General features: G+C 41.4%; 1 protein-coding gene across 2 annotated transcripts; it reads right to left on the minus strand.

The window, feature by feature from the left end:
- Window positions 1-17119: 17119 nt before the first annotated feature.
- On the minus strand, window positions 17120-60558 carry NPTN (neuroplastin). Of its 2 annotated transcripts, XM_035130912.3 has the most exons (9): window positions 60211-60454; window positions 48482-48829; window positions 40891-41062; window positions 38975-39069; window positions 34108-34241; window positions 32256-32529; window positions 21715-21736; window positions 19322-19394; window positions 17120-18139 (listed from the first exon to the last, which is right to left on the minus strand). In XM_035130912.3, exons 1-8 carry the CDS (start codon window positions 60305-60307, stop codon window positions 19334-19336), a joined length of 1203 nt encoding a protein of 400 aa, XP_034986803.1. In that variant the 5' UTR covers window positions 60308-60454; the 3' UTR covers window positions 17120-18139; window positions 19322-19333. The 2 variants fall into 2 exon arrangements, with proteins under 2 accessions (XP_034986803.1, XP_034986801.1); XM_035130910.3 differs by lacking the exon at window positions 48482-48829 and having other exon boundaries at window positions 60211-60558.
- Between the last annotated feature and the right edge of the window lie 3589 nt (window positions 60559-64147).

Genomic DNA, 64147 nt, shown 5'->3' on the forward strand with positions numbered 1-64147 from the left:
TGCGGGGACCGCCAGCCTGTGGCTGCCTCCACCGCGCCTCCCAGCTCTTCCGAGGAGGCGGCCCCAGGCTCCCGCTCCTGGCACGAAGCTCCAGAGGCACGCGGGAAGCGCCAGCCTGTGGCTGCCTCCTCCGCGCGAAGCTCCAGAGGCGTGCGGGGAGCGTAAGCCTGGGGCCGCCACGCCACGCTGCGCCCTTCAGCCTTTTGCTTCTGAGGGGGCAACTGCCCCCCCTGCCCCCTGCCTACGCCCATGGCTGGACTCCAACTCCCACCACCCCTGACCATTGGCCATACTGATTGAGGCTGATGGGAGCTGTAGTCCAACAGCTTCTGCAGGCCCACACATTCCCCATCCCTGGTCTCTTCCATATCCTATGTTATTGCTAAGAACCAAACACGTGCTCAGATCAAATGTGACCATTGTGACACAGAAGCACTCCTCTGATTATAGCATAATTCTTTTAACTATTCTTTTAACATCATCATTAAATAAAAATTAAAAATTGTATCATATTGAATCGGCAAACTGCAGCCGGTGGAACCACTCCTGTGTTTCAAAGCTGGCACTGCTCCATTGCTGTAGTTTTACTGTTAAATATTGTGATGTGATGTTGTGAAGCTGCCTTATGGCAGGGAAGGGGAAGCAGTGACCCTTCCAATGTTGTTGGACTCCAACTCCCATCAGCCCCAGCCAGCATGGCCCACAGTCAGAGATGATGGTATTCATAGGGATGCAGGGTGGTGCTGTGGTCTAAACCACTGAGCCTCTTGGGCTTGCCAATCAGAAGGCTGGCGGTTTGAATCCCTGCAACGGGGATGGTTCCCTCCACCTTCCTTAAGTGGGTTGGACGAATCAAGCTGTTTCCACTCTGTGTTTCAGGGACTGGGCAAAGGAGGGTGGATAGGAAGACAGTTTAGATTTACAGCAGGGGTTTGAGGGAGGTCACAGCTCAGATGGGAAAAGTTGGGAAATAATGGGAGAGAAGGAGGAGGAGAAAGTATCATGGGGACAACAGTGTCTTTAGGAAGCATTCCAGACCCTCCATCTCCTAGAACCCGGGGAGCCTTGAAAGAAGGAGAGCAAAGAGCTCAAAGACAGAGATCATGTAGCAGCACCCATAGGAGAGACGAATGAGGACGTGGGAGAGGTTGGGGGGGTGGAAATTCACTCAGGACAAAGCCATTATCCAGGAGGCTGGGTTCTATAGCCTCTCTCTGTAAATACTAAATAAAAAGAGGACAGTAAGAAACATTCCCTTGTCTTTGTATGTTCCTCGCAACTGGCCGGGAGCTGCTGACAGCCTGATACCATGATAGTTTTGCATGGGCTCTATCACAGGTCTGTCCCACCCACTTTCCCTGCAGATTTTGAAAAGAAATGTATGGAAAATTCAGATTTCCATTCTTTTCTGTAAATGTATATATTTCTGTGCACTCACACACACAATTGAAACGGCGCTGAAAATTTGGAAGACACCAATCTGCGTATAAGCCTGAGACGTGTGCATGAGTCTAAAATGCAGACCAGACAGATCTCTCTTCCATCTGTGTGCAGTCTTATCCCAGCACACTTCTTCAGGTAGCCTAAAGCTCTACTGCTTTACTGCCCGGGCTGTAGCTTCTGCTCCAAAGCATCGAGGGAAAGCCTCGGGTTTTGTGAGACACAGGAAGATCTGCTTTTGTGTCACCTTTTCTGGCAAAGCTTGCAACTCTTACATAGCACGAAGGAGCAATTGTTGCTAAATCATTAGTGGAAAGAGCTTATGTTTGCTCCTGCGATGGAACAGCTGCTCTCTTCGTGGGAGGGAAGTGTCATTCAGTCACAAGTTCTGCGCCTGGGGTTTGCCTCTGGCATTTTTGTCTACAAGGCTGCAATAAATGCAAAAGGTTTTGTCTTTTCCTTTGCCTCCAATCCCTTGTGACTTATATAGATGACTTCCACCAGGTTTTACAGTGGCAGTGGACTGGACCTTCTTCCTCTTCTAGCTAATTGTCAGGGGCTACCAGGACTAGATCTGGGATCTGACAGATGTGCTTTTCTGCTGCTTTCTGTGGCAAGCATTTCTTAACTGAGAAAAATAAAGAATAGCATCCCATTGCAATTATCGGACATAACTAACTTAAGTCCATTAATTTCAATGCGTCTACTCTGAGTAAAACATCATTGGCTGCAGCTGAATGGAAATGCATATTAATCATGGAAAATGCTTATTAATAACAGGGGGAAACCCCTTTTATTGAGAATTGCCCTTTGGCTTTGTTTTGCAGCGTGTCGGTAGGTAGAGAGAGAAGGACTAGGAAGGTTTGCGGTTTGTGTTACAGGATGAGCTGGCTATGCAAAATATCTAGCTTGTTGCAAAAGTAATGCTTGGGCGGCTTGCAAAAAAAAATGACAAAATTGAGGACAATGGACAGTTCTCAACATGTTGATCAAACTGAGAGGCTGCTGAAGACTGCCTTGTCACAATGCACCTGCCACAGGAGTTGGGGTGATGCATGCTATGTGCCAAAAAAAAAATGTCATGTATGCTCTAGTATGCTATGATGGGATGTTTTGAACCATTCCAGGTTTTGTGAAGCTATAATTGTTTGCCTTCACAAATTTCAGTGTGGTCCGTGCTCCTTGCACTCCACCTGAGTGCTCAGTAAACTGTTTTCCCCTTCAAGGGTGCCTCTTCTCTGGGGCCCCAGCCGCCGAATAGTAAAAATTCTCGGCTGCAAGCTATAGCATCTCAGAAGAGCCTATATATGAACACAAGAAGAGCCTGTGTAAACCAACCCCTGTATATGGCGTTTATTGACCTAAGGCTTTCGACACTGTAAATCATAATGCCCTGTGGACTGTCCTTCTGAAAGTTGGCTGCCCAGATAAATTTGTAAACATCTTTCGGCTCCTCCATGATAATATGACAGCAACAATCGCAGATAACAATGGCTCTCAAAGTGAACTATTCACAGTGGGATCAGGTGTTAAACAGGGTTGTGTTATTGCCCCAACTCTATTCATTATTTTCATTGCCATGACCCTACACTTTGTCGACGGGAAACTCCCCACCGGAGTAGAAATCATATATCGAACAGATGGAAAGCTCTTCAATCTGAACAGGCTGAAAGCAAAAAGTAAGGTTACCGTAACTTCCATCATAGAGCTTCAGTATGCTGATGACAATGTAGTGTGCGCACGCTCAGAGGATGACCTCCAAACCATCCTAAATATCTTTGCAGAAGCTCACAAAAAGCTTGGCCTATCACTCAACATCCAAAAAACCAAAGTGCTGCACCAACAAGTACAAATAACCCCTCTGCAGCGCCACAAATCCAACTCAGTGGTGTAACATTGGAAAATGTTGATCACTTCTTCTACCTAGGCAGTTACCTTTCCACAAGGGCCAACATTGATGCCGAAATCCAGCATCGCCTGAGCTTTGCGAGTGTGGCTTTCTCCCGATTGAAGTGCAGAGTGTTTGAGGACCGGGACATTCGCAGGGAAACCAAAGTGCTTGTTTACAAAGCTAAACCTTACTATATGCTTGTGAAACATGGACCACTTATAAACACCATCTCCAACTCCTCGAAAGATTCCATCAACGGTGTCTCTGAAAAAATTTACACATCACTTGGGAAGAGAGGTGAACTAATATCAGTGTACTGGACGAAGCAAAGATCACCAGTGTTGAAGCAATGATTCTTCAACATCAACTTCGTTGGACTGGTCATGTTGTGCGGATGCCTGATGATCGTCTTCCAAAGCAACTACTCTATTCTGAACTTAAAAATGGAAAGCATAATGCTGGTGGTCAACAAAAGAGGTTTAAAGACTCATAGCTGCCAAGTACCCGTTTTCCCCAGGAAACTCCTGTTTTTACTTACCTTTTCCCGGCGGTCCCCCGTATCACTTCGTCTCCCGTTTTTCTCCGTTATTTTCCCCTGCCGGCGGCCATTCCCCCCCCCCCTGATTTGCCCATCTATGGGCACCAAAAATGGCCGCCACCGGCTTAGAAGGTCACGTCTACGCATGTCTGGAAGTGCGTAGACGTGACTTTCGAAGCCGGCGACGGCCATTTTTGGTGCCCATAGATGGGCAAAGTGACACCGGAAGTTGCGTATATGCAACTTCCAGTGTCACGCGGCTGCCGGTCCCGGATTCTGCAGTCCGGGACTTGGCAGGTATGTAAAGACTGTCTCAAGGCAAATCTTTAAAAATACTGACAATAAACACTGACAACTGGGGAACACTGGACTGTGAGTGCCCCAGTTGGAGAACAGACTTTATCAAAGGTGTCATGGGCTTTGAAGAAATTCGATCTCAGGACACAAGGGAGAAACGTGCCAAGAGGAAGGCACGCTTGGCAAATCCACACCGTGATCAACTCCCAACCGGAATCCAATGTCCCCACTGTGGAAGGACGTGCGGATCCAGAATTGGCCTCCGTCCGCAGTCACTTACGAACCCATTGTTAAAATCATGTTTCTGGAAGACAATCTTACTCGGCTACGAGTGATCGCCAAAGAAGAAGAAGAGACAGGTACAAAATGCACCTGGTGCCTGGCTAATTTCAAACGCTGCATTGAGGTATGCTGTTATTTTCTGCCTTCTGCATCCTCTTTTGTATGCTGCTCTTGAGCTGCTGGCAGCCTTTTGCTGCTGCTGCTGCTGCTGCTGCTGCTGTGTAGATAGGGGGTGTTATGAGAATTATAAGGTCTAAGATATAAAATAAATGTTCATAAATGTACCAGGCAAATAAATAAATAAATAAATAACCACATGTCTAAAACAGTGCAGTAAAAACAGCCCTAAAGCCATTTTGACTCTTTCAGTGACCTCAAATATTCCTCTGCAGTTTGGAAGGAAATGGGAAAAGCCTCCCCATTGTCTCTATGCTCACAAATCCTGCCTTAAGGGCACATTTGTGTATGAATAGGGTGAGCCTGTGACCTGGACTCGGGAATTAAGTATTTATCATCACAAAAGAATGGCCAGCCTGTCCAGGTAAACCCATTAACAGGTTTCCTGCCAAACAGGATTCTGGTGCTTCTCTCCTGCTATGGCGCCTCGCCAAATCCCTTCCGGTCCCTGGACTATTGACTCTCCCTCGCAGGCACTGTTCAGAGAGGTACGGAAGCTTCAGAGTGCAGCCACCAGAAAGGAGAGAGCGGTAAAACAAAGCAGAGAACAGCGGACAAAAGAACGAGCCCAAGAGATAAGTGGAAGAATGCAAAGGCATTTTATTACTTCTGCTAAAGCAGAATCCCAGGGCTTGAGCTGAAACTGATCTCCTGATATTATCTTCTCAGTCTCTCAGCTTCTAAAGATGTCCCAGCTAATCTCCCTGGGGACCAGAGCATCAGGCCTGCAAATCGGTGTGCCTGTCAGAATAGGAGTTGGAAGGTCAGCTGCTCTTGACACTTCTATCAGCTTTCTTTACCAGTTCTTTAGCCGCTGGCCAGATAGAATGACAGAGAGTCTTGCGGCATCTTAAAAGAGGAACGCCATTATTACGGCAGAAGCTTCCTCAACTGTTGCTGCTCTTGTTAATTAACTAAATTAATTAATATACCACTTATGTGCTGGAATGGCTTCTAACTGGTTTGGATATTATGAATTTGATTTTTAAAAAATCCCTCCATAATTAAAACACTCAATGAAACAATCCCACCAAAGCATTAAAACACCCATCTTTTGTTGTTGTTGTTGTTGTTGTTGTTGTTGTATTCATTCATTTATTCCTAAAGGTGGTGTACGTAGGTGTCCTCCTGCCCATCTCATCTTCACAACAACCCTGTGAGGTAGGTTGGGCTGAGAGGCAGTGAGTAACCCAGCATCACCCAGTGAGCTTCATGGCTGAGTGGGGATTCAAACCCTGGTCTCCCAGGTCCAACACTCTAACCACTACACCACACTGGTTTAGTTGAAAAAGCAATTAAAACAATTAGATCACAAGTTCAGGGGAAAGCTCTCTCGTACAGGTGTATTCTTCAAGAGGGCCAGTGCTGATGGGGCTTCTCATATTTCAGCTGTGTGGGCATTCCACAACACTCCTGCAGCCGTAGTCCCACAATCATAATCAGGCATATTATAGCTCTGTCATATATGATGAGTTACAGCTCTATATTATAAACACGTGATTTGGTGGTGGAAGAGTTGTCAAGAGCAAAGTCGGAGGGAAAGGAAATGCAGAAAGTACAGAGATAGTGATGATTATAACATAATTAACAGTAGTCATTCACAGAAGAATTCACAGATTCATTCGTATCTGAAGAAGTGTGCATGCACACGAAAGCTCATACCTATGACAAACTTAGTTGTCGTAAGGTGCTACTGGAAGGATTTTTTTATTTTGCACTCACAGAACAGTTGCTGATAACCCAGACATTCTGGCATTGGCAAGCAAATGGCCATGTATAGTATGGCAAATGTCCTTTATCTCAATTCAGCCCATGAGTGATAGTGCCAGTGCTTTTTTTCTTTATAAAAAAATGTTTGGGGTACTCACTTTCCTACTCATATTGAAATACTGCCCCTCAATGAGGCCAAACTTAGATTCACAAAATATTTAGGGGTATGCGTACCCCTGCACCCCCCCCCCCCCAAAAAAAGCACTGGATAGCGTTGAACCTAAACTAGAAATCATGTGGTTTCTAAACTAGAGGCAGTTCGTATCCAAAACCACTGTTTCCAAATGCAGATATCAAGGCTAAGTGGTTTAGGGAAGCAAGAGGCAAGTCAGCTCCCGCAGGCCTGGACCTGAGACCAATCTCTATGCCAAAGAATAAATGGACACAAATGTGATATCAAAACTGGCAATTAGCACTTTCCAGAACACAAACACAAACACAAACCTAAACACAGAAAGCTTTCAAAATTTGCAGTTCTCTGAATTTTGCAATGCAGTTCTCTGGCTAACTTATGGGTGCAAAAATGCCTATACAGTAGTAGGGGAAAATGTGAATACAAACACATACTACTGTGAAAATAACAAATAATAATGCATTATATTCTGGGAAACCGCTTTAAAAATGTGTCTATTAGGCAAAATTGCATGCAAGCATATGTTGATCAGGAGAAATGCTAAAATGCTGGTGTGTTTTTAGGAGGTGTTGTTTTACCATCACAAACTATTGGGTAAACTGGGAGGAGAACTGAATTTAGGCTTGGAAAAATGATAAGCTGAAATAGACAGATTTGCCCATTCTTAGATGTTTTTGCTGTTGTTTAGTCGTTCAGTTGTGTCCGACTCTTCGTGACCCCATGGACCAGAGCACGCCAGGCACTCCTGTCTTCTACTGCCTCCCGCAGTTTGGCCAGACTCATGTTCGAAAACACCACCCAACCATCTCATCCTCTGTCGTCCCCTTTCTTTGTGTGATCTTTCCCAACATCAGGGTCTTTTCCAGGGAGTCTTCTCTTCTCAGGAGGTGGCCAAAGTACTGGAGCCTCAGCTGATTTCCTTAAGAAAGGATAGGTTTTACCGTGTTTCCCCTTTTTTAAGACACCGTCTTATTACTTTTTTTTCTCAAAAAACCACAGGGTGGCTTATTTTTGGTGGGATGTCTTACTGGTATTTTTATTATGAGTCTGAGGGAAGGGATGTTCGCAAAGGGCTGCTCTCTCTCTCCTCTGATGTGGGGACTCACTTAATAGCAATCTGCTACACTGGAGCTTCTTAAATCTAAACCAGTATAATGGAATCTATCTGTGTGATACAGTCCTAGCAGTAGCCTATACGTCAAAGCAAATAAGGATCTCTACTAGCCAGCTGCCCAAGAGTTAAGTTGCAACAGTCTGAAGTTCCAACAATGTAACACTTCGTAGTGCTATCACTGATAGCAAAGAAGCTACCTGCTGAGAACAAAGAAGCCAGCTAAACAGCAATTAAGATTGCTGACTTGGTAAATGGTAGCAATTAAGAAGCAATTGAGCTAGCTTGGTGAGTTAAATTTTTGTGGGTAAAGGAAGCTAGGACCGGCAGTTTAACTTTTGTGCTCGCAAACAGCAAGGCGGAAAAAGTCCTTAATTTAAAAAAAAAGTCCCCAAGGCAAGGACTGCGATCCAGACTACTTACAAATCCTTAAAGGGGCAGCTCCACAGACAAGCAAGCATAAGGTAGAAAGGAAGGCTGCTTTATGCCTTGGTAAAAGCAAGGAGACAACAATCAGACAGAGGAGACTGCCGTCAAGAGGAAATCAACAGGCAACTCATGGGTGGGCGCATAGAATGGAAGGGAAAGGTGGAGGGAAGCGAGAGGTGGGTTCTCTCTCTCTCTCTCTCTCTCTCTCTCTGTGTGTGTGTGTGTGTGCGTGCGTGTGTGTGTGTGTGTGTGTGTGTGTGAGAGAGAGAGAGAGAGAGAGAGAGAGAGAGAGAGAGAGAGAGAGAGAGAGAGAGAGAGAGAGAGAGATGCGGGGGGGGTGGAGAGACAGAGAGACGCGCACACGTAGATCTCTTCCTTAAAGGGAAAACAGCCTCTGCATTCACGAGGCAACGGCTTCAATCGCCCCTCTTTTCTTCCTCGTGCCTTCATCTCCTCCCCACCCCACTTTTCTCCTCTTCACCAAGTACAGCTTACACAGCTTGGCTAAAAAAAATATTTTCGAATCCTTTTATTTAAAAAAATGCTCTCAGAAACGGGGAGGGAAAATCACGAGGCTTCAGCAGCCAGCAGCTACGGCTCTTCAGTGCATTTTTACAAGCTTTTAAAGGAAATACGTGACAGCAAAATGGGGAGATATTTTTAAGGGGGCTTGGCTGGTGAGAGGGGGGGTTATTGCTACTGGGTGAAGGGTCTATCAGTATGTCTTATTTTTGGGGTATGGCTTGTATCGCGCAATTGCTTAGAAATCCTGCTATGGCTTATATAATGACTACGTCTTAAAATAGGGGAAAGACGGTATATAAATGGTCCATGTTTATACTTCCACACTTTTCTCCAAAACCGCTTGCCCGATCGGCCTCAAATTTGGCCACAACATCAGATGCGCATGTGGGAGTGTTTCTATCCACTTACATTGACCAGATGACACACCTAGGACAGGTAGAAACCTGGATTTGTGTACCAAAAAAGTGCACCCTCCAGTGGACATCCAACATACAAAGGACAAAAATACTGCCACAATCCTGCCCACTCCCCATCCAGCCCCACCACCCCGGGGGACCAGGCCACCCCAACAGTAGCACACTCCCCAGGGACCCCTGCCTGCCCCGGAGATCGCGTCCCATCCACGAAGCAGGCCGCTCCACAACCGGTACCTACCCCAGAGATCACGAACAGGGGGACTCTTGACAGCCAGGGGAGTCTGAAGGGGGACTCTGACCCTCCATTTAACAAACTGAGCCACAGCAACGCATGGCAGGGCCAGCTAGTTTATTTCTATAAAAATTGATTTGTTGTTCCTTCTTCTGTTTAATGGGGGCTTCATTTTTTCTCCAACTCTTGCCATTCTGTGGCTGATTAGCTGTATGGAAGGTGATGTCAGCAGGCTTGGTGGGTGTTGGAGCTGTTGACAGTCAGTGTAGACACGACTGCGGTAGGAGAACCAATGGTCCAATTCAATATAAGGCAGCTTCCTATTCTCTGATGGATTGTACTTTTCTTTTTTTACACATCCAGTATTCTCTCTCTTTCCCATTACAGATTTGGGGTTTGCCTCTTTAATTGACAGCTCTACTTATACTGCCTCATTTCAGAAGAAGATAGGGAGACTTGCAAATGCGAGGGGAGCTAACAGCTAGGAGCAGTTGTATGTAAAAAGGTAACAGATGGAAGGCAGGCTGAGGTTGGCGCGGCAGTTCTCCCTAATGGACTAGCCTCTGTTGACTTGCAGGGCTAGTCAGAGAGAAAAGGGGGAATTGCCTGGGGATCCCCCACACCCTCAGAAGTTCAAGCACCTTTCTAGTCTGAGGAGGTTGCGCTGCTGCGCTCTGAGGACTCCAGAAGCTGCAACAGAGCTAGCATCTCCCATGTGCCTTGGGAGTTCCTGGCTGCTGACCCAAGCAAGGCTTCTTTTACTGGAGCTAAGAACTCGGACCAAGCTGTAGCCCTGCTTCAGGTTCAGTCTAGGGCTGCCAGCTGCTGAAGCAATGTTCTCAACTTGCCCTGGCTTGAGCTGTACACAGAGCTGGCCACCCAGAACGCCTTGCCTTATCGGTCTGTTGGAGCCATTCCTTGGATCTGAACAAGTATGATCAGTCCCAATTCCCATCTGGTCCAGCATCCTGTTCTCACAGTGGCCAACCAGAGATTCTTAAGTAAAACCTGCAAGGAGGACTCAAGACCAACATTTCCCACACTTTCATTACTGAAAAGGCTACAGAAAATTGAGCGATTACGCAGCCTGATTAATAACCTGCCCTTTTTATTAGCATGTATATGTGTCATGCATTTTTGCCAGATTATTTTTAGCACGGTAGTTTGCCCTTCAGATCCAACTCACGACAAGTGGAAAATGAAAGGTTTAAGTTTTACAAGGGATTCCCCCCCCCCAATTTATCATCACTGGACTGATCTCATCTGTTCAAGGACTCATTTGTCCAAGATTGAGAGCCAGAAGAATTTGCTTTTAAAAAATCCACATAGCCATAAATGATGTAATGTAACTCTTCCATTTATGTCCTACATATATCATCCTATATTTTAATTCTGATTCAATTCTCTTGAGTGCCATTGCTTCTGCAGCCAAAAGGGTAGCAGGCCTCATGAGAAGGAGGCACCAGTAAATTCAGGGAAAGCCAGAGGAGGAGGAGGAGGAGGAGGAGGAGGAGGAGGAGGAGGAGGAGGAAGATGCTGACTGTCTGCTAAGGAGTGGACATAACCAGTGGTCACTTATTTCTCCCGTGTCCAGAATGGAAATCAACCCAGTGAATACAATTGATATTCAGTTATTGTCACTGCTTTCAATATGCAGGCAATATATATTTGATTATATGTCCTGCCCCCAATTTGCATTGCATTTCCTTTGCATTGAAATGAATGGGGTAGAATAAAATAATGACAACATCATTTTTGCAGTTTACATAATTATGTATGCAACCTCATTGCACCACAGTGGGCAGTGAAACAAGTACCATCGCTTTCGGCAGATGAATTGTATCAAAATAGAAACAGTGCTGCGTGAAATGAATTCAACACAGATCACCCTCTTACTGCCCAGATGAGAAAACAAGGTCCAGAGTGTGGGCCAGTGACATTTGTGACAGCCCCATGGTCATCGTGGCAGTCATGAAGTCCCGAGCCACCCCAGAGCCAGCTCCCTTGTCATGGATGTTGAAGTCCCCCAGAACCAGCAGTCTGGGAGTCCTTAACATCTCCTCTGAGTCCAGCTCAGTCAGATCAAAGGGTTGTTGTACCCAATGTCAGTCCTGATCAGAGTCAGTGGTGGCTGGTAGATTAGTGGGAGGAGGGAACAGACCCCTACCAGGAGGTGGAACCAGAGCCAGCCACAGGCAGAACCAACTCATTCTAGTTTTGTCCCCATCCTCCTCCTGCCTGCTGTGTTAAGGGGAACACTGAGACTAAAGAGAAGGAAACTGGCAGGCTGTAAGTAAGAAGGCAGACAGGTGGGGCAGTGCCCCCTTTGCCCTAATAAATCAACCTCCAGGAAGTTGCATCAATCATTGTGCCATCTAGCAGAGCTTTTCCAGGCAGTGTGGGGCCTCTTGCAGTCTGGCCTGAAGGAGGTGGCAGAACAGACAGTAGCTCACTGTGACTTGTTTGCAAAGCGTTTTGAGGATCATATTGCTTGAACCACCAGGATCTTGACTCCACTGTTACAGCAGATGAATCTCAAGGGGGTGTCCAGAGCACTGTCTGGTCCTGTTGCATTGGATGAGTTTCAGCTAGTAAGGCTTGGGGATTTGAACCAGGTGCTTGAATTGGTCAGGGCAACCACTTGCGCTCTGCAACCTTGCCCCTCTTGGCTCATAAAAACTAGCAGGGAGAGGGCAGTTGGCTGGGCTAGGCAGGTGATTCATGCCTCCCTCTGAAAGGGGTTGCCCCCTGCCTGCTTGAAGGAGACAACAAGAAGACCACTCCTGAAGAAACCCTCCCCTTCTTGGGCAAGGTTCTTGAGTGGGTGCACTGGCGGAGGAGTGGGGGTGCGGAGGGAACGGTTCGTCCCCGGCACCACTATTCCGGTAGGGTGCCATTGCAGCACCCCCCCTGGACACGCGCCGTGTACCTTTGCGCGTGCCAGGCGCCACGCCCCCCAGAACATGCACCACACTTCCCAGGGGCGCCAGCCATGCCTGCTCTCCGCCCCCGGTAGCAGAGCATGCAGCTTCGCCACTGAGTGGGTGGTGGCAGGCCTGGACCAGGTGCTATTGGAGGAAACCTAGGTCCATTTCAGTCCTGGTTTTGGCACAGAAACCGCTTTGGTTGCCCTGTATGGTGAGCTCTATCAGAAGGGAGACAGGGTAAACGTACGCCACTTAATTCTTCTTGACCTATCAGTGGCTTTTGAGAAGAACAACCATGGTATCCTTCTTGAGCAGCTGTCTGAGTTAGGGATGGCTGGCATTGCTTTGCAGTTGTTCCAGTCCTACTTGGATGGTTGTGAGGCAGTGGAAGTGCTGGACCAGTGTCTTGCCTCAGTAATGGACTGGATGAGAGCCAACAAACTGAAGCTCAATCCATATAAGACTGAGGCACTGCTATTGGCTGCCCCTGACTACATCTCCTATCATCCCTGACCATTGGAGTCCAGCATCATCAGGAGGAAGGCAGGTTGGGGAAGGCTGGTGTAAATTGCCAATTGCCCCCAACGTGAGATCTCACTGCAACATAAGGTCCTTTTTCCGCTGAAAAATGAAAAGCTGCAGTTGACTACTATATCAGCCAAACAAATTCAATATAGGGCAAACAATTTGGCTGGAATAGCAAAAAAATTAGCAAGTATGACATCTGTCACTAAGGGCTAGCTTTGCTTATGGAGACATAAATCCAAGGAGACAAACGAAATGCTGCTGTTTTGGCATGTGTAGCTTTCTATATTTGGTGTCTGAGGTCAGGATTTTTTTTTTAATAAGGCAATAATTTATCCACAAATGTTCAGCAGCATGAAGGTGTTTTTTCTTTAAAAGCGGTAATTCACTTTGGCTTTGTACAAGAGAAATAGCAAAGAACATTCCTTCTTTTATCACATTAAATATGGGGGGTGGGGGCAGATATTTATGGGGTTGAGAGGCAGCCCAATTCTCTAAGTCCACCTTTAGCTGTCATAGTGCAGTGATTTATGCTGCTATTGTGAAAGCAGCATCCATCACATGGCAAATATTTCCTTTTGCATTAAATCTGAACCCCACACTTTGCAAAACAATACACAGATTGAAACACAACCACTCTCAAAATGCACATTTCTCTGAATTTTGCAATGCAGCTCACCAGCCAAATAACGTGTATGAAAATGAATGCACAAGGGTAAAAAGTTTGCAATAAAACATATATATTAGTGAACATACAATACAAAGTGCATTAAGTTATGGGAAATTGTTTTGCAAAATTGTTTATATTAGGCAAAATTGCATACAAAAATGTGTCTATTAGGAGAAATTCACACTAAAATGCTGGTGAGGATTTTTTTTAAAAAAATGAAAACTTAAGTGGAAGTATGGGGAAATGAGTAATGGAGAGAAACTCAAACTGATATCCATCCCTATTCCTGACAAATTCTCAGTTTATCTATTAGTATTATTGTTACAGAGCAATCCACACATGCCTTATGCTGCGCCAGGCTGGATAGACTGGGTGACGGTACTGCTCTCTAAAGCACAAGAGCAGCCCCCTCCTCTCCAATGGCAGCCCTGTTTGCTTGTCAAGAATCTCCTTGTATATGAAATCTCCAGCCTTTCAAGCTGCTTGACAGGCAGAATCACAACAGGTAGTGCAGCATACCCTAGCTTAGAGATGCAGCAATTGAGAAAGCCACACGTTTTCATCTCTGCTCCTTGCAAAGCTCTAGAAAGCACAGGTGCCGTTCCAGAAAAAGAAAATGGTAGCAATTCTGGGCACAGTGAGTAAGGGAGTCTGTGGTCCTCTGGATGTTGCTGAACTCCATCTCCCATCACCCCTGGCCATTGGCCATGTGGGCTGGGACTGGGGATCCAACAACATCAGGAAGGGACCAGTTTCCCTGCCATCCTTGAGTTACCTGTCCAGCCTTTCAAATAAATGTTCTTATGCCTTGAACTTCAAAAAGGGCTAAGAGTGGAGAGGAAGAGGGTTTCATGATTGTCATTAGAGTCAGAGGTAAAAAAAAGTTAAAAGGGTCCCTGGACGATAAAGTCCAGTCAAAGGAGACATTGGGTGCGGCACTCATCTTGCTTCAGGCCAAGGTCTTTCCAGGTCACGTGGCCAGCAGGACTAAGCAGCACCAGGCCCAGTATTGTCAGCTTCAAACAGGGGGAACAGGTCTCCCCTCTCATCAAACCCAGGGGAGGTTTATGGCTGACCAAAATGCATCCAGACCCATTTGCCTTAAGGGATCAATGAAAAGAGCAACCTATGTTTCTCTCTTTGTCACCTGTTTTTGTCTGTCTGTGTGTCACCTGAACACACCCTCTTCCTTCCAGCCCAGGCGCAGATCACTTGCCCCAGAGGGTTTCTCCCCACCTCCTTACATTGCTGTCTCGTTTAGTTCTTCCTCCCACTTGCTTTTTCTCCCTCCCACCCTCATAATCTCCCTTCAGGCTCTCCCTCCACACCTGTAATCGAGCAACCCTTGAGCAAGTACAAATTGAAGGGCATACGGAACTTAGAATAATAATAATAATAATAATAATAATAATAATAATAATAATAATAATAATAATTTATTATTTATACCCCGCCCATCTGGCCGGGTTCCCCCAGCCACTCTGGGCGGCTTCCAACAAAACAGAAATTCTAAAATACAGAGATCCATCAAACATTAAAATACAGAGATCCATCAAACATTAAAAGCTTCCCTAAACAGGGCTGCCTTGAGATGCCTTCTAAAGGTCTGGTAGTTGTTGTTCTCTTTGACCTCTAGTGGGAGGGCATTCCACAGGGTGGGAGCCACTACCGAGAAGGCCCTCTGCCTGGTTCCCTGTAACTTGGCTTCTCGTAGTGAGGGAACCGCCAGAAGGCCCTCGGAGCTGGACCTCAGTGTCCGGGCAGAACGATGGGGGTGGAGAATCTTTTAGCATTGGAACTTGAAGGGGGGAAAGCTAAGTTATCTTGCCGATTTTTTTGCTCTCATCTTTTGCTTCCTGTTACAGGTAGGTAGCCGTGTTGGTCTGAGTCGAAGCAAAAAATAAAAAATGAAAAAATAAAAAAATAAAAAAAATGAAGAAGTGTGCATGCACACGAAAGCTCATACCAAAATATAAACTTAGTTGGTCTTTAAGGTGCTACTGAAGGGATTTTTTTTATTTTGCTTTTGCTTCCTGTCACCCACTTTCTAAACCTACTGCCTGCCCCTGCCCCCTGGAAAGAATTATCCTTGTCAAAGAAACATGAGAGATAATCAGTGGGATTACGGGCTTTAGAGAAAAGATTGATAAAAACCAATCAGTTAACATTCACTCAGTTTATATTGAATTTTAAGGGAAAGGGAAAGATGAAATACTTTAGAAGTACTGTTTTGCAAATGGTCATGCAGCAGTTTCAAGGACACTGCCCAGAGGATTATAGGGGTTTGAATAGAGAAATATACTTAAGTGAGACCCGCAATATGTTGTCATGTGTCCTGGCCCCTAAAAGGAGTGCTCCTGTTGAGGGTTTCCAGCAGCCTTGTAAGTCCACCAGAAGCTGCAAGGGGTTTAAAGCTGCTAAATTTACCCCTCCCTACTTTTCCATTAGTCATTTCCAGCTGACCCTGAACAGTTCATGTCTCCTGGAGGCCACCAGTAAGTTCCGTTTTCACTGGGCTGTTTTTTTCCCCTGGCAACTTTTAGCTTTCCCTTTTTAAAATGTTTTTTTCTCCATAGGTCAGGGTTCATCCAAGGTTGCTAATATGCCTTTCATTTTTCATTGGCCCGGTTGTGGCTCCAATGCTGTTGGCACAAACCCACAATTCCAAGTGTTTAAAGTCCTAAACAGCTTCAGCCCTATATACCTTGAAGGAGGATCTCTAGTCCCATTGTTCAGCCCAGACACTGAGGTCCAGCTCCGAGGGCCTTCTGGCAGTTCACTCACTGTGCAAAGTGAGATAACAGGGAACCAGGCAAAGGGACTTCTTGGTAGTGGTGCCCGCCCTGTGGGATGCACTCCCATTGGATTTCAAGGAAATAAGTAACTACAGTCGTACCTTGTTTTGCAACTGGGATCTGTTCTGGAGCCCTGGCCGCTAGCCAAAAAGGACGCAGGGCAAAGCGCCACATTTGCCCATGCACACGGAGTGGTTTGCGCTTCTGCACATGCGTGAGAGGCAAACTTGGAAGTAACCCATTCTGGTACTTCTGGGTTTTCTACGGACGTTCGCCGAAGAGGATGCTAGACAAGGTGGATGTTACTGTATACAACCAAGTAACTATACAACCTTTATAAAACATCTAAAGACAGTCCTGTATGGAGAAGTTTTTAACGTTTAACATTTTATGATTATTTTTTATATGCTGGAAGCCATCCAGAGTGGCTGGGGCAACCCGGTCAGATGGGTTTGGTATGTATGTATGTATAAATTATTATTATGTCCACATGACAAACAGTACTGATGCATTAGATATTGTTGACAGCATTTTCTCAGTTGTGGTCTTTGCCTAGCAGCTTGAGATAACAAAAAAATACGGGTGCAGGAAGACAAGAACTGCAACGAGATCACAGGCAGCTTCTGGGCAATGATAATCATATGGAACATGATAAGCAAGCCAATATGGTAAGTAGAGGGGTATGTGCTTATAGTAAGACCAAGTTCAAATCCCCACTCAGCTGCAAAGTTCATTGGTTGACCTTAGGCTGGTCACAATCTCTCCGCCAACCTATCTCAAGGCTGAACGTGAAGATATGGGGAAAGAGAAGAGAGCAATTCAGATAATTCGACTGAATGTCTGGATAGGGTTGTTAAAAAAGCTGCTTCGTGTTTTCATCCTTAAAATTTCTACCGGAAATATTGCAAACACTGATATATGTATGTGTTATGATGGATAACAGAAAAACAGCCTCAAAGTTAGGCTTTTATCAGTGTTTTATTTTTAAAAACAGGTGAATCCACTTTTTTTATACACATCATTGCACTTCAACAGGTACACACATCACAAGTTCATGCATCTACAGGTATGCCACAATCTAAGAACCCTGTTATGTCTGTGACTCTACAATCAATCTTTAAAGCAACATAAAAACTTAATGTCAAATGGAAACAAACCAGTTGCATAGAGTATCACCATGCTCTAACATCAGCATTTAAGCAAAGTAAATTATAAAATTCTGCCTGAATAGAATGTACAAGAATGTGAACACATCAGTGCAAAAGGATGAGAAATTTACATGATTTAACAAAACAAAAAAATCACTTAAAAAGTAATCATAATATTTATAAACTAAAGATTTTTACTGCAGCTCATCACCACCAATCAAACTATTCCAGTTCTTGCAGTCTTTGATAATATAACCAAGCCTGTCATTATAGATTAAGCCCTTAGAATAATTTATGTAGCTTTTCTTAAGTACTGGACATAATTCACTTATCTCTCAGACACAGAATATAAGGAATGAATCCAGCATCTTGAAAATCAAACATTTACTGTAATTTGGTTTCCCCTCCCAAAAATATAAATATATACTGTATATATTTTAGGTTTTGCTGTACTTTTACAAAAGTTATCACTAGATGGCAGCAGTGCATCTTTGAGCTTTGCTAGTCTTAACAGCTACATTAAGTAAAAAATGCTGCATGCATGATTGGACTTTTTTTACTTGTAATACTTAATAGTCTCAAAGAAAAGAAAGCAACAGTCACAGCACATCAAGCCAAAAATAGTTTACACCCTCTATACTGAAGCATTATTAAATGTGTTGGCTAGGTCATCCTTACTGGAGAGGCTAAATAAGGCATGCTTTAGACAGTCATTGTTGCTCACTTGAAAAGAAAAAAAAAACATCAGAGATGGGACTGGAGTTTGAAAACCAACCACTTCAATTATCCAATTTAGCCGGTGATATTCCCTTCAGTCTCTCATACTTAAAGCTCTGAAAAATGAGAACAGTTCAGTGGTTAACTACATCACAAATATGTCATCCAAAAAAACACAGCAGAAAACATCTAAAGCTAAGCAAACTGCATTTATATCTGTTTTTAATAGTTCTTTTCCATATGTTATCTAATCACCTAAACTACCAGAAAGGAAAGTTAAAATAGGTTCAGAAAGCACCAGATAAAAATTCCAAACTGTTTACAGAATTGCTACCATGTTAATTGCTAAATAGTATTACAAAAACAGTAACACATGCATGACAAAAGTCTGTAATTTTATTTGTTCACTGTAGTAATAGTTTTGTCAAATTGTACCTCATGTGCCATGTAAAATTTATTATTATTATTTAGAAGTATCACACAATTAGAGCAGCATGATAAAAACATTCAACCACACTGAAAGCTCAACAGAATAAAAAGGTCTCAAGAGCATGCCATGCCTGAAGCATAAAGGGAACCAACTGCCCTGTCAAGAGTTCTATAGGCTCATGTGGAAGGAGGTGGTCCTTCAGATACTGTGGTCCCAAACCAGAGATGGGACTGGTTTTAGGGCTTTGCAGGCAAGAGCCAACACTTTGAATTGAACCTGGTCACGAACTAGAAGCCAGTGCAGATGAAACACAACTGCATTCTGGAGACAAGCGTGGCAGCCGCGTTTTGCAGCAGCTCACATTTCCAGATGCTTTTCAGAGGCAAGCCTTACATAAAGCACATTACTGTGAACCAATCTGGGTGTGACCAGGGCATGTATAACAGTGTCCATATTTGTTTTATCTAGGAACAGCTGGCTCATCTGTTGAAGCTTTGCAAAAACCACTCCTGGCCATAGCCACCACCTGGCATCAAAGAGCAAAGCTAGGTCAAAAAGTACTCCGTGGTCTATGCACTCGCAGGGGAAGTACAACCCCCTTCCAGAAAATTGTTTCCAAAGCAACTTTCCTAGTCCTTCCCAACTTCTAAACCATTTTAGAGTCTGTCCTGTGCAGTTACTGGTGCCTTAGCACACTGATTTCAACAAGTGTGTTGAGACCTAATGCTGCAATAGATCAGGTTCCCTCTCTTGTCTAGTTAAGTTTGTCCTTCATTTTCTTTACCTAGGGTTTTAAAAAGTCACAAAACAAAAAGAAAAAAAGAAAAAGATACAGTCAACAGAACTCAGATTTTAGAGACAGGCTTACATTAGCATTTTTTTAATTTGTGTTTCTCTGGCGTAGATTTTTGTCTTTATGGTTGTTTGTGGAGTTGGTTTTCCTAGGGAAGAAAAAAGGCATAGAATTAAACTTGTGAAAAATAAAGTCAGCATGAATAAACCTTTTAAAGATACTGGATGAAATGAAAGCAGCCCAAAAGAAAAGCAACATTTGTACAAAAGTTGCAAGAGTCTTATGGATAGAAAAGTGGTCAGGTTATGTAACAATCCCTTTATAGCAGTCAGGCAGCTATATGAACAATTTAGACTTTTCACACAGCACATCAGTTTCTGGGTGATTGTGGGCAATAACTGGTTCAATTTGCATTTCCTTGCTTCTCAGCCTTTAAAAATTGGCCCAACCTTATATGTCAACACTATTTATTGATTTATTGATTCCTCCTGGCTATGTCAACTGTTAAGCCACCTGGAAAGGGGCTCGTCACTTTTATACTTTAACACAGTATTGCTCAACACCAGCAATTCTATTGTGTTGACTGCATAATCCACCTATGATGCTAATCTTTCCACAGTAACTTAATAACAAGTCTGTTAAATTATTATGGGATTTGTAATGAACATGTTGCACTGGAATAGAAAAGTTATTTTCTAAGCAGGCTTTGCTCTTTGCAAATTAAAGAACGTCAAGAACTGCCCTGCTGGATCAGACTTAGTTGAACATATTGCTTTTCCAGTGGCCATTCAGATTCCTTCAGGAAACCCAAACTTTGAAGACAACAGCCCACCCTGTGCTAACTAGCTATGAAACTGGAGATTATGCCTAGTATTCTAGCTATCAATAGATTCTACCTTAGTGGATCATCCTTTGGAAGCTATCAATAGTTAAAAGGAATTTGCTGCATTCTATAATGGTGAAATTGCTGTATTCTTTTTTTATAAACCTTCTTCCTCACTTCTCTATAAAACAGACAGTTAAAGATGAAAACAAAGTATTAGTGTTACTTGAACAAGTTAAGACCAACAACATGTAAAACAGCAAAAGCAACGCTGAAATAAACCCAAACTCAGAAATCCAATCCTAGCATTTGTATACTGGAAAAGTTTTAACTGCTGCACGCTCTTAACTTTGAATTGCATTTTCTATTTTTATATTGTTCTGTGATTAAGTTGTTGTGCTGGGAAATTTTTGAACTATTTCTGTTTTTAACTCTGCCATTGTATTTTATAGGGTTGCGTTTTGATGTTTTGAAAACATTATGTAAGCCCATTATGTAAGCCACCTTGTGAGGGCAGTGTGTCCTGAAAGGTTTAGTGAAGGTGTATTAAATAAGCAGCAATGTCAACTCTCCAAAGATCAGTTCCTCTTTACTCTCTGAATTCAGCATCAGTTTAGGCTACTGGCATTCCTATGATTTATTCTAAGGCCTAAACAATTTTTCAAACTGGGTTTTGAGCTCCCTGGGTTCCTTGGATGATTCAGGGGTTTCTGAATGAGAAGTACAATTGTGCCAGAGAAACTTCCTTGGAAGATACCGGTAGCTTGTTCATCATTACCAGTTGTCCTTTGCAATGTGAAGCCATGGAGTGTAAAATGCAAGCTCAGCTCACACAAGGCAGTGGCAAGGTCTAAAACACTTGCCCAAAGCTCTCCAAGACCTATGTGAATACTGTTGATTAAATTTATAATTAAAATATTTATACCCCACTCTGCATTACCTAAATGAAAGTAATTCATAATTACATAAGAATACGTACTGTAAAATAAACCAACTGAACAAAAACAACATATAAAGCTACTTAAACAATACCAAAACACATCACTAACAGGAGTTTTAAAGTGCTTAGGTAAACAAAAAAAAAGTTTTTTCCTAGCACCTGAGCAATAAAACTGGGCCTCCTTGGGGATGGCATTTCCACAGTTGCAAAGGACTTCCTTGTTGACATCTGTTTTACCTCTGACTGGTACAATTTAGCAGAGATTTTGGAATGCAGGCAGTTTGATACAAGAGCAGAGGTTTCATCAGGTACCTGGGCCTCAGATGCTTATGGCTCAAAATTTCAGCAGTGCCAATTTTTAACTGAGCTTGAAAGTGAGCCTGTGGAGCCAGTGAAGCTCTTTAGAGGCTGACATGATATGGTTGAAAGAAGGCATGCCAATCAAAAATAATTTTAATAATCATCATTTAATTATATGTACCCCACTCATCTGACCGGGTTGCCCCAATTCTAGAAGGTTCTGGAAGATGTATCTCTGCGTAACTGAAGCTTTTGTAACACCTTAAAAGGTAGTTCCACAATTAATGCAGTGCCTTGGAACCATGGTAGACAAGTGATCATAGGATGGGTTCCCTGGAAGGTGGAGAAGTCTAAAAGCCATTGCCTCCCATATGAAAAATATGCAGTCAGTTATGAAATACTTACATTGGCCCAGCTGGTTCATCATCTGCAGCAGGAATTCATTGTGATCCAGTGAAGGAAAGAGAGAAGGAAAGAAGAGTCTAGTTAAGAATCCATAGTAAACTTTTACTGGGCTGCAAACAGTATTATCTACATACAGCATTTATTTAAAGGCCATTCCGTTTGTATTGCAAATATTCATGAAGGTTTTTTTCTGGCTTTGAGTTTAGATGACAAGTATGTTGTTCAAAATGATTTCAGTTAACACTTTTAATGCTCATCATGAAAAACTGCAACTGTAGTGGACAGATTGTTGCAATGTGGTCATACTCATCCTGTCCCCAAGTTCCAGTGGTTCAATCTTAACAAGATAGATGAGAAGACAAACCAACATTTCAGTTGTAAAATCCTGCTGTTTTGTTTCTAAAAATAAAGGTTTTCCCCGGCCTCTTAACTGTTGATGGACAAAACACAGGAAATCATATACCACCCTCTTTCACATACTTTTGCCTGATCTCTTAAATAAAATTAAGTTCCAGAAAGTGGAAGAGGCAATTTTGACTGATACTAAAAAGGCAGTCCTTCTGATAGCAGCAAACTTCTGTGATTCCATTTATAAATATAAAAAAAAAGTTTCTGGCGAAACAGCATAAAGGTTACACTAGTATTACAGTTCACAGAGACTTCAGCTTGTGAGATGGGAGAGCCAGAAAGTTGTCCCATTTTTAAGGTATTTTTTTTGAAAATAGGAAAAAAAGTCAACGTGTGGCTTTTCACATAGGCTTCTTTATGATCAACTGAACATTTCATTGATGCTTTAAAATGATGCAGTACATTAAACAACAAAAAGGCATTTTTTGAACAAGGAAAACCCCAATCCATAAACTTGTGCAAAAACTTCTGTAGAACTTCTATGGATGACCATGTTTTCTGCATTTCATCATTTTTCCAAGCTAAAAAAAACTTTCTCTAAAATCTTTATTATTATTTTTTTTAAACTCAGCAGGATTCCACAAGGGGTCTTAGGGAACACAAAGCAGTTATGGAAACTACAGTCTTAACAGTGTTGGCAACCGCATGAGCACACACTAGGAGTAATGTTGATCAAAGCTGAACATTACTCCACCTGTACCTTCGAGGCAACGGATAGGGCAAAGCCACCGCCAGCACAGTTATCAAAATAAATAAATAAATAAATAAAACATTCAAAATAAAGAGAGCTAACCACAAACCAACAGCTTGACAGCCAAAATAACACACTAGCAACACACTAGTGTCCACATAAGTCTGTTACTAACAGTAAACTATCAGAACAAGGTACAGAAAGAACTAGGACTAGTAAGGACAACCAGACATCAATGTGCTGTATATACAGTGGGGATATACAGAGACACATCAGGTATTGAAACATAAAGCACATTACAGCAAAACTACGGTAATCTCCCCTTAAAATGAACACCTTTCAATTCCCAAAAGATTTCAGAGGCATCCTAGGCTATAGACTCTACATTATAAACGGTAGATTTAAGAGCCATTTACTAGAATCTGTGAGACCTTGGTGAGAGTTTTTAGGTTTTTGGTTTTTTAAAAAAGAAATGAGCAGGGTTAGTAGTACCACATTAAAGCAGTCATTCTACTCAAATCCTTGCTTTGGTCCCGACAGCCTACAAAAAAAGACACTTGAAGTTCTTTTCCCCTACGCAGTTCTGAAAAAGATGCAGGCTCCTGTCATTCTGCAAGCTCTAATTTGTACCACCTGAAACATTGATCCTCAAGCATTCTGGGTGGTAAAAGACAGAGGTTTTATTGAACAAGTTTAACCAAAATGTTTTGCACTTTACAAAAGAAAATCAGGTGAGTGCTCTGGCACTTATGCATTAGGTGCTGGAGCATGGCCTGCACTGTTCACATGCGAAAATCCTATTGGACTGGCAGGACTTCCAACACCTCCCTCTATGTCCAGTAAAGCATGGTTGTCAAGTGAAAACCTTAAATCACCACTAGCTTGTGGGTCAGCCGCTTGAGCATTACAAAATCGGCCCCAGCACGGTACAATACGTGACAGACAAAAGGACCGAATCCTAGAGAAGTCGACCAATAAAAGGGAGGAAGGAACAGAACTACAGAAAAATGGTACAAATTAGAAAATGAAATTCAACAGCAAACTTAAACCCAAATTAGTTGTGAACGTGAATGAGTAAAACTAAGAAAAGTGTTAACATTATGAACTGTGCATTGTATAGACTGAAGCGGAGATTAAACAAACTCCAAAGCATGCAGATCTCTCACTTACCACCATTTTTAAAGGAATGATGCAATTGAAGGGGGAAAAAAAGAAGTCATAGTAACTGACAAATAACAATACAACTCAAACAGCATGATCTAGTAATAATCTAATTTGCTAGTAGTTGAGCTGGTAGACACACAAGACAAGATGTGCCTCTGTATTCCAATCTGATGGGTGCAGGTCCAGAGTAATGTACCTTGCCCATTTTCTGGCCGCTGATAAATATCACTGAAGGTACTCTGCCAACTTCTTCATTAGATTTGTAAACTATAAAAACCAACTGCAGGCACAGGATACATGTGCATTTGAGAGAGATATATCCTCAGCAGTTCTTAAGGGTCATATTTCAAAAATTAAAAGCATGCATTGTGTAGTTTAGTGGTGGCGAAGGCATTGAACAGCATTCCTACCTGTCTAAAATCCTGAGTTCTCATTTTACACTTTTGTGTATCTAAACATAAATACAGCAACTCTGAACTAGTCTGAAGAACAAAGATATATTTCCCCCCTTTAAAGCCCCTTAAAATCCTCTAAAGTAAGGCCCCAATGATTTCCTAGCTGTCACTTAAGACTATTTCTAAAAAGAAACATATGCCAACTTTACCTACAGAATCTTACAGATACACCTACACACCCCTTGCAAACCTGTAAATTCAGATTTTTAAAAGAGATGTTTGTAGCTGCTTTGGGAAAATTATAGTTGAAGAGCAAGAAAAAAAGTACAAAGATCAAAGTAATGGATAAAACGAAGTGCCTCTATTTTGTTCACCAGCATCTGTACCAGAGAAACAATACAAAATGTAAAAGTGAGAATCCACGCCAAGAAGCCAGAGCACACAATGTATTGTCTTGTGGTTGTGTGATGGAACAGCACTACTCATTGGCTCTCCCCACTAGAGGAGCTAGATATACAGCAATTACTGATGAACGATATAGGCTCCCAAAGTGGCTTTCATACTATCAATTAAAACAAGCCAGCCCTAGCCTGCAGGCTTCTACTTCTAAAAAACAGCAATCCAAGGGCTAAAACTGCTCGCTCATGTATCCTCATGTCTTCAAATAGCTTGGGGGGGGGGGTGAAGAGAGGAGAAAAGTGATAGAAGCAAGAGAAAATGAACAAAAGGAATCACCCACTTCTTAATGGCATACCCAAGCATGTATCTGCATTAACCACCACCACCCTTAATAGGAGGGGGAGCAGTGTTGAGAACCAACACCAGCAAAAGTTCTTTCCTTCTGCAGTTGTGCTCCTGTCTGTGCCCCCATTTTCACATAGTGCAGTCTGGATTTACTGTGAAGCAGTACTTTAACCTCACTCCCTGCATGGGTAATCAGTAAAAGTAGTTGCCAACTGAGATGTTATATAGAGGGGAAAATATTGATGAAAAGACAGAGTACGTTAAGCTAAAATGAAAGCCCTATTTTTGTGGATGCTATGCTGAACCAAATTCTGAGCAAGAAACAGGCAGATGCTTGGGGTGGGGGGGGGAGAGAGAGGGTGGGTGGGTGGCAACTGTAAAGTAGTACCCTGGAAACCACTAAGATATGAATTTGAAATGTTTGCTTCTATTAGCCATATTATTGGTTAATTTTTTAAAAAATTAATATTTCAGGAGTCAAAGAAAATGTCTGGCATCCAAAACATATTTTGACTTTTGGACTATTTCCCCAATTGCAAAGTTCTAGCATGAACAGTGACTGAAACATGCATAGGATTCAATCACATCACACATTTGTGGGCTGCACAAAATTATGTTTCACATAAAAATTAGAACATGACAAATGTCCAAATTTTAAAATGCAATGATCCTATGAGTGTATTGGCTGCTGAAGTGTACAAATTCCATATCATATTTTTTCAAAGAGAGAAGCTACAGAGGGATAGTCCATGGAATTTTTAATTGATATTATTCCCCCACCCCCAGTTCCATAGCTAGGGTTGCCAGACTCAATAGTGGGCGGGACTTCTGTGCCTTTAATTGCCCTGCTCTCGTTTGAGTCTGGAAACCTTAAAGAGAAACCAGCAGACCCTTTGCTTGGAAATTAAACAAAGGGTCTGCTGGTTTCTCTTTAAGGTTTCCTGACTCAAAAGAGAGCAGGGCAATTAAAGGCACAGAAGTCCTGCCCACTATTGAGTCTGGCAACCTGATCCATAGCATTCTAACATATATGGGAGGGGGCATTTCAAGAGCAGCCAAGCCTGCTCCAGATTGACACCAAGCTCTACATTCTACACTGAAGAGCAGAAATGCTTTCAACTCATTTTCCTGTTTGATTCCAAGAATCACATCCCTCAGCAACAACACTAGAAGCAAAATGGAGTAAGCTTGAGAGCTTCCTACAGCAAGTACTCTAAGACTTAACACAGCTGGAAGCTTTAACATAAAAAGAAACTGTTGAGAGATGCTGTTAAAGGGCTTTTGAGAAACATGTTACACAACTTTTGAGTCATTTTTTATCAGTATATTGAAATGCCTGAGATACATAAATGGCATTTTGTTGATGAAGATATCCAAATACTAACCAATGCAACCCATCTGAAAGGGAATGGAGGGACAAATCTCTAGAAGTGGCAACGTCTGACCACAGTCAGCCCCAATAGATGTGGAATAGCACCTACCAGAACTAACAAGTTAGGGAATACAATTAACAAAGCTATGCTTTTGGGGCTGCTGGCATACTAGAACTCCTAGGCTGCAGGCAAAATTAGTTCCTTTTCATTCAGAAATGAAGCCAGTTTTCATGAAGTATAGCTACCTTTTGCTAGGGAGATTAGAAGTGAAGGATAGGAAGAAAGGGGGAGAAGAGAAGACAATTAAAAGTTTTCTTGATGTTACTATTTATAAACTAGGATCAAGGCAAAAAAATGAATATGAGAATCTAAGTAGGACAGTGGAATGAGACTGTTGCACATCCAGCGCAGAAGTACATTCATGAATTTTTATTACACAAATTAGGTATAATTTGGTGTAAGTTCACAAATTAGGAAAAATAATAAAAGCAGTTACCACGGCTTAATAAACTAAGGGATTTTTATTTTTTTACTTACCCCCAAAACATATACTTTAAAAAATGGAGTGTATGCCTATAAACTAACCCAATAAACAGCATTCCTTCCATTAAAATAATCATATCGGCATGTTGCACAACTCACCATGATTGAGCAATTATTACTGTGTTCTTGAGGAGAGGGGAATCACCATAAGAGGAAAATGCCACATGCCACCATGTAAGCAACAAAGGCTACATTCAGACAATGGCCATGTTTGGACAATAAAATCCTATCAATGAGACAGGATATGCACAAGTTCCATGCACCCCTTGGCAGATGTGGGGAAATAAACTGGAAGCTGCAGTTAAAAACAGTATGTCCTCAGCATGTCCAAACTGGGAACTATGGTTAATGGCTTTGAAGCAAATCAGGATTCATGAGCCCACTTTAAAGCATGGCTTCATATCCTGGCTTGTCTGCAAGTCATAGTTTCTTTGTTTGGATTTATCAAGAGGTTATGCGGCTTCCTGGCTTGTTTCCATGCTCATGTGTGAGTATATGGAGCACAATCAAATCCTGGTCAATGTAATTGCACATTTTAGCACTGCTTAAAACCCCTTTGCCGCCCGCCCCCCCCCCCGCCATCCTGACCAGAAAGAAAAGCAGCCAGTAAAAAGGCGCCAGTCATGTAATTATGATCTGAAGTCATGTAGGAAGCTGAGGAGGATCATATTATGAGGCAGTTGTATGTTTCAGTCACTTAGTAACACTTAATTTCCAGATGACAAGCATCTTGCTGCCTCTGTGACCAGCACATCACAGGGAACAACAGGCTGCAGGTTCTTCATGTTGGAGCTGCAGGCAAACAGCACAGATGTGGGGGTGCTTAGCTGTGCTTATCAAGGCTGGATTGGCAGATTTCTTTCTCAAATCCTGCCCCCCAAAGCAGTAAATTCAATGATGCATCATCATCAGTAGAGCATAGAACAAGAGAAGAAGCCAAGAATGAGTTTGTCACTGTGGAACATTGTACTTGCACGAAGTACAATGCTCATTCACTACTGGGGTGGGGGTGGGGACTTCAACAAGTATAGCAGAAGGCCAAGTGCTTCATTTACTAAACTGCCAGGATACCAATTTTCACAGAACATAACATACACCAGTGTATATGGGGGGAAATGTAAAAAAATAAGGGTGTGGTAAACAAGGACCATTTTGTTACAGGGAACTGCATACCCTTAAACACAGGAAACATTTGTTTATCCCACCTTCTTCAACGAGCTCCAGGTGACATACATAGTCTTCCCCCCCTCCCTATTTTATGCATACAAAAGGTTCATGCACCAATTAGGCATTCAAGTGCCAAGGTAAAGAATACTCAGCCACTTGCAAATTAGGACACCAATTGGAGCAGTATCACTCAGGCGGTAGCATCTCTCAACTGAATTTGAAGCTAGAATCCCTCAGGTGAACTGTCACTGGAGGGGCAAAGGGAATATACTGATCCTGGCCTGATTCACAAAACAATGTAAAACAGTGTTATAATGAGTTGAAGAACATTTCTGACACAAGGTATGTAACTTCTTATTAGAAGTCAGAAGGCACCAATATAAGAAAAGGGCAAAGGGAAGAAACCTTTTGAGTACTCTTCCATTTGAAAACTGGTTGTTCTAACTTTGATGCTCTGGATTATGTCACTCGTTATAGTAGTATGTAAGATGTGCATGGAGAGCTGGTGATAGATTGGTCAGGCTAACAGGTTAACTACATGACATAAACCAGCAAGGGCTCTCTTCTCCCATTGCAAATAGATGATTTTGTCCATCTTTGCACAGACCAGTTAGCTCTGAAAAGTGAAATTTTATGGTTGAAACTTTATTATTTTGGGAGGGGGGAAAAGAAAAAATGCTTATGAAATCTCTAGCAGGAGTGAATCACCAAGCAAAGGCCTTCTTCTGAAGCAGTAACTGAAAGTCAAAGTCAGCACGAACATAGCGCAATTCAGTCAAGTAACAATGAAACATTATTCTTTTGCTGAGGGAGAAGCAAAGAGAATGATCACCAATTTATGTTTGGAGTGTGAAAGGATACAAACAACACACACCCTTAAATGTTTTTCAGAAATCAATAATATGTAGCTAGTGCAAACATGGTGCATGTTGGTATTGGTTTAATTGTATTTCAAGAAACCTCCCTTCATGTGATTATGCTGATGTGCAAACAAGATATTGCAGGTAAAATGGAACTATCCATAGGCTATGTAACTGTGGCAGTAATGGAAATGTTCTTGGTGGAAGCAACCTTATACTGAGTCAGACAATTGGTCCATCTACAGCACCTCAGTATTCTCTACACTGATTGGCATCAACTTTCCAGGTTATCGGACATGGTTCTCACCCAGCCCTAACTAGAGGTGCCCAAGAATGTACCTGGGACCTTCTGCATGCAAAATAGATGCTCTACCACTGAACTATGGTCCTTCAAAGTTCATAGGCAAGAACCTATACTCATATGCAAGAGTATTTGTAACAAGGAAAAAGCTTTGCCAAAATATGTTTCATTTTGCTACATTAGTCAGAAAGTATATTCTTTGTTTACTTTCTGATTATCATCCAAGGGGTTGATACTGACAAATTACAAGGACCTTTGGACATGAGGATGCACCTAAAATATTATGCTGAAATCAACCCTAAAAGTGAAAAACAAATATACATCACCTGTGGGAAGAGACAATATTACAAACTATTCACATCACCTGTTACAAACGGATGAAATCAGAGGTTATATTAGAACTGGCCTGGTTAGGCTGTAATCCACAAACCAATTGAAATGGCATATGCACTTGATCCATTCAGTTAACTTAACGACCAGTGAGGAATGCAATGGATAACTCAGGTTACCTATCGGACATGAGCCCACATCAGCAGACTATCCACAAGGATAGATAGATTCAAGCTCTCCTTTTGTTTTCTTGACATTATCAATTATTGGGATTGCTAACTTGGCTTAAGGAAAGCTAGCTTCCCTTTTATTCCCCTCGTGAACCACTCTAGATTTGGATGGCTTTCCTCACAGCAACAGTTGAACAAACAAACAAAAATATTTATGAAGCCAAAAGGAAAAGGCAGCCAACTCCTGACAGGTACACAACATGAAACCTACTCCCATTAATGAAAGGGGTAATACTGGGATTTCTTCAAAACATGCAGCCTTGATGTTTCAGAACTTCTATTAACCTTAGAAGGAAGCATCAATTCCATAGCTAGGAAATATTGCTATGTCAAAATAAGGATTCCAACTGTGAGCTATTTGGCCAAGAGCAACAGGATGCCATCCATATCAGGCAACAGCCCCCCTTATCCACTTTCCCCGAGTTCTCAAAAAGCTGAGAACACAACAGGGAACACCTATGTTTTCACACACTTAATTCCTGGCACATGCATCTTTCTAAGAGTGCATTAAAATGAACCCAGCAGTGTTAGCAAATGCTTATAATCTTATCAAACAGTAACCAGCATCTTCCAAATAAGGCCATGCACAACTATTTTCATGCCAGACTGCAAGCTGCGGTCAACCAATCTGGCTCTAGACCTGCTTGGGTCTTGTTAAGAGGTGGTAAAAAGCTTTAGACGCCATCCGCAGAGGAAGCGGCAATCAAAATAACAGAGCTTTTTCCTGCTCCTAGCCTTTGGCCAATTGGAGAGGACTTGCACAAACACACACTTTTCCATGTTAGTATGCACACACACACACACAAGCAATCTTCTCAGAGCTGTTCTATAGCCATCCTGCAGTGTTAGCTCTACATAACCACAGACACACATGCCTAGTAATACCACTGCTAGTTGCACTTTGAAGAAGCAGAGCAAAAGGAAAAGAAAGGTAATATATTTGGGCCTGCTTAAAGTTGCTTGTATACATCTGGGACTAGTTTCCTCCAGTCTCAGAACATGCAGTCCACTTGAGCGAGCATGTCAGGGTCAGTCTTCCTGTGTGGCCACACAGACATATTTTACAGCTGGGAGAAGCAAAATTTCCATTGCAGGGTTTTACTAAAAAATGTTGACCTTTTTTTGCTACAGACTTACCCAAGAAGCTTCCCTTTGAGCACCAGACATGTTCATCTTAAATAGGTGAATATTTTGACAAGTTAGCTGTGCAAAAACAGGACTTCAGGACGGAATCTATTATGAGATCTTAGGTTGAATCACTAGTTATGTCCATGATAGTAATAGTGCTTTTTACCGTGTCTTATACACCCTAAGCAGGACAGAATTATTACATTTTATAGGCAGCAATTACCCCTATATATTTCCAATAGCTATTTAAAAGCATCATACTGACACCATGATACCCAATATCACTCACCCCTGCTGAGGCAACAGAAATTATCTTACACAAGATCCTCCAGCTGGTGTGCCCAACACTAGGTGTGCTTCCATAATCATATTTGGTTAATTCTTGTTTAATTTTGTTACAAAATATTTCTAGGGTGCCTTTCCTTTAAGGTTATACCTTTTCAAGGTGGCTTACAATATGAAAAAAACACTGATTTTGGAGGTTTCTATTCTACGTTCTTGGCTTGATGTTTATATAAACATAATTAAATCTTACAAATCTGGGTTTTTTTTAAAAAAAATAAACAAAAATAAGGTGTGTATGAACAACAGTTTTCTCACTACAAAGAGTTGCAGGTGCTTTTAGGTAGCCAGTCTTTACACTTCACATGCAAAAGGGAGCCTTGCGAGCATATCTGATTAAACATTTCTGTTTTGTTAGAAGTATCCAAAATGATGTTCTGCAGGACACCACAACATTGAACTGAGGAAAGGAAGCTGCATTTGAGTAAAATCAACTAAGTAACTTCTAATGCTACCTTTAAAACCATTAATTCCACTATGATTATTTCAAAAGGCAACAAAAACCATTCCATGTAATATGAAGCCCTCCCTCATTTCTTAGTACTGCCCAGCAGCTCGGCTAAGCAATGCTTCCAAAATGATCTCTGCTGAATACAATATCAAGTTATCTCGACTACAAAGACACACATAACCAAGCAGACTCCTTGTTCTGCAAACCACATTTTATGAAGTTGAAATTATGGCCCTATACTTAACCCATTATGAGGCAGAAGAGAGGCAAAGTTTATTATGCAGCCTGCAGCACTGTGGATTTTTGAACTACTGATTTATGAGGTTCCCACATTTTGAAAGGAAGTCTCCCTGAAGCAAAGAGGAGGGGGCTGGTTCCCCTAGGAAATACAGTTAGTTGAGAAAACACTCTTACCGTCAGGGACCTCATCTGGCCGCTTCCTCTTCTCATAAACCACAATGATAACAACAAGAATTATAATCTCCGCCAGAATCCCCAAGAAGGGCCACAGAGGTGCCAGGTGACTGCGAACACGTAGGATGGTTTCTTCAGCCTTCCAGCCAATCGAGTTGGTTGCATTGCATTCATACACGCCAGGATCCTCATCGATCTGCAGGTTCACTATGACCAGCTCAGTGTAGTTATCTTTATTGGTAATGAAGAAGCGGCCAGTAACGTTTTTGATGGGCTAATGAAAAGCAGTAAAAGAGCAAAGGCCAAAATTATAATTGTTAACAAGTGTTGGAGACAACTGGCTCATTTACTACACACACATACAGTATTTTTTAATCATTCTTTGTGTTCTCTGCCATGTAGGCTTAACACCAGTCATATGGGAAGAAGTGAAGTGTGACAGCCTTCTTACAGGTAGGTAGCCGTGTTGGTCTGAGTCGAAGCAAAATAAAAAAATTCCTTCAGTAGCACCTTAAAGACCAACTAAGTTTTTATTTTGGTATGAGCTTTCATGTGCATGCACACTTATCAGCGTGCATGCACACGAAAGCTCATACCAAAATAAAAACTTATAAGGTGCTACTGAAAGCCTTCTTGCAGTAACAATTCAAGGATTTGACTGGGTGTTTCTTCTGAGGATTTCTTCTGAGTGTTTCTTCTGAGTGCCAAGGTTAGGCCCTATTACCACCACCTGCTGGCAACAGTGCAATCACATTTCAGTCACAACTTCTGATAGAGACTTGTATGATTCATGCACTGCTATAAACTCTCCAACACAAAACCCCAGAGTCTTGTCTCAAAGGGGATCCCCCACAGACAAATTTGTAATGTCGAAACCACAAATCCTATGAAGGAGAGGCCCACTGTCTTTCACATACTTCAAACAATCCCATGAAATATGATCGATCGTTTCTTCCACTCCATAAAACTCACAATATCCAGTCTCAATCCTCCTAGCCCAATACAAGCCACTCTGAAAAACACTATGCCCCATCAGAAATCTGTACAGATTAAATTGTCTCTGCCACTGTCTCAGTTTAAAAAATCAGAAATCCTGAAATGATGGACAAAAGGAAAATATCCTCCTACCTGTAGAATCAAACACCCACTATCTGTGCCATTCACCTAATAGACTCTTGAAACCAGCTTTTAACTTTCAAGGAGGACAATGGCACCACAAGATCTGTGTCCCTGCGTCCCAAATTGTTCCTAGCCATCTGATCAGCCATCTCATTCCCACTCGAGCAGGAATTCAATAGAACCAAACCAGAATGCCCATTGACTGGCTTTTCCCTACCTTTTTGTAGCCTTTGTGATGAAAAACAGGATTTGTATCACAATAAAATGAATATTTAGGCATGGACAGTATGTTGATCTAGCAGGGTTTAGATCAGGAAGAATACGATGAAGAAGACCATACTTGCAAAGGACAATGCTTAATTTGAGACGTAGCATTAAAAAAAAACCAACCTACATATCAAAGAGGCTAACTCTCATAATAATTAGTAGAACTGAGACCTGAAATAAATTACCTAGTTTTAACAGCAACACATTCAGACTCAGGGACCATTATAACAATGGAGCACAGATGCTTTGCATGTAGCAAGTCCCAGGTTTGATCCCCAACATCTCCAGCTAAAAGGAGACCAGTGATAGTGCTGGGAAATATCTCAGTTTGAGTCCTTCAAGATATGCTGTCTACTGGAAATGATACAACTGGTATTATCTAATTCATCTTAATGTGTTTTATCTCCTAACTGAAATGTCAGCCAGCACCTCAGGCTTGCCTAGCAGCATCACATCTTATACTCACCTCAGAAAAGCCATTATTCTTCTTATACCATGTCCATTCAGGGTATGGGAAGCCTACAGACTTGCAATACATCAGTGCTTCCTGTCCTTCATTCTTGTTTTCACTTCGTTTGTGCCCAGTAATATCAGGAGCAGCTAATACATACACATGTACACAAAAAGAATACAGTGCTCTTAAAAAATTATGTTTTGACAGTAGGTTCAAGATAGAGTTAAAAGCTTTGATTATGGTAAAAGCTTCAATTATAGATTGTCATTATATTGTGGTAGGTTCATATTTTACATTGAAGTTGTCATGTCACCAGCTCTTGCAGATTTATCCCATTAGAAACTGTTGTATTTATTTAGCAGTAGTTCCTTCTACGTCAAAAATGAACTTGGTCCGATGAACTTAAAAGCCAAGAGGGATGCAAAGAAGGTCCATAGTTCATGGACAGTGAGAACTAAATGTCTCTAGTTTGTAAGATGATATCTGATTAGTTGCCTCTTTGACAACATCAACTAAAGTACAGTAGAACAAAATAAACACTTGTTGGATAATTTTTTAGGAAAGCTTATTAAATTTGTAAGAATGTGAATACTGGTTTAAGATAATCAACTGTATAAATCTTCTCTTTTGTATTACTGAATCAAGGTTTTTTAAAAGCTTATTTTAATTATTAATAATCATTAACAATGGGAGCTGAATAGAGAAATAAGATGTTATTCTTTTAAAGCATGGCCAACACCTGTAAGATGTAGCAAAGGCATATGAAAGTAACTAGAAATGTTTATATATGTATAATGTTTAAACACTGCCATCATTATTTAATATACTGAATGAATTTCTCAGATGTGACTCATAAGATATCCTGAATTAGTTGTCTTTCTACAGTAGAAATGTTAGCTTTATCTACTTTAAAATCAAGCAATTTATTGTGAATAGTCAAAAACCTTTACAATGTACAGCAGGGGATAAAAATAACTTTCCTCTGAAATTATACAGCAGGACCTGTAAGTTTACAGCATTAAAAATTTACAGCATAGGGTTATAAAATTAGGAATCATTAACATATCTTGAATGGAGATTCTTAGCTGCCAGAGCAAATTTGGCTACCAGGTGTGTAATCTGAAGATCTTTATCAGCTAAGAGTTCAACTGTCACTTCCTGGGGGGGATCCGCCCGAGAAACAGTAAAGAATAGATGATTTAAAAATTCTCTGGGCGTTGTATACAAAGGGGCAAATCAGCAGGTAATGCTTTATATTCTCGACCTGATTGCATCCATAAATGCATTTGCGTTCCATATGGGGAAATCCCAGATATCTCCCCTCTGAATAATGCTGAGGTTTGTCTAATGGAGCCTGCTAGGGCCTGATCTGTTAATCCAGCCAGAGTCTAAGCCCAGGTCTCTGACACATATTTCAAATACACATCACAGCATACCAGGAATCCTGGCTTACTGTTAACATGCAGCTTGCTAGTGCACACTGCCATTCACTCATATTTCATTCCTTTTTTGGCAAGACTGGGTAAAATAAACCAAGAAGCCTCAATTATATTTGCCTTCCCATGACATACAACCTGGCATCCTGGTTTGTTGTTCCCAAACAAGCCACAATCAAGCCAATATAGCAAGTGCTGAAGTTGGATAAAAAATTCTGGCTTATCTGGAGCAACAAACTGGATGCAGGGTTTGTATATCATGGGAAGCCAACCTTAACTGCTGCTTATTGGTTTATACCCACTTGCATGAAGAAATGAAAAAGTTACGTGCACCAGCACACTCTTTATTCATAGTAAATCCTGCCTTACAATGGCGTCTGAATTTGTAGCCTTTTTTCTCTTTCCTTTTCCTTAAGAGACACCACAGATTAACAGACCTGCACAATTAGGGATATAAAGAGTATATAAAAGCCAATCTTTCTAGTGCATAAGAAATAATTCAATATATCTTTTGTATATTTTGTATACAAGGAAACTTTTCACAACAGGAAAACTAACTGGACACTTATAAATGCTTCTTTTCTAAACAAGTCTGTAAGTTGTCTCCAGAAGCATCTGCACATTTATGATTCATGTTTAATGAGTAATTCCAAAACAACTGAATGTTTGACCTACAACAGTGTGAAGAGTAAATGTTGAATGTAAGAAAGAAGACACAAATTATCTTTTGGACTTTTATAACATACTTAGTAATGTATCTGTTTAAACCAGCACAATTTTGACACTTGAAAAGGTGAACTTTCATGTGAAGCAAAGAACTTCTTCACTCTTGAAGACCCCACACCAGCACACTTGCTCCTGCCTAAGCAGGTCCACTGCCACTCACTTGGCCATTTCTTTAACTCCCAAGTCCTGTTGTAGAGTAATACTTTTGAGAGATTACGTGAGATCAATGAACTGCCTGAGATGAACCTTCATTAGCAGATGGCTTGGTATGCTTCAGTTACCACCTGTAAAACCCATTCGCTTTCAAGGCAGCTAATTTTGTCACACGTGTCCTTCTAGGCAACTGCTAAGGCCTGATCTGTTAATCCAGCTGGAGTCCAATCCCAGGTCTCTGACACATATATCAAATACAATGGAATTTATCCAAGGGCCCATTCATTCTTTACTACATACAAAAGAATGCAGAATCATGAAGATTTGCAATGATTTGTTTTGGGGTTTGTTTGTTTTTTTTAAAAAAAACCTCACTGCATAACCACAAAAATATAGTCACTGCATACCTGCAAAAATATAGTCCACAAAAATATATTGCTGCTTGTCCAGTGGGCAGGGTGATGGGCGCTGTAGACCAGCAATACCCAGAGGGTCACAGGTTGCCAGTAGGAGGGCATGAAAAATAAAGGACTAATAAATCGTGACTGAATCCTAAAAAGACACGCCGTATGAATGGGTGGTTCCAAGTTCAGATGACATCTGTGAGAAATTTTTTGTTTTGATGAGATATGAAACAGGATAAAATCCAGGACATATTGTCTAACAAACTGAGGTGTTCGAAAAATTGTTATTAACGGTCAGAAAACCTGGGGAGAAATGGAATGGATTCAAGTATCTTGAAAGAAAGCATGGCTGGGTGGCATGCATATTGAATGGGAGAACTCACACAGACACATTTTATTGCACTTGTAAACATGCTAAATCTCATCTTCATTGAAAGTTGAAGATATGGAAGGTTGCACTTTGGACAACAATGATTTTCAATTAAGTAAAGAGATCCTCAAAAAGTATTTTATGATAATCGGGTTTAGATAAAGTAAGTGAACAGTGTTCTAGCTATCTTTTGAAAAGCAATAAAATATTTTCAGAAAGCTGATTAGTTGAAGAACCTGAACTTGTAGCGAGAAAGGCAAAGAAGCATTGAAGATCACGGACAAGTTCTAGTCACAAAATATCAACAGGAGTTAAACAGAAGCAGCTGAGAGAGGAAAAAAGAACTTGCATTTTATAACAATTCAGCAAAGCATGATAATTCAATAAGAAAGGATAGCAAAGGATAGCAAAGATAAGGAAAAACCTTTGATAGAGAACCAAGTCTAAATGAGTGTAGAAATTATAGTTAGTACAAGAAAGTAGTCCAGGTGGCAACAGGTGAAAAAAAGTCTCTGCACAAAACCCTGGGAAGTAGGACTGTAAAAAGCATGAAAATCAGCTGAAGAGCCCAAGAAAGGGAAAGAAAGAAGGTGCTGGAGGATGAAACAAACCACTAAACTTTAAGGGGGACGGGAACCTAAAGATGGTAGAGAAAAAATTAAGAAAGTAAATGGCACTGTGCTGAAGCAGAGATGGGGAACGTCAGTCCCTGGGGCCAGATGGGAACACTGTGCAAGCAGTTGAGAGAACGTTGTTATTAATTTACACTTGGTAATGATTAAGCAGTCATGTGGACAAAATACAAAACCCATAGGAAACAGTGTACTTAAGTATTTTTCAACTTGCTATGTGTAACATTTACGATTCAAAGTTAGAGATTCAATGTCCTGTGCCCTATTGCTCTTTACAGCTCTAAATGGTCACCATTTACGCATCAAGGTAGTGGTGACTGTCATGCCCCCAAGCTTTTCACAGTGCTGTAGAATTACTTTCTGCCTCTCTTAAAAGAGAAAGTAGTTTGAGCTCCTTTGAAATGTTGTGGGGCAGAGAAGGGGGAGCCTGGGATTCACAGACTATTGGACTTCTGAAATACTGTATGACACTCTCTTCTAGACCTAATGAAGATGCACAATAAGATCTTTACAGGAGAGTCTTTCACTTTCACCGCTGAACTAGCTCCACCTAAAACTCTATTCTGAACCTAAGGAGATATACTGTACAGTGGTACCTCGGTTTATGAACACAATTGGTTCCAGAAGTCTGTTCATAAACTGAGGCGTTCATAAACTGAAGCGAACTTTCCCATTGAAAGTAATGGAAAGTGAATTAATCCGTTCCAGATGGGTCCGCAGCGTTCATAAACCGAAAATTCGTAAACCGAGGTGTTCATAAACTGAGGTTCCACTGTATAACATTTTCTACAAGGAGAGACAGAAATTCTGAAGAGCTGAAGCTTGGAGAGACTGATGATTCTTAGAAGCAAGAAAAATTGTTTTGATAAAACATAGTTGGGCAGCCCATTGAGCAGGGTAAAAGAGTGCAGCAAGGAAACAATACCAATGTACACACTATTCTAAGAATACAAAGTTTTCTGTGGGCAATTTGACTAAGCAGTTCAACAGACAATCCAAGTTTATTGAGACATGTGTGGAAGATACTCATGCAATAAGATGCAACTGTGAGATGGCAAGAACTAAATAAATAGATTCAAGAATAGTGATACAAGGATACAATTAGCAGAAATTAAGCTTTTTTAAAAAAGGAAGCAGAAAATAAAAATAAAGGCATACCTTTCACCTCTATAGTGGCATTTGCTACAGGGGAACCCGCAAATACGAACACACACAAATATTCCCCTGAATCATCTGCTCTGGGCTTTGGAATTCTGCAAAGAAAAGAAATGTGGATCCAGATAGTTAGCTCACAATTGGTAACAAATCAACTCTGGTTGCTGAGAAGGAATAGCTCAATCATCTCTGGTTCATTCTGTGAACAAAAAAAGTGAATCTAAACCACTCCAAAATGATTACGGTATGTTACATATAGTTTGTTTTCTTCTACAAAAAAAAAATGCAGGAGTCAAATAACTACGCATGGCACATATTTAAAGCGGGATCTTGTCTAATTTTGTGCATTTGTTTGTTGTTTTAAGGTATCTTAGTAGGAGATGCTTTGGTTGGAAATTAAATAAAACCTTTCTAGTGTTCAAGATGGTTAAGAGTGATTTTAAATCACTTGTCCTACCTTTCTGCAGAGCAACCTCACTAGATTATGAGTTATGGGCATCACTAGCAATCTGGTAAGTGCTTTTATAGATCCTTGTTGACAAACCATTTGTTTCTCAACAAACCATTTGTGCCACAACTGAGAACGTTCCGATATGCGGAAAACAGAACCTGCTGTGTTGGTTGAATTTTAAAGCAGGGGCTCCTCTGTAGATATTAACAGCTAGAAGACAACTGGGAATTTTAACAAAATGTTGCATTCACTGTTTCAGTCAGTCTTACTCTCCTGCATGACACACCATCCCACTCCCAGATGGTTTTCAGTTTCCTTTTCCAGTCAGCCAGAATCCTGTGGGCACTGAGCACACTCCGGTGCTTTAGCAACTTCTGAAGAACTTTTCAAACAGCAGCCCCACATAATAATCAACTCACACCACAATCTCACTCCAGATCACCATTTTTTAAATCAACTTCACATCCACTCAATGCCCCCCCCTCCCGGCAATATATTGTAGTTATTAAACACACATCTAAATACTGTTTTCCCTTGTTCTGAAGTTAAGGACTAGAATATGAATATTTTTAAGGTGACCAACAGTGCTAACCAAGTTGTATTCCAGCTTCTATTCTTAAACTCAAAATTAAGTGTGCTGAGTTGGGCAAAATTACCCAATTTTAATATATATTGCAACTCAAGGCACAGATCCATATTCTTGAATTTTAAACACTGACAAATACTATACATTGCCCCAATGATCATGAAGACCAGACAATACTCTTGTGTGCAGTCACTGCCATGTTGAAGATGCTAGTAGCAAGGAAGTAGCTACCATTTCTAAGTCAGGCTGATACCCCTTTAAATCACCATAAACTGGAGTCCACCCTTAGAAGTTCTCTAGCAAGAGCTAAAGGTACCCAAAGTTCTGTCAGTACTATGCCCTAAACATGGACCAAACCTTGAAATAAGCAGCAAAAAAATATGCAGCAACTGCTAGCTCTAGATTTGATCCATTGTTGGAACACAGAACAACCCAACTGCCTTATCTGGAGCTTCGAACAGAAATATGTAACCCTAGCATATAGTATTGCGATTGCCTAGATTGGACTTCTCACATGCTACAATTTAAAAGAAAATTGCACCAAGGTAACTCAAATTCTATAAGAGTCTTACACATACTACAAACTGAGGAGATTTGCATGTGATTATGTTGCAGAGTTTACTCTTATTAAAGGAAGATGAGATAAATTATACAAAAAAGAATATTCACAGCACAGAAAATACAACTTCTGACCAGCAGAAACTATTATTTTGAACATTACTCCTTGATGACATAATGCTCAACATGAATCCACAGTAATGGGTCTTAAATGTCACATAAAATTTATTAGCCACACATGTCAAATTTCACTGGAAAAAGTTTAGCTCCACTGTAGCTTCATTCATTTTTTAGGGACAATACCAAAGCCACTTCAAGGCTTACCTGTACTGGGTACTATCTGTGTTCTCTCTAGTATCCGAAATCTCTACACCATTTTTCACCCAATAGCTGTCAGTGAGAGGGCTGGGAAATGTTGTGAGGTTGCACTGTAGTGTGATGGGAGGTGTGGAATGTGGAACGATGATTGTATCATTACTGGCATTGATCCTGGGCTCTAAAAAAGAAGGTACATTAAAAAGAAGAGTAATCAGTTTCTGCACACTGAAATGCCCTACACATCACAACTAAATGGCAGAGGAACTGGGAGAGGGAAGAGAACTACACATGGAACACAGCTTCACTAGCTTAAGAGACATCAAGAAAGTCATACAGTGAACAGCTGAGCAGCAGAGAAAGGCAACAAGGACCAGTCCCCCTATATGAAAAGGGAAAAAAGAAAAGAATGAAATACATTCTGGAGTTTCTCATATTTAATATAATCACACAAGGTTAAGGTTAGTAACATGTACACCTTATCAGACTCAACAATGGAAGAGGCATAGTTAACAGCTATGCAAGCAAAATAAGCTCCATCCAAGTAATAGCCAATTCACCATTGTGAAGTTTTGACATGTACACATGACATCAGTTTGAAACACCTTCATCCGCACTTATGCTTGCAACATTCAGCCTATTCCACTAAAATAAAATACAGAGTTGTATCCAATATAGCGCTACGTAACTTGTTTCATTAGCCCAAGGATTTACACTTGCACAATGGAACTGCCCTCACCCCACATGCCCCATAAAGCTGTTCTGGGGGTTTCCCCAACCCTCTGGATCAGGGGTCAGCAAACGTTTTCAGCAGGGGGCTAGTCTACTGTCCCTCAGACCTTGCGGGGGGCCAGACTATATTTTGGAGGGGGGAATGAACACATTCCTATGCCCCACAAATAACCCAGAGATGTATTTTAAATAAAAGCAAACATTCTACTCATGTAAAAACACCAAGCAGGCCCCACAAGTAACCCAGAGATGCATTTTAAATAAAAGAACACATTCTACTCATGTAAAAACACACTGATTCCCAGACCGTCCATGGGCTAGATTTAGAAGGCGATTGGGCCGGATCCAGCCCCTGGGCCTTAGTTTGCCTACCCATGCTCTGGCTCATAATGCATAGTGGGAAGAGAGAATGTGAAAGTCGAGTTGTACAAGCATAAATCATTGTGCTGATGGGGCGCAATAGTTGGATACTACCAATATATTGGATGCTCTCATATACACCATTATAGATAAAATGCTGTTGCTGAAACATGCAAATATCCTATTAAAGATATCTGTAAAGCACAATAAGCTGTGTCTCTGCTAAAACCCTGTATAGAGTTTTCCAAACTGAGTTGCCAATGCCAAACTTCCAAGAAGCTAACAAAGAAAATCATGTCATTATCAGACACTAGATTGCATACAGTTAAGATTGTAACTTAAAAATACAGTACCAAGATTGTATTATGGTATATATCATAATACAATCTAAAAGAGATCAATGCACCACTTTAAACCACAGGCTAAAATTTATTTTAAGACTGACATTTAGGAGACATAGGAGAAATATTTTCCTTTTCCTTTCATTTGGCAACATGTGATTGTCAAAGTGCAGCAGTCAGAGCTATCAGCAGGTATTTCCCAGGATTCCTCTAAGTCCAAGAGATAACGCTATATTGCATTCTCCTAAATTGCAAGTTATTTGTTACACTTTTCCTACTGCAACCTGAACACCAGAAATCTAAATCTCCACTGAAGATGAGAGCAGAACATCAGCAACTAAATGTCCTCCCAGCTCCATTCTTCATTCAGGTGCTGTTACCTTGACGTTAAAAGGTTACACATTCTTGCTACCCACAAACCGTGACCAACCAAACTCACTCATATAGTTGCAGTAATAAGAAAAAAATAAAATGAATAGCAGTTCTAGATCAAAGATACTTGGTAAGCCAGTTATTGCTGCATGTAAAAAATGATGCACTGTCAATACTTGCAAAGGACACACCCAGATCTGTATTAGGAAAAGTTGTAAGTGTATGAACAATGTTCCAAGTGACTGTTAAGCAGGAAAACGTGGAAACCAAAGCAGAAGGAAGGGGGCAGGGGAAAGATGCACAAGACTTTGGGAGATATCAAATGGCATAGTTACTAGTTTGTCTCTTGGAATTATCCAGCTTAAACTGCAGAAGGGTTTTTTAGCATTGTTTTGTCACAAGGTTGTTATCTGTATTTTGGAAGATTCTAATGACCATAATTGGAAAGAAGCGTATTTCTAAATCTGAGCTCAAAACATGAAGCCAGTAATGTAAGACAAAATATCCTCATCAAATTGTTGACCATCTACATTATTAGCTTTACTCATGACTTGTATGTTGACACAGAGCCATTTTCCATTTCATGTAGGAAGATGCTGTAATCCAACGCAATAGGCTGGATGCTTTCTTTTAATGTCTTTTTTTTTAATTGCAAGAGCTGTTACCTTAGATAGCTTTACATGTTTCTACATCCACTATCGTTTTTACATAACTGGGACACCCTTCCAGTGCTCTATAAAGCCTAAGTCTCAAAGTTACAATGAACACAAAGCATATCTTCCTGACGTACAGTATTAAACTTTGTGCTTTGAGTTTATATGAAAGTTATACACAACACTGAAAACTGCATTTCAGAAACCCAAATAATCCATAACAAAGAAACTGGACAATGGCAAAACAGATGGAGCGTGATATTTGACTAAGTTTTACTCAGCATAGACCTACAAGAATTGATGGATCTTAGTCATGCTAATTAATTTCAGTGGGTCTACTCTGAACCAAACAGTCCTCCTGTGTGTGTTTATTACTGTCTTTGTGGGGCCTAAAATGGCTAGCATCCACTTACGTCAACTCTATTACAGAGAACTACAGTATTGTCTTGCTCACCGCCATCTTGGCAAAGCAGCACTGTTAAGTACGGTAGGTATGCTGGGGATGGCAACTGAAGCTTTGGCGTTATCAGTTCCTTGTCAGCCAAGCTGCCTGCCTATGTTAGCCACTACACATTATCTAGCACCTATTTGTAGCTAATGGTGACCCTATTGCTTCACCCTATATGGACTTCCACTTCTTTGACCAACACCTCTTCCTTCCACTCTATATTTAACACAATGTTTTCTTACACTTAAACCATAGAACTCTGTACACACATTTGTTCCCTTACTAGGCTTGTAGCTCCAACCATTTCTTTTAATGTGGTATTACTCACTGTTGACCCTAAAATGTACATTTCTTTGAAGCAGGTTCTGTATGTTACTGACAAGACACTACTGTAAAAGGCCATGACTACACTGTATAGAAGTGTAAATTCTGACCTGGACTACTAGTTTTACCCAAGACTCTATTCCTCAGGCAGAGGGACCACAGCAACTGAGCCTAGTTATTTTCCAATGGTATGGGGTATCATAGCTGTCAAGTTTTCCCTTTTCTCGCGAGGAAGTGTATTCAGCATAAGGGAATTTCCCTTAAAAAAAGGGAGAACTTGACAGCTATGTGGGGTATGTGAGGAGAAGAAATGAAAGAAATGCTGCTGGAGCTAAAGGAAGAAGTGCCTAGAAAAGAACAAGGCCATAACTGCACACTCATCAACATACAAATTTCACACAAGAATGACACCTTCGGCCATGCCAGATTCTTCTTTTACCCATTTGCCTTTGAGATTCTTTGGTACACTTCACTTCCACCCATCCACATTCCCAGCTACTATGTTCTCGAACCACATACACATTTCCCTCGAAATACATGTCTATGCAACAGATATGTACACACAAACCCAGATGTTACATTACTCACTCATATGCTCTTTCCAGACAAATTGCAATATTAAATGAAGTAATTATTTCTACAATTTTTTATTTTTTGTGTAACTATATTTTTCTAGAACTGTTCTATTTTTGTGTTAAGATAGGAAACCTGAAGCTATACTTTAACAATAACAGACATTATGGAATAAGTTTGCAAAGAGGTTGTGCTAAGGACTATAAATTAAGGGGGGGAAAGGCTCAAAATTTTCAGGTGGAAGAAACAGCAGCAAAAATGTTGCATCACAGACCCTGTATGCTCTCTAAGGTAAACTGGAGGAGCTCTCTTGCACATCTCACTTCTGTCTGAGGCATGCTCGGTAGGAACATGAGAAAGGGTCTTTTCCATAGTGACACCCAAGCTGTGGAACTTCATGCCCTGGAATAAAAGTCTGGCTTTCCCACCTGACCTGTATTTTAATTGCCTTTTCTGGAGCTTTTCATTTAGGCAAATGTTTGGCTAGCTTGCTTTTCATAGAGATGTTTACACCTGCCATGTTTATATATTCCTTCCCAATTCTAGGATTCCATGATTCCGAATTGTTTGGGGGTCATTAGATTTTGATTAATCATAAGCTGGGGTACCGTGAATGGAGTTGAGGTTTGTCTGAGGTGATGCAGGATCGGTGCTAGAGTATTCAAGTCAGAGAAATGAATTCTGACAAGCTTCACAGTGCCTCAGCAATCCAGACATCCAAAAATGCTGCAGATGAGGATCTACAGAAAGCAAAAGTATGTCTCCAGGTTTATCATATTTAAGGAAAATGCAAGAATGTTTGCCTGGGTTGGGGGGGGGGAGAGAGAGAGCAGCACTGCAAAAGCAAAACCTATTATTTATTAAATTTATATACCACCCTTAATCTGAGGACCACAGGGCAGCTCACAGTACAAAAACACAAAAATACATAACGTAATAGTAAACAAAGCAATAATTTTCCCCAACCCATCAGAATGGAAGGGGGTTAAGCTCCTTTGTAATCAAAAAGTTTAGTTTGTGATCAAAGTGAATGACTTTGCCTGGACAGCTCATCCTTTTAAATTCTTCCTCCTCAAAATCAATTTTTGAAAGCTGCCTTGCACAAAAGTCCCTGAAACTATTCAACTGCAATTTGAATGTTTTGTTTGTTTTGACCCAAGAGCACCTTTTATGTCTGCAATTTTTAGTCCAACTTTCCATAAAACACCGGGGGAGATTAAATAATTCCTCCTCCTTTTTACACACCAAAAAACTGTGATAGCTACCATATTTTTCGCTCCATAGGATGCACCTGACCATAGGATGCACCTAGTTTTTAGAGGAGGAAAAGGAAAAAAGTTTTTTTGCTTTCTTTAATTGTTCTAGGCTTTTGTGCGAGCTCTGGTTCTCGCATTCGCTCCATAGGGCGCACAGACTTTTCCCCTTCCTTTTTGGGAGGGAAAAAGTGTGTCTTATGGAGCGAAAAATACGGTACACTTCTAAGGACAACCACTTCAGCTGCTCTTCAGAAATTTGGCAGGATTTATGCCCTAGCAACCTTGCTTGCAAATGTCACCCAATTCTTACACAAAATAGTTACAATATTTCTTGTTGAAAAAAGATCCAATTTCACAAGTGCCTAACACAAAAAGGCCTTGGACCTATTTGCCTGAATTTGAAAAGCTTTATCCAGAATGGAGGGGCAAGTGAATTGGCAAAAACGTTATCCACTTCTCTCAAAAGTTATAGCCATTTTCTAATTTCCCAATAGTGAACTGGAGGGTGGGGGAACAAAGCAGGCTCAGACCCTGAAACATACTGCGTATTGTGATTGGTTGGTGTAGACTTTTATAATTTTAATTTGCTTGTCAGCTTAGCATGAGCTGCTATGGGAGACAGAGCAGAATAGTGGTATAACTTCTGATGAACAAGACAAATGAGAAATGGGATCTATGGGAAAGATAAGATGAAAAAGTTCTAATAATAACCTTATCAATATTTTATCTCGGTTATTTCGGAGACCAAATTCCATTCTCTAACTGGCTCTGCTCTCTCACATATTCACTACAATAATTGTAGTGTACAGAAGAAGACTGAAAGCAGAATGGCCTTGTTTCTAACATTGGCTTGTGAAAATATTCATAGCTGAAAATGTACACAATGCATATTTGACAGTTCTTCACTGTGAATCCCAGCTCATCCTTGTACTTACAGGCTGGCTTGGGCATGTTATTTTCTCTGCCGCAGCTCACGCAGTCCCAATGGGGGAAGGAGCCATTCACGGAAGGGAATCAGGAAATACTGCCAATATTAATTTAAAGGACATGGTGGCCTTCAGATACAATCAGCCAAATACATTAAATGAAACTAAGTTGAACAAGAAGGTGCCCATTTTAAATCCTGCAACTGTGCGAGGACTTTCTTTTCTTCAAGTTATCCATCAACATTTTACTATAGCCAAAATGTTGTGTTTATCACAAGTTATCATTTCATTCAGCAGTGACAGACACTTGATTCTTCCTGCTTTAACATTCCCCTATAATTCTTATTAATAAATAATATCAATAAATACAATTGATCCAGTATTTGTTCATCTACTTCTGCTTTATCTACCACTGCCAGGAATAGAATGCATGCTCTTAAACCAATGATCAAAATGTCACAGCTTGGGGACACCGGGTTCTCAAGACTGCTTTCCAAAACATTGGGTGAGATCAGAATACAATTTAATAATAAATGGAAGCATAAAGTGTTTTATATTATTGTGGGGACTCCCTCCAAGTGTGGAGTCTCATGAGTATGTGTCATCTAAGCTGCAATAGAAAACCAAAATGGAAGCCCAGAATGTGATGCCTTGGGACACAGCAGCAATTCTTAGAGGGAGGTAAACAATATTTAAAAACAATCTGACCAAGTAAAAATTCAGCATAAATTTGTATCAAAAATATATAATTTGTTACAAGATGGACAGCTCAATGGTAGCTTAACACTGCAAATGAAATGTGTATGTGTCAGTTCTATCTCTGCTTACTTTACAGCAGATTCTTATTGATTTACCTGTCATTTGTACAGTGAAGCCATTAAGGACCCAGCTCACATGGCACGTAGATCAAGCCCACTATCATTCAGCTTTCCATGTAAAGATGCTTAACAGGCATGAGAAAGGGGAGATTCTTGGCTACCACTTCTACATGAGCTGGACTCACTTTTATATCCTGGGGCAAAAACATCTGTATCAGTAATCAAAGGACCAACTTTTGAGAGGTCCGGGTATAGACATATATGCTATTTATAAAAGTAAAGTGCTGTGACTTGAAGGGAAAATCCAGGCTTTCACATATAACAGAATTCAAATGGGAAGGATTTATACAGAAGTCTATGAACTCAAAATCATGTGAAAAAGAAAGGCATTCCACGAGATCCCAACAAAAGAAAAAAATGGTTAGAAATGGTTATATCAGGGAACAACACAAAGTAGAAAGGCACTCAATGAAGAAGCCAGCATTAGGATAGCAGGAAGCCTAATATAGAAAGTAAAAGGGAGGTAACAAACAATCCAATACTGGGCTTGTTTTCACAGAGGAACTAGAAGGCAGTTCCAGAGATTCTCCCCAGTCCTTTGATCCTAGGAAGGAGGAGACACAGTAAGAAGGTGGCAAACACAGTAAAGCACTACAACCAGAGGAATAGTCTTGGGTTCAAAACCAAAAAATGTGACAAAGACAATGGGTGGGTTATACCAGGGTCACAGGAGGGGTAAGGGTCACTTGACTGCCTCTAGATACTACAGTACTACCACTGTAGGGTGCTGAACTCACTCTGAAGGACGCTTATGGTAGCCTGGGCTCGTATCCACGTTATGGCAGGATTTTGCCTCAAGTCATTCCTTCTGGGATCGTTGCTCGCCCTGCACTCATAAGTCCCAGAGTCTTCCAAGATAAGGCGAGTAATTCTCAGCACGCTCACGCCATTCACCCCGTAGGCAGTGTTAATGGTGACACGGCGCTTTCGAGCACCATCCCATAGCTGTTTGAAAGATTCAGCCCGGTTGACTTCAGCATACCACCACTGGATCTCTGGAGTGGGATTCCCAACCACGTCACAGTACAGCTCAAAGGCGTCCCCCGTGAGTTTAGTTTCTGACATGGGCGACTTGACAAACCCAGCTAGAGGGAGGGGCAGCAGAAATGTAGTGACAGACCAGCAGAAAACAGATCTTATAAAGAATAAAGCAAATGAATTGCAGAAAAGAAAAGAAAAACAAAGAAAGACATGCTCATCTGCAATAGCAGCTATTACATGACTTTTAGAAGAAACAGACAGAGCTTATGGCTTGCAGAAAGCTTTTGTTTGCAACCTTGCAAAAAGCTGAGCTCTTGGCAGATGAGCCATCAGGTTTTAACAATTTTTTGTCTATGAGAGTAAACTGAAGTGGAATAAAATATTGCATCTGGAAAATGCACACATTTTCTCTTTACTTTCTAAAATGCCTAACAAATAATGACTAGTGGGGCATATAAAATAATACTTCAATAACAATTGCTTTTGTTGAACACAAATACATTCTCTTATTACAACTTTGGGGTTTAAACGCTGGTATTAGGAAAAGCTGTCCATCATAAGAAATGCTCTGCTGTGACTCTGCTTTGACCTCATCATGATGTATCAGGAATTGAGAGATATAAAGTGACCTAAATTTCCTGGAATGGCCAACAGCCAGATATTCTAAGTTGCAATCCTACCAGTACAAAGAATATAGTATTACATTTATTTAAAAGCTATTGTTCCATAGAACCTATCTAAAAAAAAATTACACAAGTTGTCATGCTACAATGTTTTTAATTTATGAACTCTACATAATTGTATACTGTATATTAGACAAGCTCTCTGAAAGTCTTGGTCATTATTCATGACATTCAGTTTCCTTTAAACAATTTTGGTAAAAGTGGAACAGATTTAAAAGGTATTCTTCATACACAGATTTCTAGGAAATGATCACGCAAACTATGTAAAGAGACTTATAAGAGCTCTGTATCAGTTATCAAGTCCTAAAGAACCAGCTACTAACAGTTACAACCAGGGTCAACTCCATTCAGTGCTACGCACATGGGAAAAACCTGAAGCCCTTATTATTCCTCACATATACGATGTAAAGTTGTTTTGACAAAAAAATAATAATCCATAAAATAAAATCCAAATATCACGTTACACTCCTTTTAATCAAACAGGCCCATAAACTGGATTGTCAAGTAAATTCAAGAGAACTGTTATATATATGTTTGTGCAGGAACTACATAGCCCTTGTAAGAGTTGGTTTTGTCAGATGGCCATTTTTACAAAGGAATGTGCTGGGGTGGGTCAAATATCTATCTGCCCTCTGGCACCCCTTGACCTGCTTCCATATTCCTGCATATTCATGCTAGTCTTGTTCCTCGGCTTGGCAAAACCTGAACATTGTTTGTTGCCAACTTCTTAAAGGTAAAGGTAAAGGGACCCCTGACCATTAGGTCCATATCTAATACCAGAAAACATGCAAAACTAGAGAACCAGTGAGGCTCACAATTTTCTTTTACTGGATATGACACCAGAACAAGTACCAACAATTCGTATGTCTACTTAAACATGAAGCTCACTGGCTAACCTTGGGCAAGTCACTATCGTCCAGCACATATCAACAAGTAAGAGCAGCCCCCTAATTCTGCAACATTTTTTATTCCCTAGAAACAGGTGTGTTGTCAGTGGATGGCCCCAGGGGCTCAGGTTTTTGCACTAAGCTGTTTATCTCCTTCCTCTTACTTCTCTTTTTTAAACTCATGAAAAAATGTTCTTCACACGGTGGATTTCTCCCTGAAAATCAGCCTATCATAGCATCTATACTTATAAATTAGCATGTGCATATTTGTGTCATGAGCCTGTGCCTCAGCACCCCACCTGCAGCCTGAAGGCATACTGTGAACTGAGATGCTACCCATCTCCTCCCTCTTTGAATCTGCTTGTTCCCAGCAGCTCTGAAACTTAGCACTTGCCTGGTTCTCTTTGAAGAGTACCGAAAATGAGACATTTACATTCCAACAGCTAGTCTTCCAACAAAACCACAGACACACACTATTATGTAGCAACAGTTGTATGTTCAGTTTCCCATAGCCTTACTCTGTTTGATATTAGAATACCAAGCCTATGGACTGAGTATTTCAGATTGTTTCCCCCAGTTTCCAGACTTTAAAATATGGGCATATATGAAGAAACCTACTCTTGCAACTCCTGTAGCCAAGCTGGTGCCAAACGTATGACTCTGCTTCCTCTGGACTACATCAGTGAGAGTGGGGTCTTGTTATCTGGGCAGCCCAGAACCTCCATACATACTGCCCAGGTTTGCCACTTGGGGTGGTCACTTTGGCCCTAACACAGCGGTTTGACTTCACCCCCAGAGGCGCATGGTAACTCAAGACAATATGTCAAAAACTCCTTGTTAAGTTTGGATCACTTTAAAGACATCAACCTCTGCACTAATGGAAAGGAACACTGCAATACTGTACAATTCAGTCACTAGCCAAACATACACAATCATGCAAGAACCATGGCTGACATTCTGACTTATTAAAAATTAACATTATGCTGGGGTTTTAATAAATTCAGCAGAAGTTTGAGCAATTTGTTTAAAATTTGTATTTATAAGCAGAAGAAAAGGATGAAAGGTCCTCCAATGCGAATATAAATCCCAACATTAAAACATAATGTAGTTCAGTTCTCAATTTCTACCTAGCTAGTCATGAACTGGGTCACATTCTGTCTTCTTAATAAATTTATAATGTGACAAAAAGGTATCATCTTACTGAGAGCTTTTCTGGATAACATTAATGCTGCAGAAACATAATACGGTACATGCCTGTGCTGCTTTCCTATCATGCTGAGCCATTTCCATTCAGTTCTGAAGAAGCTGCTAAAATATACATAGCCTAAATATAAACACAAATGTATTTTTCATTTCTTAGGTTCAAGCTCAAGTACTAACCTTTGCATATGGTTTAGGCATCAGTTCAACTACTTCTAATACTTTTCAAAAATACTTATGCAACTTATATAGCTGAAGTGCAACTCCTTAAATCAGAAGTGAGTATTGTTTAAAAACAGTTTACTGTATATGCATGCATTAATACCACAATCTCCAGGACTCTGTCGAGCCATGCCTGACCAGTGAGAAGAAAGAGTAAATATCAGCCTCCAAAATGATATTTCTATGCTGCACATAGAAATGAAACAGCAACAATTCTAGCATCAATAAGCTTGGATCTTTAAAGTTAGTTAACTTAAGCAAGTTCACAGAAGGAAAGTTTCCCATCTCCTCCTGTCCACTAAAGCCACCTGTAAAAGCCTCTACAGAACATAAGGGAAAAGGCTCTTCTGAATTGTGTGGGATGGGGTGCTGTGGGCTAAATAGCTACGTAGTAGAAACTTGTCATATGGTCTTACAGGCTGTTGAAAGCTGTTAACAATCAAGGCAATTGATTCAAATAATTAAAAATAACAACAAATATGCCTCTAAATGGTTGGGGGAATCTGGGTTCATTTTCATTTTCGTCTACATGGACTACTTTTATTCTTTTCTCATTTTTTAATTCTAGTGAAGCACAGAAGGCTAAACTGAACTTCTCCAAGAGCCTTCAGTAATGTTTTTAATGTCAGCACTGTAAGTGACAATTAAGCAGCCCAGTCAGCATCGGGATAGAGATTGAGGAAAGCCCTGCACGTGGCAGGAAGCAATCCTTGCAGTTTGGCAGCAAGAACATCCTCCCATTGAATGTGGTAGAAACACTGCCAAGCTGAAGCATCATTTTGAAATCTGAAAACAAAGCCCTAACCTAGTGCTACACACTTAGTCATGATGGTTGTTAAAGACATAGGAAGAGTTCAAAAAGAATGCTACGACTTCATAGATTCCGGCCCTTGCAAATCAAATCACCAGAGGCAATAACCCCAACTCAGCAGTACACATGCCCCCTCTATGCAGCCTACATAGGTCTTTGGATCAGCCAGAAACAGCATGAGAGACTTGCACTAGTTCTGAACAAAAGAAGTTACCGTAAACTGTCCCTATCAAAAGTCAGTATTGTTTTCACTGACAGAAAATACTGTCTCCAGGGTCTCAAGTAGGGGTCTTTCTCAGCCCTACCTGGAGATAAGCAGAAGGTGCTCTGTGTGGTGGTGGGGAGAAGAAAAGCTGGATAGAACTCTAGGTCAGACCCAGCAATGCTCACCTTACCCTGTGCCTCTTTTTTTCTTTGAGTAATTAATAATAATGATGATGGTTATTTCTCCATTTATATCCTTCCTTCCTCCCAAAGAAGCCCAGCATAGGTCTGATTTGGCTAGTATTGGGGAAAGTGCTCTTTTAAGTACCTGGGTCCCAAGGCATGTAGGGCTTTGTACATATTCCAGTACTATTATCTTGTATTTATGACAAGTGAGACTGCTCCATCAAAGTATAAGCAATTGTAATGGGTCTGTCTTCTGTATTGTATGACTCTTGGCGCCTTCCCTCCTTTCCTGCAGACAGAAGCTGCCTTATTTCTTCTTTAGAGTTGATTTGATTTGATTTTGGCCTTTGTATTACACCCTTCGTAGTAGCTCCCCTCTCCTTACCTCCTCTTTTTTTAAGAGATCCAACTTTTGGGTTTCAATATTGGAGAAGGGAAGGTTGCTAGCTTCTGACTTAATACCATTGGAGAAGTAGAGAATTGAACTTTTATGTTCATCTTAAATCATATTTTGCTTTTCTTTCAATCCTGGTCCTTTCCAATTCTACCAACTTCTGAGACAAAGTAATTCCCTTCCTTAATTTGTGCTGTTACCTAAAAGATATTTATAGATCAGTTATATTCCACTGAGCCTTCACTTTTTGCAAATTTAGTTCTTACTCTTCACCAGTCTGTTGTGATCATTTTATACACATTTTGCCTTTATTAGCATTTTGCCCAGCTTTCTGGATAGCCTATCACCATGGCTCATTCAATGGCAAGCCACAGTTCTCAGTAGTCATAGCTGAGAATCAATGCACAATTTGTTTACAACATTTTCATGCCACTTTGCAAGAGACTGAAAGCAGCTTCCATAATGGAAGTAACATTTGAGCTTCCAAACAAAGCATCTAGAGCAGGCATCCCCAAACTTCAGCCCTCCAGATGTTTCGGACTACAATTCCCATCTTCCCCGACCACTGGTCCTGTTAGCTAGAGATCATGGGAGTTGTAGGCCAAAACATCTGGAGGGCCGCAGTTTGGGGATGCCTGATCTAGAGTCACAGCAACAACCGTAACTATAGTTTGTCAATTCAATCATGCCAAAACATACCGGTAGTTAATGCAAGTCATGCATGCTAGTTCAGGTTTATCACTTCCAACATCGCTGCCAAACTATCGTGGTTTTTGGCACAGTCTTGTTTGGAAGCAACTACATTGGCACCACAGAGCATTATTAGTTTTCTTACATGGACCCCATGGACCCTCCTGTGTAACCAACTCATTTTATGGGGGGGGGAGTTTAAAAGGAACTATGGAAAGTTCTTTACTTCCAATTAATAGAAAGCACTACTCCATCATTCAACGCAAACATAACTGAGGTAGTATAAGTCTCAACTCCCATTTGTGGATTTTTTTTTACTCCTCAGAGCTTTTAAAAATGGTAACAATAAATCTGAATCTTTTAATTTAAAACATCAGCATAACTGAGCTAACTAACCTACCTGCTTTGCATTATGTGTTATTAATTTTACTTTAACAAAACCTGCTGTAGGATTGTTTGGGCGATGAGAAACTGGAAATGTTTAAAATAAATAAATGCCTTATTAATGACATATTTTAATTTTTGAAACACGATCTCAAACTTTTGAAAAAGCTTGCAAAGGTGTTCTAGTGATTCATATAGGGAGGCTGCAATAAAAGGTAAAGGACCCGGACAGCTAAGTCAAAGGCGACTATGGGTGCGGCACTTCCAGGAGCCATGTGACAAATATCTTTTCTATCCCAGTTTCTAACACTGGTCACAGGTGGTTATTGGAAAGACTGCCTCTCCCCCCATGTCCCTGCCCATTCACTACATTCAGCTGGAGAATCTTTGTTGGGGACACCAAATGCAACAGTTGACAGGAAAGAGGCACAGGGCCTTTTCTGGCTAGTTCCCTTTATGGAACTTTACCCTATGCATATAAGCCACAAAATGACTTTTATTAGTAACCTTTTTACCCAAGCCTTTTCTGATTAAGGTTTAACCACAGTTGTACTTTTATCTCTTCACACATTGTTTCTGGTGTTAATACATTTATATATATTGTAACTGGGATCTGTATCTTAACCTATTTGCACTGCATATATTGATTTCACTGTATGCTGCTTAGATACATTAGTTAGAAGTGGTATCTGAATTCATCTCCAGTATCGAAATTTGAACTCTGTACATAATTTTGCTATCTACTTCGACTTCAAAAACTAAAGATATATTCTGATCTCATTTTGAACAGTAGAACTTAAAACAGTGCTGATAGAATACACAGTACCCCAATATGGTATTTTGAATCTGAAGTGATCAGGATAGAGTGGGTAGAAAACCAGGGCCAATTTATAATTCTTATAATTCTTATAGTTCTTTGTTTTATTCAGTTATATAGCTGATTATCAAATGTTCTGCCTTGAATTCAGTAATGAGTCTCAAGTCCCAAGCCAGTGAGAATAATACAGTATCACTGGCATATACTGTAGTAACAAAGAAATTTCTGTGCAGACCAGTCTGGGCAAGTGGTGTTCTCAAGCAGAGTTATAGAAGGGAGATTATTTAAATAAAGATTAAACTGCATAGGGGCTAGAGCACACCCATGTCACCCAAATTAGGGGAAAGAAATAGGATGCTGTAATTATAATATCTGCATAGGCAAAAGCATCACCAGCTTCAGGAGTCATAAAAAGTTGTGTGCACAGGATTGGGTTTTGTTTTGTTTTGTTTTAAAAAGGATTCAATGGGTTATTTTCCAGCTAGAAGCAGAAGACAATAATTAAGTTCATTTCAATATGACAACAACCAAAGGCAAAAATATGAGCATTGTAATCTTCCAATTTCTGTTACTAATAGGAAAAAGGAAAACAAACAACAGCATCTGATAGTGACCGTTAAGTAAAATACTAATGCACAAAGAGGAGAGGGTCTAATAGTCCATTTCAATTCAGAGATACTGGTATGAAAAAGTATACAGATACTGTACTGTAAAAGCACATGGGAAGGTTGCCTCAGCAAGGAGACCATTGCCTCTTGCCCCATCAGTGCTGGCAGTCTGGGGGCAAACCAAATGCTCCGCAAGAAAACAGCTACGGGCAGAGTAGCTTGGACTTCACCTCAGTGACAAGACACTCAGTGAGGTAAAAGGACTAAGTCCAAGGCTTTTTAAGAGCAGAAGCAGGTCTTCTAGTAGTGTCACCTAACCACCACTATATTAGAAACTGCAGTATTAGCCAGGTGGTACAGGCACCCCCGTTTTAGGCACAACCAATATGCACAGTGCTGAACCCAGAAGTGACCCGGAAATGTCCTAAAAGACGCCACTAAAAGGGCAGAACAGAGGAGGAGCAGGTTGTTTGCAGGCTTTTGCAGAGTTTTTTCAATTACAGGTGATTTCACAAAAGTATGTGATGGCCCAGAACACAAGACCCATGTAATTTGGGGGTTGCCTGTATCAGCAACACTTAAGTGCAATGCAGTGCAGTGCAGTATCAGCAGCCCCTCTTCTGCAAACTGTTGTGGTATCACAGATTGCAAAGCACAGGGGGAAAGCCTACACTCTTCCACTCTCAGAGCCACCCTCAGCCCATAGTAGCTTATTTTTTCTTCCTAAAAGTAACTACTAGCAAATCCGAAGTAAACAATGTCTACATCAAAGACTTGTCCCAAAGAAGAATGGAGAGTATACCTAAAGTAGGCATTTTTAAAATATTGGGAAAGCAAACAGAGCTAACATTTTCTGTTCAAATTGGTGCTTGGTTCTATTATTGAAGTCCACATGATAAAGGTATTCTAAAGTTTACAATTTGTCCTACTACTTGGTTGCCTGCACCATATTGTGGGTTTTCACTGGGGATTTCATCCTTGCTGTACATGGCTCACAAGAACACAAGACACATGCTGAAAGATCCAAATGAATATTTTGCTTAAGTGTTCACTCTAAGTCTTTACTGACTTCCAATTCTACTTTCACAGGGGTGTGTACATGAGAAAATTATGGTGGCTTTACTGTTAGAAAGGTTCTTTGGGCAGTTTCCAGCTGCAATCTAAATAGCCATCAGTTACATAGGAAAAACCCAACCCACTGAGGGAAAAAGCCTGAGGGCAGGGACTAACTTACCACTGATTTTTATAATTCAGGAAAGTTTTTGGCTTAAAAACCAGGGAAACACACTTTAAACCAGGCTTCCTCAACCTTGGCCCTCCAGATGTTTTTGGCATACAACTCCTATGATCCCTAGCTAGCAGGACCAGTGGTCAGGGATGATGAGAATTGTAGTCTCAAAACATCTGGAGGGTCGAGGTTGAGAAAGCCTGCTTTAAATAAATAAAATAAAGGGGGAGGGCACACCACATTAGTCCAATCTACACATCACAGGTGCCAATGTATGCAATACTAAGAGGCTCACAATGGCAGGCAGCTTTATATTAATTAAGGCAAGGACTTATTCAGCAGTTAGATGTTTTTTGAAGACTGAAAGTTAACTTTCAGAACAGCCACTCTTGGAACAGAGTGCATTCTTACTTTTAATAACCATCCTAATCACTGCAATAAAGAATTTGAAACCCTTCTCTTCTCTTCCAAGCAGCAACAATACAAAACTTGTGCTTTATGAACTGTGCATGCCAACAGGGGGTTTTCAACTCCAGCTACAGCCATTTGAATGCAGGGATAGGGCTTCTTCAGTCCGTTTCCCCCTCCATGAAGTAATATATTGCCTCTCTTGCAGGCATCTGCTCACTATAACAAAGCGAATGTTTGCAGAGGTCCAGTCTATTTTATCCTAAGAAAGTCAAATGCCATCACTTTATTCAAAGCCTATAGACACATTAATTATTTAACTCAAATGTGAAGAGACTGTTCACCTCATTTCACCTAAACAAAAGAGACAGCATAAAAGATTAACACTTCAGACAACAGCTAGCATAAAAATCTCCAGATCTTTATTGTCAGGCGGCATGTCTGACAGAAGTAGAAAATAACCAAATTACACAACTGTGAAGTTATATAAGGAACGAGTTCCCACTAATTTTCTGAGGCATTTCTACACTTATTTCCAAATCCATGTCTCCAACACTACAATTCTCTTCTACCAACCTAGTCCAGATTTTCAGGCATTGCTTCTCTTCCATTCTTACTTTCTTTTGCCACCCAATTTTTTCTCAACAAGATTGTCTGAGTCAAGGTTCAGAAATTAAGTACTCACCTAAGCTAAAACCCAACAGCCCAAATTACAGAAGAAACACATTAACCAAACTGCTGTACATAGCAAGACAAAAAAATATTCACACACAGGGTCATTTGACTTCTTTAAAGGCTACCCCAAAAGCCATTGTGCCACATTAGAAGATACTGTCCATTCAAATATATATTTCAAGCTGGGGAAAAAACCTATGCTTCTACACAAATAAAACAGTTTACAATGCCATTTAACTTATATCTATTTTTATCATATAATACTGCCCCACAAGTACACACCTACTGAGCAAAGATGATACTGGATTTTTATGTCTAAATACATGTTCATGATCAGCCTTCCCCAGGTATGCTAAACTTGCCTTTAATCAACCTGTGCTCTATTGGCTTCACTAATAATCATTATGCACTTGGTGCAAACCAATGTCAAGGAGGAGACAAATACAATGCTAGATTTCTTACAGCACTCTTTAGAAAGAAAAAAATCCAGGGTTTCCATCACAGACCTATCAAAAGAACGCTTTAGTTGCTAAGAAACTAAAAAAGCAATTGCATTATAAATCATTTAAAGAAAACCAAAGATGCAGTAGGCGGATAGAGATGTACCAGGAGAACCTCACACACTGTTCAAAGTGGCACACCCCAAGAGGCTACGAAAGGGAGGGAGGAATGGCTACCTAAAGCTTGCACCTACAGACTCCTTTTGGTTTAGAATTAGATGTATCTAAGGATTTCAACAGCCCTGTTTCTGACTTGATACATTAGGTACTATGACAAGGTATCAAAAAGAAAAGCTCATGATGAGAGAAAATAAAAGGCTCTATAAGAGTTATGAAGTGCTCGCTCATTAGCATATATTGACATACTCTGCCAAAAACCTATTGCAAGATCCCTTAATCCATATCTTATCATGTTCACCAGACTGTGAAACAGCAGTTTCATTGGCCATCTGGAGTAACTCGTGACTACATGTTTTGGATCCTTGGTTTTCTTCTTCCACTCTTCCCTGACCCACCCCAAGGCTTCCCTCTTCACAGCTTTCTACAATTCATAATCTCTTAGCTGCCATTTTCATTTATATCATTTTTATTCTTAACCTTCCCTCTGCTCCAATGAACTTAGGTCAGGACACACTGCCCTGCCTCCCTCCTTTAATCCTCACATCAGCCCTCTAAGTTATTATCTTTATATTGCAGATGAGACACGGTCCAGCTAAAGGTCAGTCAGGAAGCTATACGACAAGGTGGAAATTTGAATCAGGGTCTGTGTAGTCACAGGCCAACATTCAAACCACTCTGCCACACTGATTATCAGCAGTCCTCAAGCACGTTTAATGCACTTCAGGCAATAACATTATTCCTACAAAGAACTCTGCAAGATAAAACTGAACTGCTCTTCATATACATACAGTATATTTAATTTAAAGCATTTAAATTAAATACCTTCCATAAAGTATCCCGCCCCTCGAAGTTAGCAGCCAATATTTTTTAAAAAATAATAATAATCCACTGTAAACAGCATTAATAATTATAACAATAGAGCTTGTCTGATCCAAGGTCACCTGATGGGGGTCCCTTCCTGCAGCAGAATTTGAAACCACGTCCCTTTGGTCGTCTCATGCTCATCCCTGCCCTTCTCTTCCACACCCACCCCACTCACTGCCCAGTCTACGGAAAACCCCGCTACCCCCCCCCCCGGCCAAGCTAACAAACTACCCTGTTAAAGCAGAACCACCAGAATGAGTGATGAATGGGAGGCCGCCTGGCCCAAGGTCACTGTCAAATTAATCCAGTTGGCTGAGCCAGAATTTGAACCCAGCTCCCGTAGGGAGGTGCTCTTCCCCTCCCCTCCCCTCCCCTGGCTCCTCCCACATCTCCCCCCCCCACACACACACCTGAAACGCCCCGCCCACCGCGCGACAACCTCCCACCCCTTGCGGCATCCCCCACCGCAGGACCAAGGCGCCCCCTCCCCCCCGCCTGTCAATCACCGCCTCAAGCGGGCTTCGCTCTCCGGTTCGCTTCCCTCCCCCCATCGCCGCCGCCCCCACCCGCCCTCCCCTCACAGGCCCCGGCTGCCCTCTCTCACCGTTCTGCGCGTCGGCCGGCGTCGTAAAGAGGCTCCCCGCCGCGGCCAAGAGGAGGGAGAGAGCCGCGGGGAGCGGCCCGGAGCTCCGCAGCAGCATCCCGGTCCGCAAGCCGGCTGAGGAGAAGGAGGGCAAGGAAGGGAGGGAGGGAAGAAAGAGAGAATGAGAGGAGAGGAGGAATGAAGGAGCGCGAGAGCGGGGCGGGGCGGGGCAGGGGGCGCTCAGGCAGCAGCAGCCGCTCGCTTGGTCTCCGCCGCCGGGCGAGGTTCCTTCTCCGCCGTCCTTCCCGTCGCCTTCGCCCGCCCGCTCCGCCTTTTTCCCTCCCTTTTTGCCTCAGCGCAGCTCCTTCTACCGCAGCGCTGGAGCCTCGCGAGACTTGAGCCTCCAATTCTCGCGCGAAGAGGAGGAAGGGTGCAATCTGCAGGGCTTGAGGGAAGCGTGTGAGCGGGGCGAGGGCGCGGAAGCTCCGCCTTCCGCAGCTTTTCCCCAGGGAGGCACGTGACAAGGCGAAGGGAACAGGTTCTGGAGCAAGTGTAGAGGCGGCGGCTGCAAGAGCAGCGGCTGCAGCCTCCGCCCGCCTCCCGCCTATGGGTTGGGGTGTTTTCAGAGGAATTACTGGGAGGAAAAACTGTGCAATAGGAATAAATGAGGAACTGGCCAGCCGCAGAAATGGGGGCTATGCACAGATGCTCAGGAAGATCTGGCCCGTGGCAAATTGGCGTGAGATCATGTGAATGTATTTGCATACACGACTGGGAAATTAAGGCGGTGGATGGTGGCACTGGCGGAGGTGCTGCCCTGCCCTGCACTTTGCGGTGCACCGCCCTGTAAGCAGACGTCTGTGTGTTTTAAATGGCTTATATAATTATTGGGGAGAGGGGTCGGTTGGGAAGAGATCTGGGCTCCAACAAACCGAATTGGCTTCTGGATTTGTGGGGCGAAGCTGCATCTGACAGAGGCTTGAGGCAAAGGGTAAGATTCTGGTCTGTCTGTCTGTCTCTCTTCCCCCCACCCACCCCAATTTCATGCATAGAAGCTACCTGAATCGGCAGTTCACTCTTTCTTCGGACAGCATTTTGCACCTGAGAGCAAAGGGTTAGCTTGGGGGGCACTGTCTTCACAACATCGTGCTGACTCCTTGTCATTGCCAACATCCGAGCCATTGCCACACTCTGCCTAATGGAAGGACTGGTCCTGACTGGGGTGAGCAGGAACCCTGAGTCCGAGCTTGGCCACATCAAGCTGCAGGTGAGGACTTGTTCAAGAAAAGCTTTGCTAAATAAATAAATATCATTGTGCATCAAATAAGAATGTGTGTGCAATTGTGGAGACTACACTCAGTGTTGGTTCTTGGTCTGGTCCAGCAGGGGGAAAGGTAGGCTGGGTGGAGAGAGACTCATAGGACTGAATGATCTCTACTACCGAATAAGTAAACTGTAAATAGAAAATAAGCATCTTGGGGGAAACCTAGAATGTTAAAACATTTTTCAAAAGTGGCCTCATATAAAGCATGATGCAGTAATCCCATCTAGACCAGGGGTCAGGAAACTTTTTCAGCAGGGGGCCTGTCCACTGTCCCTCAGACCTTGTGGGGGGCCGGACTATTTTTTTTTGGGGGGGGGAATGAACAAATAACCCAGAGATGCATTTTAAATAAAAGCACACATTCTACTCATGTTAAAACACCAGGCAGGCCCCACAAATAACCCAGAGATGCATTTTAAATAAAAGGACACATTCTTCTGATGTAAAAACACACTGATTCCCAAACCGTTCGCAGGTCGGATTTAGAAGGCGATTGGGCCAGATCCGGCCCCCGAGCCTTAGTTTGCCAACCATGGCCTAGACGCACTTGGGACATGGATGACCAGAGGGGTTTGGTCTGGTTTCTGTAGGATAGGATGCAACTGGAGCACCAACAAAAGCTGCTGAAAAACAGTCTAAATCACGACCTGGGTATCCAGTACAATTTCCATATCAAGGAGTGCCTCATGCTGCACACATGATCCTTAAGAGCAGGGTGGTATATTTTAAGCTGGTTGAACAGCTGAAACTGGATCAGCAGACTCTCCAGTCAACAGAATGAGGACAGGTTGCATACAGTTGGTTCTGCTTTGCTGCTGAAGGTTAGACCCGATGGCCTGCAAGGCTGCCCATCAACCTCTGCTACAGTTCAGTGACTGCATCCATGCTAAATAACATTCTCTAAAAATAAGATTCCTGCCCCTGGCTGAGGCAAAAAAATCAAAATATTAAGTTTGCTCATTATTTTGTGAAATTTTGGTTAATTGCAAAAAAAGGGACCTGGGAATCTTAAAATCTTAACATTAACCCAGCTGCCACCCTAGGATGCTTAAAGAACTCAATTTAAGTTCTGTGTCTAAATCTCTAGAGTGCAGCTTGTCCCCTTCAAGTTCTCAGAAACAGCAGACCTGTTTATTGAGCACTCAACTTGATTTGTTTGAGGGGTCTTGCACAATTTGCAGGAATGTGACTGAATTCCACTAAAAAATAGCAATACCCTGTTTCTCTTTGAAAATAAGACATACCCATAAAATAAGCTATACTGTAGCAGGATTTCTACGCATTTGCGCAATATAAGCCATACCCCAAAAATAAGACGTAGTGATAGGCGCGGTTTTGGACGACACCAAGGAAGAGGCTAGGCTGGACACGTAATAAAAATAAGACATCCCCTGAAAGTAAGCCACCGTGTGTTTTTTGAGGAAAAATAAATATACGGTAAGACAGTGTCTTATTTTAGGAGAAACACGGTAGTTTGGAAGCCCCTCAAGAAGACTGGCCTTCAATGGGTGGGTCAGGACCAGCTTGTGGGTCACAGCCCGATCCAAGCTGGGTCGCAGCGGGAGCTTTACCTCCATGCACATACGTGGTAAAAGATTAAGAAATGGGTCCCATTAAAAAATGCATGTTTTGGTTAAAAGTGAATTACAGCTCTGAAAGGGTTGAGGAAATGATTAAAAACAGTGAGCAGTTAAAAAAAACAGTTAAATATCAGGTATTAAAGCTATTTAGAAGATTATTAAAATCAACTCTTGCATAAAGAAATAACATGTAACTTCCATGTGCCTTGTAAAGGCTTGCCTGAAGAAAAATATGTTAAGCAGGTACCAAAAAGAGTACAGTGAAAGCGCCTGGCAGATCTCAATATGCAGGGAGTTCCAAATAAGAAAAGATCGATTTCTTACCATTTGCTGACTCTCATTGTTTCTCCAGAATCTGTTCCCTGAAACATCCCACCCACCTGTGCCTATAACCAGCAATGAATGTTTTGTGAAGATGCTGAGATGGCCCAAATTACTTAGACTGAGGATGGTTGTCCTGAATGGTCTGTCTCTATGTCTCTAGATTCCTTTCTTTTCTCAATATTTTTTCTCTTGTCAGTTAATCCTCACCAGTTCTCCAAATGTCTGCAGAAACCATGTAGGGAAAAACAACAACCAAACAATGGTGTTTCTCATTCATGTTCCAGGCAGGGAAAATATATTTGGACACTTCATAATGTATCTTGTAAGAACGTGGATGTACAACTCTTCACAGCCACTTCTGCATCTTCCTGCTGTTGGCTGCTTAACAGGAATTGCTCTCATTTCTAGATATTTAACAGCACTGAAAGTAAGCTCCTGCTAGGAGATTGCCTGAAAAGATCTCCATGTGTTTTGCAGGAGCAGACCCGCAGGCAGTGCAGCACAAACGATCCTATGGGGAAGAGCTCACAAATACTATAACATAGCCAGGTGCCTCCCTGCTTGAAATTAATAGATTAGATCTCTAAATTTCAGTGGGTCTGAGCAAAATTTACTTGGATACAACTCTTAGACTGCAGTTCAATGCACTTACTAAGAGTAAATCTGATTGACACCAGTGGGTCTTATTTCTAAGTATGTATGTTCTGGATTGCGATTTAGGTTAATTAAT

Source organism: Zootoca vivipara, chromosome 13 (assembly GCF_965207765.1).
Source record: "Zootoca vivipara chromosome 13, rZooViv2.hap1.1, whole genome shotgun sequence".
Classification (NCBI taxonomy): domain Eukaryota; kingdom Metazoa; phylum Chordata; class Lepidosauria; order Squamata; family Lacertidae; genus Zootoca; species Zootoca vivipara.

Excerpts from the sequence above, each read along its gene's own strand:
- NPTN (XM_035130912.3), bottom strand. The coding sequence starts at position 60,307 with ATGCTGCTGCGGAGCTCCGGGCCGCTCCCCGCGGCTCTCTCCCTCCTC. Across the intron at positions 34,242-38,974 it reads TGCCACTATAGAGGTGAAAG|CTGCTCCTGATATTACTGGG; the intron begins GTATGCCTTTAT and ends TGTATGTATTAG. Across the intron at positions 19,395-21,714 it reads GATGAACCAGCTGGGCCAAT|GAAAACCAACTCCACAAACA; the intron begins GTAAGTATTTCA and ends TTTCTTCCCTAG.